The sequence below is a fragment of the Pinus tabuliformis genome, chromosome Q, assembly GCF_031772625.1.
Source record: "Pinus tabuliformis cultivar Carrire ecotype Pingquan chromosome Q, CPIR1, whole genome shotgun sequence".
Taxonomy (NCBI): Eukaryota; Viridiplantae; Streptophyta; class Pinopsida; order Pinales; family Pinaceae; genus Pinus; species Pinus tabuliformis.
In genome coordinates, this window is record NC_142296.1 from 1,295,419,504 (window position 1) to 1,295,491,592 (window position 72,089).

General features: G+C 35.3%; 2 pseudogenes; both read right to left on the bottom strand.

The window, feature by feature from the left end:
* Positions 1 to 33,308: 33,308 nt before the first annotated feature.
* LOC149224564 (photosystem I chlorophyll a/b-binding protein 3-1, chloroplastic pseudogene) lies at positions 33,309 to 33,857 on the bottom strand (annotated as a pseudogene).
* Positions 33,858 to 34,250: 393 nt separating this feature from the next.
* LOC149224565 (photosystem I chlorophyll a/b-binding protein 3-1, chloroplastic pseudogene) lies at positions 34,251 to 56,828 on the bottom strand (annotated as a pseudogene).
* Between the last annotated feature and the right edge of the window lie 15,261 nt (positions 56,829 to 72,089).

Genomic DNA, 72,089 nt, shown 5'->3' on the forward strand with positions numbered 1-72,089 from the left:
CTACTTCCTTGCTTGCATGAGTGGCTGTCATGTATTCTTCCTTTGTAGTTGATAATGCCACTATAGATTATTTCTTACTCATCCATCTAACTACACCTCCAAATAGGTTAAACACATACCCACTTGTAGATCTTCTTTGATCCAGATCTCAAGCCCAGTCCGCATCAACAAATCCAAAAATATCCAACACTTTGTCCAATCCTAGTCTTCCTTAGTAGCACAAACCATAATCACTAGTGCCACGCAAATACCTGAAAACCTGCTTCACTATTGTCCAATGCTCCTTCCCTAGTTTTGACATAAACCCGCTCAATACTCCCACTGCGTGTGCAATGTCTAGTCTAGTATAGACCATCGCATACATCAGGCTACCAACTGCACTTGCATATGGAACATGGGACATGTCCTCTTCCTCTTCTTGTGTCTTGGGACACTGTTCAGTAGATAACTTTACACCTACAGGAATAGGAACCTTCACCAATTTACTATCCTGCATATTAAACCTCTACAATATTGTCTCGACATACTTCCTCTGGTTTAACCAGAGCTTCCTCTTTGTCCAATCTCTTTTAATTTCCATGCCCAAAATATAGTTTGTAGCACCAAGATCTTTCATGTCGAATTTGGAGGACAAATAGGTCTTCAAATCCTAGATAATTTCTTTGTCATTTCCAACCAGCAACATATCATCCACATACAAGACCAGATAAATAAAATGGTCACCAATTAATTTAAAATACACACAGTGATCTGCTTTGCTTATGGTGAAGCCAAGTCCTCGTATAAATGTATCAAATTTTCTGATACCACATCCTTGGTGACTGTTTTAACCCATACAGAGACTTCTTTAACTTGCATACCAGTTCTTTCTTCCCCTTCACCGCAAAGCCTTCGAGTTGCTTCATGTAGATCTCCTCTTCTAGATCCCCATGAAGAGATGTTGTCTTCACATCCATCTATTCTACCTCAAAATCAAAAGCAACGGCAATAGATAAAGGTAATCTAATAGAAGCTACCTTGGCAACAAGAGAAAAAATATCACCAAAATCAATTCCCGACACCTGGGAATAACCTTTTGCTACCAACCGAGCTTTGTATTTCTCCACCTTTCCTTCTGCATTTGTCTTCTTCTTGAACACCCATTTGCTACCAATGGGTTTCCTTCTAGCTGGCAACTCCACCAGATCCCAAGCCTCATTTTTGTGCAAAGATGTCATTTCATCAACCATGGCCTCTTTCCAGAGTTTTCCATCCTTTGAATCTACTGCTTCCTGCACAGTTCTGGGATCATCGTCAGTAATAGATAAAGCAAAATTTGAATAGAAAGCAGATGGACTATACCTTTCTGGTAGCCTTCTTTCTCAAACTGATCTTCTCACACCTGGAGTTTGTGGCTCTTCATCTTCTAATTCCTCCTCTATTGTAGAGTATGGTTCTTCCTCCTTAAGCTCAAACTCTATCTTCTTGGGTTCTTATGGTTAGACTTCATGTTTAATAACATATTTTACCTCTATGAACACCACTCTCAGCTGTACACAACCTTCCTTTTTACTGGGTTCCAAATCTTATAACCCTTTAAACCATCCTTATACCCAATAAAGATGCACTTGTCAGATTTACTATCTAACTTGGTTCATTTCTCCTTTGGAACATGTACATATGCAACACATCCAAAAACCTTCAGATGTGAAAGAGATGGTTTCTTACCAGTCCATACCTCTTGTGGAGTCTTATCCTCCAACACTGATGAAGGTGATATGTTGACCAGGTAACATGTTGTCTTCACTGCCTCTGCCCAGAATTCCTATCCTAACCCGGCACCACTAAGCATGCTTCTTGTCCTTTCCATCAACGTCTTGTTAATTCTTTCTGCAACTCCATTTTGCTGAGGTGTATATGGAGTAGTCTTCTGTCGTGCTATACCACACTTCTTACAGAGTTCTTCAAATTCCTTACTACAAAACTATCCACCATTATCTGTCCTCAGCACCTTAAGCTTCTTCTCTGTCTGGTTTTCCACCAGAGCCTTAAATTCTTTAGACTTGTTAAAGACTTTAGATTTCTTCTTAAGGAAATATATCCATGTATTCCTTGAGAAGTCATCTATAAATGATACATAGTATATAGACTTACCCAGTGATGGAACCTTCACAGGTCCAAACACATCACTGTGCACAAGCTCTAATATTTGTTTCACCCTCTTACCACCAGAGGGGAAACTCACCCGATTTTGCTTCCCATATACACAATTTTCATAGAAATCAAAATCCAGAGAGCTATTACTCATATCTTTACCATGAAGTATTCAAAGGCCCTTCTCTCCAATATTTCCAAGCCTTTGATGCCACAACATGGTCTTCTCTCTAGAGACCACTAGATTTTCTGCTCCACTTTCAGGAACCACAGAATTGTTTCACCCATCAAAAATAATGCTACCTTGTAGCTTGTACAGAGTTCCAATTCGAACTCCCTGCATCAATACCAGTGCCCCCTGAACCATCTTGCAGGTATCCTTCTCGAACACTGTTTTGACTCCTGCAACATCCAACTTGCTTACAGAAATCAAATTTCTAGCTAATGCAGGAATATGCAGAACACCCGGAAGTGTTCTAACCCTTCCACCTTGCAACTTCAACTTTACTTTTTCATGACCAACGATTCTAACCTTCCTGTCATCCCCCAAGAAGACATCACCACCATCATATTTCTCATACTCGCAGAACCACTCTCTATGGGTAGTGAAGTGAAAGGATGCACCTGAGTCAATCAACTATGCCTCATGATCTACATGTGTACTTGAAGAAGCCAAGTACACATCCCCACCTTCATCTGCAGTGGTTTTCGCCTCTGTAGAAGGAGCATCATCAGATCCCTTTCCTTTATCAGGAGCTTTAGATTTACAATCCCTTTTGTAGTGCCCTTCCTTTCCACATTTCTAGCATACCACCTTTATAGGTTTTCCTAGAGATTTAGACCTCCCTCTATATTTATATCTCGCACTCGATGACTTATTTTTGTTTCTGTTCTGGGACCATCCTCGTACAGACAAGGCATCACCATTCTGGCTCTCCATATTTTTCCATCTCATCTCCTCCGTCAGCAAGGATGAGACTATTTCATCAAACTGCAAGGCAGTTGCATTGCTACCTATTGCAATAACCAGACTATCTCATGAATCTAGTAGAGAACACAACAAACTAATGCACTTATCTTCATCTGAAATTTTGATATCAACAGACGATAACTAACTTACCACATCATTAAATGCATTCAGATGCTCTGTCACTGAGTCTCCCTCTTTCATCCTCACGTTATACAACTTTTTCCGTAGGAACAATTTATTCACTAGAGACTTAGATTGGTACAAAGTCCCTAACCTTTCCCACAAAGCCTTCACCATAGCTTCCCCTAATACATTCAGCAATACTGAATCTGAGACACACAATCATATTGTGCTCTTTGCCTTCCAATCCAACTTCTTCCATTCTTCATCAGACACTCTCGTTGGTTTAGTATCCAGATCTACTGCGATCCACCGATCTTTATCCACCAACAGATCCTCCATCTTGAGTTTCCACAACTCAAAACTCTGACCATTAAATTTCTTGATCTCTATCTTTCCACTGCTCGTCATCTTTTTTGACTACCAGAATCGATCCCGCATATCTCCCACTGAACGGGGTCTACCACAGGCCCAAGCGAAACCCCTCAGCAACAAAGGCATCCCCTTGAAGCCAAAACAGCTCCGATACCAAATGTTGGTTTTAACACAACCCAACACATCATCTATTCCATGTAGGATGTCCCTCCTAATAGGATTGTCAAGATCATTACACAGATAAGGAAGTTGGTGGGATCACAAGGCATGGTAGTCGACTAGTACATAGATCTCGAGAGAACATGTAATAACAAATTTGACCCTTCCCTTGTGGGTTTTATTCATGAGCGGAAGTTTGCGATAATGGCATAGTGTTAAGCTATGACTAGAGGAATTATAGGTGATGCAACAAATGAGGAGGTGGAGGGGCTACAAAATTATGGAATATTTGTGGGTGTTATGTACCAAATTACTGATGATATATTTGAGGAGGAAGCCTTACTAGAAGGGAATGGTAGAGTTTCTCGACGAGTAAATGTACCTACTAATTCTTCCATGCCTCAATGATGATCATGGCTATAATGGTGATTCTTTCCTTATCTCTTTGGAGTCTATTAGATCGGGCTTATTGTTTTACATTAATGGGCATTGGATTCTCCTATTCTTATTCCATATATGGGAGGTCAAGGGCATGGAATATTCAAGCTATTCAATTATGGCTTTAGTCACTGATGACTACTAATGATTTCATCTATCTTATATATTCCTTTATCTTTGTTTCTTCACTGATGCCCATTAAATTTACTTTGGTACCAGTCACGGGGGCTTCATTGGGGGAGCAATTTCATACCACGTGGGTTCATATTGGGGAATATATATTGAGGGAAAAGTGACATAATATATTGGGGGATATATAGGGGGTAAAGGGTTTATATATTGGAAAATATAAAAAATGGAGCTCAAAGTTAATGAAAAAAATATAAAGGAGTGTAAAAAATGAAAATGAAAAAATGGATACCTACAATATCTAGTGAAATTGGGGGTTTTTTAAATTGGAAAGCTATATTGTATTTATAATGGTAGGGGTTTAAATAATGTTATTTTTAGAGGGATTTTCCAATACATAGTCAAATTAAGGGTATTATTTAATATGCCATGAACGCACGTGATATGTCAGAGGTTCATTGAGTGAATCCCTCGTGGTACAGTATTATGTCAATCTCTTTAGTTAACTGGGAAATATTTAAGACACAACTTTAGTTGTGCCACTCTTTACAGAAAATATTTGGAGAATCCCTATCAGTGGATAGATATGAACACTATAACACTAAACATTTTGAGCTCAAAATATAATATTATGCTAAGATTTTTAGTGAATTTTTCTTTTTACGCTGGAAGGTAACATATTGCAACACGTTGTGCATTGGAGGTTGTTGAAGCTCATGTTTCGCATGTTTACTTAATTCCATAATTTTATGGAGGTTGAATATAAATATATGACATTTTCATTAAAAACCAAGAAGGAAACTCTAGTTCATCTTGCCAACAAGGTCAAATATGTTATGTCAAGAGCCCTAAATGTTGTACAAATAGAACATTCATTTGGTGATCTCATGCTAGCCTCAAGAGCATCAAAAATATGAGTGGATTCAGTTTCAAATTATATGGTTGAGATGGCTTACCTAAAAAAGGTGGTTTTTCTAAGCATGGCAGAAGTAGGTGCATTTCTTGATAGATTTATAATGGGGCCCATGAGAATTTACAAAGATAAGCCACTAGATTCCTACTAGGTAGATCAACAAGTAAATCATCTCATCACAGTTATGGGTCAACCACACAAAACCCTTGCCATCGAAGTCCATTTGTTAGGCCACATACTGTCAACATCATAGTTGGCCCACAAGCATCATATGATATCTCTATCCTCGAATCTTTGCCCATCATGGTTATGGGTCAACCATACAAAACCATTTACATCAAATTCCATTTTGCAGGCTGCACATTGTGAGTATCACAGTTGCCTCATAAGCATTATATGGTATCTCTATCCTTGGATCTTCTTTTATCATGCTTATGGGTCCTCCACACACTCATGGTTATGGGAAAACTGTGCAAAACCCTTGTATTCAACAACTCTCGATTATGTGTCGTATGAAACCCCATGGTTATGGGTCAACCACACAAAACTCTTCTTTTGATTGGCTCATGTTCAACAAAAGCTTCTCAGGAGGGAGCTTTATGCTATGCGGATGATTACTTCCTAAGGAGGCAGAAATGATCTGAATGGAAAGTCACATCCACCCACGATATTTACCTATGGTATCTTCCCTTGGTAATTACCCATGGTATTGCAACTAAAAAAAACTATAAATAACAAGCCTCATAGATTAGTCCACTAGGATGTAGTTGGTAAAGTTTCCCTAATTTAATAAAGAGAACTTATCTTTCTATTTATGTTGAGACATATTTAGTCTTTTTTTTTAGATTCAACGCTGTTGAGAATAGTTTAAAGGAATATTGGGTGTTTCCAAAATTTGGATCATAGAACATTTATAGTAGTATTACCTAAATCAAAGGTTGAGATTTATCTTTTTTGAGAATGTGATATTGATAAGTCATGGTATTGACCCATGATATTGTAACAAAGCCTATTGATAAATTAAGAGTCTCCATGATAAATTAGGGACAAATCTCCATGCTTAAGAATGAATCTTGTTGTTTTATGTATATATGTTTAACTAATATATTAATTCTTCTATAGTTAATAATAATAATAATTAAAAAAAAAAAGAATTTAAATAGTTTTTATGATTTTCTTTTAAATTTTAGCAATTTGTGAGATAAATAATGAAGTAAGAGATATATAATGAAGTAAGTGTTTTGATGTTTATTATAGATTTGATTCTTATGGGCATTTACAATCCATTTAATTTACATGACTACCATAATAGTAAATGTAGTTGATATACGATATTAGCATCATTTTTCCTTCTTAAAATTAATGGCTTTATTACAATTATTAATAATATTCTTTTTATAAACCCACATATTCCTCTAGTACCCTTTATTATTTGATAATTAAAATCTCCATCCACTCACATAAACCAATGCAATCCAAGCAAATCACTTCATCATTACTAGCTAATCATCACATACAAAATATTTAATTGATTATGAACCATAAATTTTGTATGTATTGTATCCCAAAACTCTAAGAAATAATAAGTGTACCCCAAAAATCATAGTATATATAATAATACCATTTATTATTTGATCATTTGTATGGTAATTTATTATAAATAATTGTATAGTAATTTAATCATCACATACAAAATATTTACTTGATAACCATAAAGTCTATATATATTGTATCCCAAAACTCTAAGAAATAATAAATGTACCCCAAAAATGGTCGTATATATAATAATACGATCTATTATTTCATAATTTTTATGGTAATTTAATATAGATAATTTATATGATAATTTAATCATCATATACAAAATATTTATTTGATTATGAACCATAAAATCTATATGTACTGTATCTCAAGACTCTAAGAAATAACAAGTTTACCCTAAAAAAATTTGTATATATAATAATATTATTTATTATTTCATAATTTATATGATAATTTAATATAGATAATTTGTATAAAAATTTAATATATGTATTAGTTAAATGTGAAAAAACAAACATAAATTTAAAAATATTTAAAATTTCCTATATTGATTTAGAGAAGATGAAGAAAACAATATTTTTTTTACGCATTGATATGCACATTAACATAGAGGATATGAAGAATATAATATTTTAATATTTTAATATTTTATATATTAAAACATTTGGATTAAAAAAATTACTAACCTCCAAAATAAGCCCATAGAAATATCGAGTGAGACCAAGAGTACAGTACTTCACAAGAAAGTCAATAAGATAAATTATCAATGATGCAGGGGACGTGAAGAGCTGCAGAAAAGCATTAAAATGTTTAACGTTTATGACTTTCCATCCCTTTGAATAGACTAGATTTCCTCAATACAGCTTCTAGACAATGAGCTCATTTGCAGGTGTCAGCACTCCATTAGATTTGTAGTTGTGAGCATTTCATTGAAACTTTTGGTATATTTATATTCCTCAGCTATGTGAACAGTCAATTGTTTCACACTTTCAGAGTTATAAAAACTAAGAAAATACAATAAAAGTTAAAAGTTAAAGTACCAAGAATTAAATATAGTTCTGAAATGTAATGTAAATTTTTATTTTATAAGTGTGTAATGGATTATAGTTTTGGAATAAAGTTTCACCCAACTGGAGATTTTCGCAGCTCAAATGGTTATGAACTTAATATAAAGTCTCATCAAACCAGAGATTTTAGATTCTAAACATGTAAAACCTAAAAAAAATAAAAAAATAAAAAGAAAATCCTACCAAATTTGAATAAAAAAAAACCTTACCGTATACGTTCAACTCTATATCCAACCTGCTACTAACCCAACTCCATATCCGACCGGTCCAATGTTAAGTTACCAGCATGGTTCTGGAAAAAGCGATAAACATTGCGTGTGCTGCTCGAGACAGGGTGATCAGAATTTTTTGAATAGAAAACTTGTCCTCTGTATGTCAGTAAATAAAATTTGAAATCCTAAAAGTTGAAACCCTGGTGTTGGAAACAATGATAACCATTGCATTGCTGTCTTATTCTGCGATGGTTACGGTGCGTGTGAGGGGCTGAACAAGAAAATGTTGTGAGCAGCATGTGTACTCTGCATGCCGATGACTCATAGTGTGTAGCCACCAGTTCAGATAATCTTTGAAACGTGTCCTCTGCATGTCAACAACTCCCAGTTTATAGCCACCAGTTCAGAACCTTTGAAGTAAAGTACAAAACTTTATGTATATCTCTGGCCAGGTTTATTAATGTTGAATATTCTATCTTCCGCTATCAACAAAGCTATTAAATTATTTTGTTGATATAGTAATGATTATATTAACAGAAATTTATATGGCTGAACAAAGTAACATTAATATAAATGTTTCATATCATAATAACGGAATTGTTTAGTTTAAAAGCTTTTAAATAATCATGTAATCCATCGTCAAATAATCTGCTTCAGTCATATATGCTCATCCCAGGTTAATCGAATGTGCCTTAGCACTTCTTTGTAATCGATCAGATACAAAGCTTTTGAAATAATCAACCTAATTGTTTTCATAATCGTTTAATATCATATTTTTATCGTAGAAATAGAAAGCTAGCAGATCTCATCTATCTTAATTTGAAATCAATCCAGAACTGATTAAACACAACACAGTAAGATAACCATCCATCTATAAACTAGAGTATTAGTTAAAATTAGGTTATGATTATATATATATATATATATATTAATTTAATTATTAACCATAATTATTAGGTATTAAGTGAAAAGTAAATATTTAATTTCTACTTAATATTTTATAATATTTTTAATAATAGTATTATATTAAAAGTTCAAATTTATCTTAAAAATGGTTATTTTTGTTTCCCAATTAAATATTGATTAATTTAAAAAATGATACCTGACATATTTTATATTAAAGTAATTTATGGTTTTTTGAACATATGGGATGAGTAAGTCATAGTATTAGTCCAAAATATTGAAATAAAAGTTATTTACAAATTAAAGATCCTTCATAGTAAAGTGAGGATGAATCTCCATTGTTAAGAATCATGTTATATATGTTTAAATGTTTATATATATTTAACTCATATATTTGTTTTTTTAATTAACAATTATAATATTAATTTAAAATAAATTTATAACTTAGTTCATTTTTAAGATATTTTTTTAGTGTTCTACTTGGGGTAGCCTAATTGGCATTGACGGTGGAAATGAAGTCTCACCAAACCGGAAGTCTTGGGTTTAAATGTCTTGAATTCAAATCTTGTGCTACCCCCCATGAAAATGAAGTTTCACATAACCACCACCCTGGAAATGAAGTCTCATTGAAGCAGCCCGGCCCGATGAAGATATAGTCCTACCAAGCTTACAAAAAAAAAGATATGTTTTTAGTTTGGCTATTACAAAATATATGTTTGTTTGATATGTTTGATGGTCTATTATTATTTTGTATGTGAAATATTAAGATAATTAAGTATAATGAAATAATTATATATCTATATGATATGATTATTTTTATGATTAAATTTATTAAGAATTTATTTTCAATGATATGAGAGTTTTCATTAGTTAAAAAGTCCCTATGTGATAGATATTTTGAAATTTAAATTGAACATGTTCTACAAAATTTAAGAGAAAGTGTATTTAGCATTTAATCCTTTTAATTCCCAATTTTATAATGAAACTCAAAAATTTATTCTCATTATACTTTATATCACATACTTATTAACCACTATAAATCTACAAATAAAAATATTGAAATAATCTTATTAACCATTATATAAATTTACAAATAAAAATATTATATTGAAACAAATTTATACATAATATATGTAAGTAAAAATAAGTGTGTAATTAGTAATCACTTTATACAAGTTTTGTTGGAAGTAATCTTTCCATGTCATTAGTAGTTGTCATTGTGAGTCTCTAGGTGTCAATCTAGAAGTTGTTGATTCCAATGCATGAGTTGGAGTCATGATCTAAACGTGTGAAAGTCAGTAATCTATGTCCCATGTATTTGTATGTGTGGTGATCAATAAAAGTGTAAGTGTGATTTGTTGTGAGCAATCAAGTGATCTTTGATCTCTCTCAGTTTTCTAACATGGTATCAAAGGGGCTTGACTCCCTCAAAAGAAAGCCAGAAAGACCATAAAGATGAGAGAGTCTTGAATTTTGTTCCTGTAAATAAATAAGGTAGCAAATTGTGTTATGTGAGTAAATTGTATTATTTTTTTATCTGTAAATTTGTTTACTATATGTTTGAGTGAGATTGTATAGACTGGATTTTATAGATATGTGTGTTGAATGCTTGTTGAATAATTGAGTTGATCTGTCGTGATTCTTTGAAAAAAAGGCTTGGTCTCTTTTTGCAAATAAGTTATCCAAATTCGTGCGAATTTCATTCGTTCAGATGATCGACACAAAATATATATATATTTAATGTTTGTCGTTGACATGATCGACAAAAATATATATATATATATATATATATATATATATATATATAAAATATGTTTGAAATTGACAGATCGACCTTCGATAAAGCATCAAGCCTTCAAATCCGAGCACTCGTTCCAGTGAATATGAGGTCGTCGCCAGGACTCCATAAGCATGAATACATGATGGAGAATCCCCAAGAAGCACGATGGGGGAATGAATTCTCTTTTGTATGCTCCCCATCTGGTTACAGAAATTACAAATTATAACGAAAAGACACAGGCAGAAAACAAAAATAAGGACACAGTCAAACACCAGCAAAACGTGAGACAAAGCTCACACAACTTCATCAATTAATTTGCTCAATTACATCACACTTATATATGAAACTCACAACTAATTCTGGCAACCAATTCCTAACTAATTCATAACTAATTCTGTTCAACCAATTCACAACTAATTCTATTTCTGCATTATTCTCACATCCTCCCTTAATGGAGAAATGGATTTTCTACAATACCTAACTAACTTCTAAAAACTTCAAATTTGATTTTACCAAGGGGCTTAGTAAATATATCAGCCACATTATCCTTGGTGTTACAAAATATCAATCCAATTTCTTTTGACATAATTTTCTCACGTACAAAGTGGTACTGTAACTCAACGTGTTTTGTTCTAGCATGGTAAACTGGATTATGTGCTAATTTGATAGCACTCTGATTATCACAATTGATACATGTTGCACCACTTTGCGCTTCTTCAAGATCTGCAAGAATTCTCCGCAACCAAATAGCTTCACAGGTGGCATTGGTCAAAGCTTTGTACTCTGATTCTGTTGATGATAAAGAAACAGTTGGCTGTTTCTTACTACTCCAAGATACGACCCCTGATCCAATATGAAATGCATAGCCAGAGGTAGATCGTCTGTCATCTGGATTTCCTGCCCAATCTGAATCAGAAAAACCTGTCAGTGCAACATCAGATTCATCAGTATACATAATACCAAGATTCACTGTTCCCTTTAAGTATCGGAGAACTTTCTTTGCAGCATTCCAGTGATTTCCTGAAGGCTTAGCCATGAATTGACTAAGGATACTGACTAAACTTTAATTTCTTCAATTAACTTGTGAGCACTGCCTGTTATAATGAGATCATCCACATACAAAGATATTAAAGCAACATTTCCTTTTTCATCTTTCTTAACATACAAGTTAGGATCATTTTTGCTTTTCACAAACCCATTCTGAAGAAAGAAGGTATCAATCTTTACATACCATGATCTTGGTGCCTGTTTCAAACCATACAATGCCTTTCTTAACCTGCAAACCAGATGCTCCTGTCCCTGTTTGACAAACCCTTCAGGTTGAACCAAATAAACTTCTTCCTGTAAATCACCATTTAGAAAAGCAGATTTGACATCCAATTGATGTATATTCCAATTATGTTTTGTGGCTAAGGCAATCAGTAATCTAATTGTATTCAACTTAGCTACTAGTGCAAAAGTGTCTTCATAATCAATTCCCTCCTTTTGAGCATATCCTTTTGCTACTAATCTTGCCTTAAATTTATCAACTGTACCATCTGCTTTAAATTTTGTTTTGTACAACCATTTGCTTCCAATTGGAACTTTATTTTCAGGAAGTTCCACTAATTCCCATGTTTGATTTTTCATAATTGAAGCATACTCATCATTCATAGCATTAATCCATGGTTCATGTTGTTTAGCCTGCTCATAATCAATCGGTTCTTCAACATTCATTATATTAGACATTAAGGCATAGTCTCTATACCTTTCAGGAAGCCGAGTCTGTCGGGATGACCTTCTTGGTGTGGGTGTTCCATCCATGATTCGTTGGCTTTGAGGTGTATCACCTCCTTGTGATGACTCACTGCTGCTAGATGTGCTCATACTGCTGCTATCATCCTAATCCTGTACCTGTACCTGGACCTGTTCCTGTTCCTGCTTAATCAAAGTATCAAGCTTGAGATGTGCATCATTAGAAATATGCCATGTATCATTCTTTGTGTTACTTTTATCAGTCTGCTCATTAAACAATACATCACGACTTGCAAATAGTTTATGGGAACTTGGATCAAACAATTTATAGGCTTTCTGATCCGTACAATATCCAATGAAAACACACTTGATGGACTTGGCATCAAGTTTGCTTCTGTTAGCCTTAGGAATATGAGCAAAAGCAGTACATCCAAAGAGTCACTTTGAAATGACTCACATCAGGTTTATAACCATAAAGAACCTCAAAAGGAGTTTGAAAAACTAATTTCTTAGTGGGACATCGATTCTTCAGATAAACAACAGTGTTAATGGCTTCTGCCCAGAAACCATTAGAGATGTTCTTACCTTGCAGCATACTACGAGCAGATTCCACCAAGGTTCTATTCCATCGCTCTGCAACACCATTTTGCTGAGGGGTATGTGGCACTGTGAACTGTTGTTGAATTCCATTAGATTTACAATAGGTGTTAAATGCTTTTGATTTATATTCACCCCCTTGATCCGATCTGAGTATTTTAATGCACTTTCCTGTTTGTTTTTCAACCATATTTCGAAACTCTTTAAAATACTCAAATATGTCACTTTTCCTTCTAACGAAATAGACCCAGGTATATCTAGATCTATCATCAATAAAAATAACAAAGTATGAAGCACCACCAAGAGACCTAGTTTGCATAGTTCCACATACATCAGTGTGAATTAATTCAAGTATATCATACTTTCGTTTCTCAGTATGAACAGGAAACTCTTCTCTATGCTGCTTACCAAGTGCACAAGCTTCACATGGTAAATGTTCACACTTCATAACAGGAAGACCTTCAACCATTGATTTCCTTTGTAACAACGATAAATCATTGTAATTGAGGTGCCCATACCTGTGATGCCATAATTCTGCTGTCGATGTCTCTTGAGATGTCAATGCAACATGGCGCTTGACTGTCACATCCAATCTGTACAATCCTCCAACCCTGGTACCTGTAGAAACAACCCTGTAGTGGTCCTGAACATCTTTCACTATACACCCCAATTTACCAAATTCTACTTTTAAATTATTATCAGTGATAGTGGAAACAGATAGCAAATTCTTTTTGAGAGCAGGAACATACATCACATTATGAATCTGTCGCATTTGTCCATTAGGTAAGTACACATTTACTATGCCATAGCCTTGAACTTTAAGTGACCTATCATCTCCTAGGTAAATGTGTGTACCATCAGATTTCTCACAATATTTATCATACCATTCTTTATTACAAGTCATGTGTGCCGAGGCACCAGAATCTATAAACCAAGCATTCTCATCATCAGTTTCAGCAGACAATGCAGCATCAGAAAGAAATAGCTTAAGATTTTTAAAACCATCATTCACTGAGGTGTCTCTGTTTATGTAATTTCCATTATGCCTCCTCTGTCTTTGATTTGATTCATTATTCTTTCTCCTATAGCAATCTTTAGCCAGATGTCCAGGTTTTCCACAATAATGACATTCAATGTTCCTTTTAACATAAGAATCAGGAGGTGCCATACCTTTCTGCTTTGCTTGAAAACGGCCTCTGTTTCTGTCCCATGGTCTCCCTCGGAATGGTCTTTGGCCTCTTGCAGTCAGAGCCAAATCAGAACCATTTGACTCCAGTTCAAAAGTTTTCATGCGCTCTTCTTCTTGAAGAAGAATTCCACCCAATTCTTCAAATGTAGGAGGTGTCGGTCTAGCGGAGAGAGCTGAAATAAAGACTTTATAGTCTGGGACTAACCCCTTTAAAGTAACAATTACCAAGTCTGTACTAGAAACCTTTTCACCAATATCACCAAGCTTATCACTGAAATCTTTAATTCGGGAAAGAAAGTTACTAATGCTTTCATTGGCATCCATTTTGATAGATAGCAGCTTTGTTTTTAAAAATAAAATACGGTTTGCATTAGTAGTCTCATACAAACCTTTGAGAGTGTCCCATGTCGCCTTCGAAGTTTCACAGTCCCGAATGTGAGGAATAATATTGTCCTTCACTCACATGCGTAGCAGCACCCTTGCTTTCATTTCACGCTTCTCCCAATCTTGAGTATTAGTAGGAGGTTGAGGCTTGGTCTCGTCACCTTTGACAATCGGCCAGAGATTGTATGCCTCCAATACTGTCATGATCTTAAATTTCCAATTGACATAATTTTCTCCATCAAGTCTTGAAGACTCATTTAAATATGAATCTGCAAGAGGATTACCCATTTCTCCACCAATAACCAAATTCAAACAAAACTTAAAACAGAAAACTCACAAACTTATGAAACAATAATACCGCAGGCCTCACTGCCTGAGTAATTTAATAACTATAACTAAAACTCTGCGTATACACTTTCACACTCAGAAAAAAAATAGTGCAGTATGCGCACACTCTAATGGCAGAGTCTTACTGCCCACGAAGAGGAGAGAGGCGCAGAGCGTATCACCGTCGCCGTGACTGGTTCGCAGTAATCGCCGTGAAACCAAAACCACCGATAATGCAGAACTGAAATTGGTTGGAGACCACGATTCCAGGCGTGCTCCCTTTAACTTTAACTCGACACCGCAGCACACAGCAGCCACAGGAAGTAGATTCCAGGCGTGCTCTGCAGACAGGCTTCACGGTTTTCACGATCTCCAAGATTCACGTATATTGGTGCTTCTAAAACGTACAGCACTGGGGCTTTTTGTGAACTGAGAGGGATTCTTTTCACATAGAAGAACTTCGTTCGGCTTTTGGACAGAAAATGTTCTTAGTACCGACGCGTTTCCTCCAGATTGTGAAGAGGACCGGTTCTGCTGGGCTCCTATGGAAGAAAATCAAGCTGACTTCGCCTGCAACGAGTATGGCAGAATGAAGCGGTCTTAAGGGCATGTGCTGGACCACCTCTTGAAGGAGTTACGCCACCTCCAGAATCTAAAAAGAAAAGTGGAGATGTGAAAGGCTCTGATACCAAATTACAAATTATAACGAAAAGAACAGAACGAGCAGCAAGAGGACGACTTCCTCGAGTATTACCGTGTGGCGAGAGCGGAATTAAGGAGGAAGAAAGCATCTTACTAGCATTGATTCAACTTATTTCTTAAAGCCTTATTTGCGTGCGTTTTTGGAGTTTGATACTTTAGTGAAGGCACTATATCGGTCTCAGCTATTGACCGTGCCCATGTCTGTATAATTCCCTAATATTCCCTAATATTCGGGGATTCAACAATCCACATAGATGCCCTAGCGTGAGGCCTGGTTGTGCATTTTCAAAGCTATAGCAATGGCTGCAAAGGATATGTTTCCCAAACCCACCCTGTATGGACTGTGCTTACGCCCTCAGTCGAATGAAGGAAGAGGCTCTGCTCATTCGATGCCAGACAGTGATCTCAGAGATTTGTTTGATGGTTGGCAGTGGAAAGAGGATTTGTGTAAAAGAAAGAGGAACTACTTGAAAGATACATCCTGCAAGATATCTATGCTCGAAAAAATACAGATCCATGCTTGACTTGTCATGGGCCATCCGGGCATTTAAAGAGAAGGCTCCAGCAGCCTTCTTGGCCTGCAAAACTGCAGAGTTTAATGGTTTCTTAGGGTCATGCTTGTAGAATGGTGATTAGTCGTTTGATTCGTTTCACCAAACCAAGGAGTAATGTGAAACTTCTTGGATAGCTGCATGAATTGGCCGCATCTCAACATTTGTTCTAGATGGTGGAATGGCTGTCGTCGGAGATATTAGACTTCACCAAACAAAAACACTACGAAGGAACTAGGAAGAGGGCTTGGGTTGCAGTGGTTTGCGGTCCAAGAAAGGGCACAACGATGTGGCTAACGCGATTCGACAGACACAGTGGCACGTGCTTTCTACGCGGTTGCTTGCGAGTTCAGAGGTCGTTTTTGTGTTTACTGTTTGGCTTAAAGTGTTTCCTATCATTGCATGTGGCACACGGTCAACCCTCATAGCCAGGGAGAGTACCATTTTCTTAACAAAATTTGAGAGCACTATGAGGGATGTTCTGGCAACTTGAGAGGCTCCCAACTATACCAGATAGATGCCAAGTTCGGACTAACTACTTGCGAGAAGAGTCCACAAAATATTTTTGAAAATATCTCTATTATAATGCTGCCATAGGCAAAGAGTTCAATTGTGGTTGAGTGTTTGTTAGTGTGTTGCAGTTTTATAGTGTTATTGTAGTAGTGTAATGTGGAAAAACAAAAGAAGAATTAATTATAGAACATATTAACATATTTTCAAATTGGTGGTTCTTGATGCATATGGTGACACAATAATATATTACTAATTTGATTATATATAATTTGTTATAACCTGGTGGCCTCATCTGGAGCCAGGAACATCAACTTACATGTTAATTTGATTATGTGTTTAAGGGTCATCTGGTATAATTTACATCTGAATACATTCAATACTCAGACTCCCTTCCTAGATAACTGGTGAATACATCGAAATACCATGTGTTCAACAGATGGAGGTATGTCCATAAGATGGTTCAATATAGAGACTGGCCGTCGTGCTCCAAGAGGTCGAGAAGTTTCAATTCTGTAAAGTACATCGAAGATGGTTTGAAGAGATTATGTTTTAAATGGATGTAAAGTGACAGCTCTAAGATGTGGTGGTGAAGAAACAACGGTGTTTGCAAAATTCCAAAGTGGATGTGACTATTGATGAAGACTACTCAGAAAGATATCATATTGTTGTTGTAATATGTGTTTTTAATGTTTTCCATGTAAACATTAAGGGAGGGTGTTGGAATTAATGCTTCCATGTCATGAGTAGTTGTCATTGTGAGTCCCCAGGCATCAGTCTAGAAGTTGTTGATTCCAATGCATGAGTTGGAGTTATGATATCATATTGTTGTTGTAATATGTGTTTCTAATATTTTCCATGTAATCATTAAGGGAGGGTGTTTGAAGTAATGCTTCCATGTCATGAGTAGTTGTCATTGTGAGTCCCTAGGTGTCATTCTAGAAGTTGTTGATTCCAATGCATGAGTTTGAGTCATGATCTAGATGTATCAAAGTCAGTAATCTATGTCCTATATATTTGTATGTGTGGTGATCAATAAGAATATCAAGTGTGATTTGTTGTGTGCAATCAAGTGCTTTGTGATCTCTCTCAATTTTCTTACATGTTCAAGATCTAATTCAAACTAGTAATTTTTTATTGCATCATACTCAAGCGGATTAACTTTCCAAATAGAAAAGAGAATGATGTTATGGGAAGTATTGTTAGAGATATAATGTTTTCGTAACTTACTTACTAGAGTAACTTACTTACTAGAGTTTAAGTGTTAAAAGTGTTAAACATAATTACACATAGTTATTTGTAGTTAGTATTTTTAGTTAATTAATAGCTTTTAGTAAAATCCAAATTTAGAAACAGTTTATCATACATCGTCAAAAAAAAATAACATAATAAAAAAAATTCATAAATTTTTTTGTATTTATTTAATCACTTATTCTTAAATAATTTAATGAATTGAAATTCTATTATTTTCTATTATGTATAGTAATATTTAAGAATTGATTTCCTCTCTTATTTATATGTAAAATGATAAAATCAAAAGGTTTAAATATATTTATAATCACTAAATTATTAATTAATCATTATTTAAAATTAATATTACCAGGTTTTGAATTGATAATCAATCAGTATATTATTGGAATACTCAGTAAAAAATAGTTAGTTAAAACTCCTTTAAATGAAATCAAAAAATTAAATATAAATAAAAATTAATAATAAATATATTCCACTCAATTCAACCTCCAATGAATATAGTTTTCACAATAAAAAAATAAAATATTCCAACCTCAATCATAAGTGTAGTTACCTCACATAGGTGGCTAGGTTAATAATTAATAAATTTACATACCGTTCCATTTCACTTGAGATTTGGTCTTTTATAATTTCAATAGTTCCAATACCCTAAAACATTATTAGGTAACAGATAGGACAATACATTGAAAACATAAAATATTTTTTTTATTAAATTAATTAAAATTTAAAAGTACAATAAATTAATTTAGAAAAAAGTGTAATAAATCAATTGAGATTTATTTTAATTTCGAATTTATTAAATATCTAAAGAGATTGAATCTCATAAGTGTAAATCTTTTTTTTTTTAAATAAAAAGGAATTTGATTTTTTTGGATACTTGGTAAATACAAAGTTAGGTATTTGATCCCTTGAATATTTAGTAAATACAAAGTTTAAATCAAATTTAAATTTAAATTTAATATAAATTTTAAATAATCATATATTTGTTAGTTTCAACTATATGTTTATTAATTAAATTTATTATTATTTTTTTTAATGTTCATCTATTTTGAAATATGATGATTATGAATATAAATTACTATGTTAATTCGTTTTAATATAATATAATATAATATATTTATCATATTTTTTATATTTATTATATTTTTAATATAATAAATTAAATTTTACTCTTTAGTAAGATACATCTCTATGTTAAAAATTTAGGATATTGATTAAAGTTTTATGCATATTACAATTTTATTCAAAAAAAAAAATTGGTTATATGCTTAAATAAGACCAAAAAAGAAAAGGAAAAAAAGAGAGCATGCTTTTCACTGTAAAATACATTAATTTTATTTTTAAATAAAGTAATTTAATAAATAACTATTTTTTTTTAATTTATGAAAATTCTTTTAAATTTGAGAAATATTTTTCAAAATTGTATGTTTATTTTATTAATAAAAAATTATGTCAAATAATTCTATCATTGGAATTTTAATTCATGTTAATGTAATCAAATTAATGTTTTAAAAATAAGTTAAATATAAAATTAAAGTTTCTAATTAATTAATAATAATCAATACTGTAAATTAGTTCATTAATTTTTTTTGTTATAATTTGATTAAAAAATTCCTTAATTTTTAAAGAGATAATAATAATGCACCATTTACATTATTTGTAATTTTTGCCAATAAATTTAAATTGGAAAAAATTAAAACATTTAAATTATAACTTTTATTTACCATTTTGAAAAAATCTATTGCCATTAAAACATTTAAATTATAACTTTTATTTACCATTTTGACAAAATCTATTACAAAAAGGCAATAGAGTACCAGTGGATCAACGTTATAAATTAGTCAGCTAAATTTAAGGGTGAGTAATTTAAATTTTGTAGTTATGGTTTATCAATTAGGTGGGGGGAGTTTGGTGGTCTAAAACTTTGGTAGTATAACAAAAAACTTTGGTAGTATAACAAATAAAGTAAAGAAATTTGATCTCATATTAATTTGGTGATCCAATCCTAGACAAAAATTGAAACTTCGTTTAGAATTAGAAATCATTTTTCATGGCGCTTGGGTAGCATCGATCCAGCTAATAAGAGCAGCGGGGACGGGAGTAAGTTTTTGATAGCCGGGTGCCATCCACATCTCTGAATCAATCAACACATTTAGTAATCCAAATAAAATCGCAGATTTGAATGGCGACAGTCTTGACATTTTGACATGGCCTCGAATCTGATAATTGTTTAGTAGTCAAAAGAATAATCTATGTATAGTAGTTAAAGAGTATATAAAGTGATTATATATATATTTAGTTATTCTTCATTATTTTGGTAATTATTTACTAAATTCATAAAAAAATATATCTTTAGTTTGAATAATTATACGAAATTAAAAAAGCTTATAGTTTTATTAGTTTTCTGGATAAGAGTATTTTTTTTATATTTTAAAGTCAGTTTTTTTTATTATTTTTCATTAATTTAGTAGATGCTTACTAAATTTATAAAAATTAGATTATAAGTTTAAATAACTAGCAATTGCACAATATATTGTAAAGGAAACATTGTAAGGTAGTAGCATAGAAGAAAGAAATAAAAATTTTATGCAATTTTATGATCTCTTTCTTGCTTATCCATTCCTCTCTCCTAACCACCATAGACATGAAAATCCTTCATATTGTGAAGGGTCACTTAGCTGTAGAGATGGTCCAGCGTCAAATGTCAAGATTTCCTTAGCCTCTCTCACTCAGCGAATGCAATCTAAATGCATATAAAGACATCTTAGACTTTTGCAATAGATGAGTCAACCCTTAAATTCACTCACTACATGGTAACATACATACAAACATTGTATAAACAATATCAGTCATATATATATATATATATATATATATATGAATGATTCGCCCATACAAAGCAAACAAGTTTGCTCAACAATTCTTTGTACTTCGCTCTGTCATATGCATAACCGTTGACTATTATTTGTGTTCTTTCAATGCTCTCCACACACAACACAACAAAACTAAATCATTGTATGAATGTACGGTACCTGGAACTCCATGAGCTGTGCACTCTCTACACATAAGTTTTGTCATTTGAAGCAAACTATGCCTTTGTCTCTATAAAGCATTCCAAATAAAACATGAAATGCAGTATAATTTCAATTCTACAATAATTAGTATAAGACAAAACTACCTTTTTATCTTAGCCTTCTAACCAAAGCATGGTGGAAGAAGTTGAGAAAGCCTTGTTGGTGAAATATGTAACACATTGAATCCATGATAGAAAGAAAATCCCAATGCAAAACACTCATCCCACCTCCACTAGGCTAGTCTTGCAGTTTATTTTTTTTATTACTATACCAATCTTTCAATATTGATGCAAGTGTACAATTTAAGAATAATAACACACTTTTGAAGTTGAAGTGGCATTAGTTGTAATTATAATTCAACATCATTGGAAAAAAAACATATGTCTCTATTCAATTGAGCATAGAATGTATTATAAATAAATGATATTAAAACACCTTGATTTGATAATCAATTTATGCTATATGACAAAAAGTTTCAATATCACTCTTCATTTTGACCACCAATTTCTGGTTTAAGATAAAAATGAGGTTGTGTCTCTTGGGGAATCTGGTCTCTTCTTTTCCATATAGAATGTTGTTTAAGGGCTTTGAAATATTTGCTTTCTTCTCCTATATCTAAGGTTGCATGCACTACAATTTATGTAGACTTGCAAGTTGCAACAAAGTTCTTCTTGTTTATTGCGATTTAGGTTCCTTTGTCAAAGTGGCTACAATCAGTTGTTCAATAACCCCATAACCCCCTTGATATCTTTTAGAAAAAATACCTTATGTTTCCTTTTGTTGAAGCTTCCAGTCAACATGAGAACCCAACCACTGCTCTGATTTAGATTTAACACTAGGACAAAAACATTCTTTTGTACTATGAAAGTCTCCATCATCTAAGAAGCTGTGAATAATATACTTCAACACCTCTCTCTTTTCTTCTCAAGTTCATTGGAGCTTTAAATAATACCTCCGTAATTTTAGAAACTAAAAATTGGAAGAGGAGGATACTAACATGGAATGTTTGTATCTTGATGTGATACTCATATTAGTTTTAGAGGCATTGCTAGGACACTTTTGTTATGCAACTAACTCACAAAATAGAATAAAATATAGAGCAAAAACTTTAAAATCAGCTTCTTCGAGGGGGCAACCTCCTTTACATTACACAAATAAACAATTCTTGGATGATACAAATGACAAGACCTCCTTTCTATGTATAGGAGTCCAAGGGATCACAATATAGTTAAAGCCGACATAACAATAATAATGTAAGGGCACAACAATAAAATTAGTGGGCTTCTATGCGGTGCAATAATAACAATATGGGGACAACATGGGCACAACAATAACAATAAGGGGATACAATGACAATAATAATAAGGGAATACACTAGTATTATAGGGACCTAGAATTCCCCTCTCCTTCAAAAAGCTATTGTCCTCAATGCTTGAGTAGTTCTGGATGCTTCTGTATAAAATTCTCATCCTCCCATGTGGAATCTTCAACAGGTAAGTTCTTCCACTTGATGAGATACTCTGAAATCGATCGATTTTGTAGCTATTGAGTTCTTGTTTATATGACTGCTTCAGGTTCCAATATGATTTTTCCTTCCTTGTCAAGTTCTCGCAATATTGTTTGAATTGGGAGCTTGTCACCTATAACCTTCTTTAAGCATGAAACATGGAAAACTCGGTGCACTCAGGATGTTGTAGGAAACTCCAATTTGTATGCCATAGTACCAATATTTTGCAACATCTTGTACAAAACATAATACTTTGGTGATAATTTATTATCCTTCTTTTCTTGCTTGAGGAGCATTTGTTTGTATGGTTGTAGCCCTAGAAATACCCAGTCACCTACATCAAAACTTCTTTCTTTGTGATGTTGATATGCTTGTTGTTTCATTCTATTTTGTGCCAAAGTGAGGTTATCCTTTAAGAGTTGGATACATGTTGTTAATGCTCGATGTGATCTTCTATTGATTGAACCTTATAATTTTCTCTTAAATATGATGTGATGGACGGTGGATGATATCCATAAAGTGCCATAAATGGGGTCATTTTTGTTGTAGTATGGAAGGAAGTGTTATACCACCACTCATCCAGAGGCAGTCATTTGACCCATTTTGTCTATTTATCAGATACAAAGCAACGAATATATCCTTCCAAACATTTGTTCACTATCTCAATTTGCCCATCAGATTAAGGATGATAAAATGAGCTATGAGCTAACTGAGTACCCAGATAAGAAAATGATTTTGTCCAAAAATTTCCAGTGGAAATGGGATCTATGTTGCCTACAACAATCTTTGGGTTTCCATGAAGCTTTTGAATTGTTTCCACAAATGAAGTAGCAACTGTATTGGCTTTAAAAGGATGAGATAATGCACAAAAGTGTGCATACTTGTTAAGTCTATCAACTACCACCATGATGACACTCTTTCCTTCAGACTTGGGTAAACGTGTGATAAAATCCATTGAAACCTCCTCCCAACGTTGACTTGGAATGGATAAAGGTTGTAATAGACCTGGGGTCTTAATTATTTCAACTTTATTTTTTTGGCAAACCAAATATTCTGCCACAAACTTTTGAATATCAGATTTAAGTCCATCCAAAAAAAATTCCTTCTTAACCTTGTGGTAAGTTTTTTAAAATCTTGAGTGCCCTCCTAAGGGAGAGGTGTGCAATTCGATAAGAATCTTTTGTTTGAGTTGGGAATTCTTATAGTGGTATAAGCGATCTTTGTACCATAATGAATCATCTTTTCGGCCTAATGTATCAGATGTACTGGGGTCTTGTTGTAACTTTTAAATGAGTGCCCACACTTCTTCATCATTCTTCCATTCTTCCCTTCCTTCATTTATCCAATCTGGTTGAATAATAGAAATGGTGTAAAGTAATGCTTCCACATCCTCATCCTTTCTTGAGAGTGCATCTGCAACAACATTCTGCTTCCCTTTTTTGTAGATGATTTCAAAGCCATAACCCAACATCTTTGTGACCCATTTTTGCTACTCTTATGAAGATAATCTTTATTCTAAAAAGCATTTAAGACTATCATGATCCGTTTTTGCCTTGAAGTGTCTTCCCATTAGGTAAGGTCGCCATTTCTTAAGTGCATGTAGTATTGCCAACATTTACTTCTCATAAATAGCTTTGTGTAAATTCTTTCCTTTGATTGGATGACTTTTGAAATAATTGGGTCTTTCTTCTTGCATTAAAACAACACAAATTCCATTTCTTGAGAAATCACATTCCACAGAAAATGTTTTTGTGAAGTCTGGCGTAGCTAAGACCGACGCTTGGCACATTTCCTCTTTAAGATGTTCAAAGGCTTTTGTTGCTTCTGGAGTCCAAGAAAATGCATATTTCTTCAGTAATGTTATTAGAGGTGTTGTTATTCTCCCATAATTCTTAACAAACTTGCGATAATACCATGTCAACCAGAGAAATCCTCGTAGATGCTTTAGGGATGTGGGGATTTTCCATTCCTTAATGGCTTTAATTTTGCTAGGGTCTACCTTAAAACCTTCATGAGATACAATATGACCCAAATATTCCACCTCTTGTACTCCAAAGAAACATTTGGAGATTTTTGCATATAATTGTTTCTCCTCCAATAGTTTGAGCACTCTATAAAAATGTTGAACATGATCCTTCCAAGACTTGTTGTAGATTAATATATCATCAGAAAATGTTAACACAATTTCTTAAGGAAGGGTTTGAAAATAGAATTCATCAAACCTTGAAATGTAGAAGGTGCATTGGTAAGGCCAAAAGGCATGAAAAAAAATTCATAATGACCCTCATGAGTTCTAAATGTTGTTTTCAAAATGTCTTCAGTCTTCATTCTGATTTGATGATATCCTGAATGAAGGTCCAACTTAATGAAGTAAATTGATCCATGCAATCATCCAATAATTCATCATTGAAAGGAATGGGAAATGTATCTTTAACAGTGATCTTTGTTGAGCTCCATATAATCTGGACACATGCGCCATGATCCATCCATATTGTACACTAATACTACTAGAGAAGAGAAAGAACTTTGACTAGGTTGAATTATACTAGCCTCTAGCATTTTTGCAACCATACATTCAATTTCGCTCTTTTGGGCATAGAGATATATGTAAGACCTTATGTTTGGAGGGACACTTCTTGGAATCAAATTAATAGCATGATCATGATCACGAATAGGTGGGAGGCCTTTGGGAGTATCAAATACCTTGGAATGATTGTCCAATACTTTTTGGATATCTAGAGAAATAGATAACTTTGACGTGGGAACTTCTAGCGAACATAATTGTGCAATTATGCCACATTGTTCTTTATTTAGAAGATTTGTCATGTCGTTAGAGATGATTATCTTTCCCGATTTTCTTTTGATACCCCTTAGTTCAAATTCCTTTCCTTCTGAATTTTTTTTCAAGAAGAGTTCTTGAAAATTGAAAGTTATTGTACCCAAATATTGTAGCCATTGGACTCCTAGTACAACATTGGCACCACCCATTGGAATGAAAATCAAGGGACTATTCAACACATAAACGCCCATGGATAGTTTGATATTATGGAACTTTCTAGAGCAATTTATGGTTCTTCCATTTGCAACCATCCCTTGACACTCTAGTGCTTGATATAGGAAGCAATTCAATTGCTTCGCTATCTTACAGTGAATAAAATTATGGGCACTGCCCGAATCAATCAACACTATTACCTTTTTCCTCTTGATATGTCCTTCTATCTTGATAGTTTGAGGAGTGGTTATTCTGGCAAAATCATTACAAGATATGGTCGGATTCATTTCTTCTTTCTCTAGGCTTTATTCCTGCCTCTTCTTTTGATATTTCTTGTTCCTTTTCTTCTTCCTATTCACAATCTATGTAAAATAATTTCTTCTCGACACACTTATGACCTTTAGTGTATTTTCTATCACAACTGTAACAAAGCCCTTTTTCTCTTTTTTCTTCCAATTGTTGTGTTGTCAACCTTGTAGGTTGTGGAAGGCTAGGGACAACAACACTTCCATTTTTATAGTTGTGATTGGTAGGCTTCCTTGTTGCCATAATTTTTCTTTCAATTTTTCTTTCAATTTTTCTTGACAACCTGAATGCCTTCTCCAATGAATCAGGATCCCAAAGTCGAACCTCATGTTGGATGTTATCCTTTAATGTCCCTATGAACACATCAATCCTATGCTCCTATAGAATATATTTTACCCTTATTCAATTTTTGGAAGTCCTCAATGCGCTCCACTATTGAACCTTTTTCTTTGAGATTTATCAATTAGCTAAAAAAAGTGTTTCTTTTTTTATCCTCAAAATGTGCTATCGTTTCTTCCATAAAAATTACCCAAGTGACAATTTGTTTACGAGAGCAAAGCCATCAATATGATACAAACTGGTTGGGTTCCAAATATAAAGTTGCAATGCGTACATTTTGTGTGTTTTTCACATTATGGAGATCGAAATATTTCTCCATTTGTAGTATCCATGTTACAGGATCCTTGCATCAAACTTCCTCATATTGATCTTCGAAACATGGTGGGTCTTCAATCAAACGTTAGAGTCTATGAAATCATGATTACCATTTCTTTTTTTCTCATCATAAGTGTCCTTTTCTACCCTTTCACCATTAGTAAGCATTTCTTGTAACAACTTTGTCAAATCTATCTTCAAATCTTCCATGTTTCCCTTAAGTTTTGATTCTATACCATCCATCTTAGCTTCCATGCGCCATCCATTTTAGATTCCACACCATTAATCTTAGCTTCCACGCCATTCTTTAAAACATCCATCTTAACTTCCACGCCTTTCTTTAAACCATCCATCTTAGCTTCTGTTACTTTTTGTGAGAGTGAAATTTGTTGCACTTGGTCTCGTAATTTTGATATATCATGTTGCATTTCTTCCTCTTCTTCACGCGTCATGCTAGAGATTTTAGGTTGCTTAATAGGTGTTTGCATTTTCTTTCTTCGCAGCATCAATTAATTATAATTATGCTTCACTGTGTCCTTTGAATTCCTTCAAACTAATTTTTCAAACCAAACTTATGCAAAATTCTAAAAATACTACACACATTTTTTCGCCTTGTAGGAGCTAGATATTGAATCTATTGTATCTATGTAATTTCGGATCTCCAATGTATGATATTTCGTTCTATGGTAGCCCTCTAAGTCCTCTTTCCAAGCCCATAGGTCTAATCAAGATTGGATTCTCCAATAAATATTTATTCCAAATCTCCCACGATGACCTTATTATAGAATGGTTCAGTAGAGCGAACTTGTACGACGTGCCACATGTGAATATTTCAACCTTCGGACATTAAACTAATACACATAAAACTATAGTTCATTCTCTTTCTGTACCTTTTTACGAAATTTCAATCTGACGCTCAGAGAAAAATTTATGACGATTTTCCCCAAGTCATCTGTTTGAGATATTATTCAGGAGCCTGCAAAAACCCTAACTTCCTTGGATCATATCTCTAAAAATATAACGAGACAAGATCTGAAATTCATATCCAAGGTTCATCATTATTTCATCTCAAGTGGGTTTTAATTTTATCTTCTAAAACGTCGTAGAAAAAAGTTATAGCAAAAATTCCACGCTGACCTGTTTGAAGCAGAAAAACCCTAGAATCGAAACCTATGGTACCGATTGTTATGCAATAGACTCACAAAATAGAAGAAAAGATAGAGAAACGACTTCAAAATCAGCCTCTTCGAGGGGGAAGCCTCCTTTACATTACACAAATGACAGACCTCTTTTCTATATATAGGAGTCTAAGAGGTCACAGTATAGTCAAAGTCAACATAACAATAATAATGTAAGGGCACAACAATAACAATAGTGGGCTTCTATGGGGCACACTAATAAAAATATGGGGACAACATGGGCACAAAAATAACAATAAGGGGCTAAAATGACAATAATAATAAGGGAATACACTAGTATTATAGGGAGCTAACAACTTCACAATTATGTTGTTCATAATTATAGCATAAACTACACTGGAGAACTGAAACCAATATTGGATAATAAAAAAATGAAAAATGTCAGCTCGTGCTTAACTAAGTTGGTGAAATCAAATTGTTGTTAACCACCATCAAGTTTCAAGTCTTTCAATGACATGCTCATGTATGTTTTTTCTTGCAAAAATAGGCAGGGCTAAGTGTAGGTCCTGGTGACTTTGGAAAAATATATACAATAACAAAAATGGAAAATCCAAACTCTATAACAAAATAGATACCTGCAAACCCTAAGAACTAGTCATTTTCTAATGTATCAATAATATTAACAAGTCAGTCAGATATCTGCAACAATATTTGGTAGGATCTATAGGATTAAGCTCACCTTGATACATTAAATAAGTTGTAGACAATAATAAGTAAAGTATATAATATGCGATTACATCTGTCTTATGTGATTTTTCTGGAGGGTAAAATAATTATATGATATTATTCCAAATAGGAAATATGACCATTCAATTTCCTCGGATGCAAAAGAAGTTAGGATTGTACTTTGAGTAAAGAGAACACATTGGGTCTCTTAGCATAATGCTACAAATATGATATTAAAAAACCCATGTAGAGTCTAGTATTTTTGGTGCAGAGAAGTTCTAAAGAAGCAATGGTTTTGCATGAGCTTCTACCATCTAGCATGCCTCACACGACAACTGTACCTCTTGAAACTATATGTCATCTTGATATATGAGTTTCATGAGTGATGTGAAATACCATCGATTTAAATCGTGACCTAACTCTATGCTCTTTGGTGGTGATATAAATCTTTGGAACCATGTATTGGATAGATTCCTCAAATTTTCTAGAAAACTTTGAACAATCATAAATAAATGGCACATCCAGTGTTTTTGTTTTTTGCTTTGAGTCTGGTGAATTTGGCTTGTTGTGCATTGAGATCTGCATTTTTTGTTGGTTCACTCAATCGTTTCAGAAATTTTGAGGATATTTTGAACAAAAAATGGTGGTCTATGTAAGAATGAAAGAGTGAAGATAAGAAGGAGAAGAAGGAAGAAAAGAAGGGTGGGGTGTTAAGAAGGAATATAGGCCTCTCATAGTTGTGATAGAGGTGGACATGCATTTTGAAGGTTGTGGTAGAAAGGTCAAGAAGTGTGTCAAAGACATGCCCGATTTATATGTACATTGAATATTTGTTAGTTTGCATGATTTATGTTCTTGAAGATGTTGTAATGGATGAAATTTTGAAAAAAGCCCACTCTCTTTATGTAGCTAGTTATGCTAACCACTGTGCTCAGGGTTCATTTGCATTGTGATGGGTGTGCCCACTCAGTGAAGAAAACTTTCCTTAGAATGAAAGGTATTTTGTTCAATTCCTTATTCAATGTCATTATTAATGTGTTATTTTGGTTCATTATCATGTAGATCAAAGTTGATGTTGAGCTCTAAGATTGAAGGTTTTTGAAATAGCAATGTTAATCACATGGATTAAGCCCATAACCTTTTGCAATGCTTGAGTGAAATAGTATTTGAATAGTTCATGGAAATAATATGTAAGCACATTGTCTACAAAGTATTCACCAGTGCTTGTACATTTTAATATGGTGGAAGATAGTTTTGAGGTTATTAGTGCTACTAAACATAAAACAATGTAAACTTTGAAACGGGAACTATAAACTCAAAACGAGAACTCTGGCCAAAAAACCCTGTAAAAACATCAAAAATTGTGCTAAAAACAAAAAGTGTTGATGCTAGAATAACACCTTTTTTTTTCTAGGGTAAATTTTCAAAATGTTCAAAAAATGGTGGCAAAAATCGATTTTTTGTGCAAAAATTGTCCAAAAAACACCCTCAAAACAAGAAGTGTCGATGTTCAAATAAAAATTTGCAAAAAACACCCTGAAAATGAAAAGTGTTGATGTTCGAATAACACTTCTTTTTTTTTCAACGGTAAATTTTGTGCAAAAAACACCCTCAAAACGAAAAGTGTTGACACTGGAATAACACTTTTTTTTTCGAGGGCAAATTTTCAACATTTCGAAATAATGGCATAAAATATTTTATCATGACTCTGAAAAACATTAAAATTTCAAAAGAATAATGAAAACATATAAAAAAAAACAATGAAAAAACACAAAACAAAAAAAGTTTAAAATAATAACAAAATGTAAATTAAAATATATTAAAAAAAAAAAAAAACCAAACAAAAGAAAATCAAATATATAAAAAAAGACAAAAAAAAAAAACAAAACTTAACAAAAAAGAAGTCAATCATAAAACTGTTAAAAAAAAACAAAATTAACCTATAAAATATAAGAATTAAAAAACTAAAAAATTATAAACAAATAAATAGTAAGAAAAACATATTAAAAAAAAAAATTATCTTGTAAGCCATAAAAGAAATTGGAAAAAAACAAAACAAAACAAAAATATAGAAGAGATATATATATATATATGTGTAAAAATAGAAAAATTTAATAAACATTAAAAAAAACAAAAACAAAAAATTAAAATTAAAAACAAACTAGATCTAAAAAAAATAGGATTGTGAGGATTCTTAAGAAGCATAATGTCCCCGCAGCCTTTAGACCTCTTAACACCATTTGTAAGTCCCTCAGATCTGTGAAGGATCCTATTGACCCCAAGGACATGAAAGGTGTTTATATTATTCTAGGAATTGCCCTGCTGCCGCCCGGCCACTTGTGGTGGTGTAGCCGTGGGCAGAGGAGGCTACAGCCTCCTCTACCCACGGCCACGCCACCACGGGCAGCCGAGTGGCAGCGGAGCGATTTTGAGAATTACCCCGCTAGCCTCCTCTGCCCACGGCCGCGCCCCCACGGGCGGCCAGGTGGTGGCGGGACGATTCCGGGAATTGCCCCACCATCGTTCGGCCACCCATGGTGGCGCGACCGTGGGCAGAGGGGCTGCATGGTGGAGGGGCGATTTCCGAAATCGCCCGACTGCCCGTGGTGGCGCGGTCCTGGGTGGAGGAGGCTGCATGTGGCCCCTCCGCCCATGGAAGAACCACCATGGGTGGTTGGCCGTGAATCAATTTTTTTTTTAATTAAAAAACATTTGTTTAAATTTTTTTAAAATTAATTAAAGTTTAAAATTTTAATTTCTTTACAATTTTTAAAATTAATTTGTTTAAATTTCTTTTTAAAGTTTATTTTAAAAAATATAAAAAATGCTTATAAATTAATTGAATTTTATTTTATTTTTTTTCTTTTAAAATAAAAAAGTCCTATTTGAAAAAACAAATATTAAATGTTTGTTATTGAAAAAAAAAAAAATTGGGCATAATTTTTTTCTTTTTAATTTAATTTAATTTTTTTCAATCAAACCTATATATGTTCTCTTTTTAATTTAAATTTTTTTTTTGTTTTTAAATAAAAAAATATAGGCTTAGAGAAAAAATTTAAAAGTTTTTTTTTTTAAATGAAAAATAGATATTTCTTTTTAACTTTAAATGTTTTTTGAATTTCCTTTTTTATTTTAATATACATATATATTTTAAATTTTCATATTTTTTTGGTTTTTCTTGTTTATAATTTAAGTTTTTTTTTTGTTTTTTTATTTTTTTTTTTGTTTTATTTTTTTAAATGTTTTTAATCTTAATTTTAGTAGTTTTTTATTTATTTATTTTATTTGTTAATTTTCTATTTATTTTTTAATCGAGTTTGTTGTTAATTTTATTTTCTTTTTCTAATTTTTGTTAATGTGTTTTTAAATTTTTACTTACTTAATTTTATAGTTTTTTTGCTTTTAATTTTGTTTTTCTTTTCCAAATTCTTTTGTGATTTATGAGATGATTTTTTTTTACATTTTTTATGGTTTTTTTGTCTTTTTCTATATATTTTTAAGTAATCAACATTTAAAAAAAGAAAAGTAAAACAACTTGAAAATTCTCTTGAAGATGAAACACACTGGATGATTCGAAATGCGTCGACGATATTTCTCCTATGTGATTTTTTCCGAAAGAATTTGTTATTATTAATATGGATCACAGAAGTCTAAACTCTGAAACTTGAAAATTTGTTAAGTAATCATGATTTCAAAAAAATTGGACATATTAAATGTTAAAGTGTGAGAAATAAGCTCTCTAAAGAAAAAAGGTATGTTGCATCAACACGTTTCAAAATCAGCATGAAAATCACTAACATTTAAAAACAAAATTTTATATTTGATACAAAAGAAAATTTAAAGTGTCAAAAATATGCTCCGGAAAAAAAGAAGTGTATTCTACATCACCACTTTTCAAAATCAGGTCACTTTTTTGCTACCTCTATGAAATGGGTAATCGTATCGGTTATTTAAAGTGCCAAAAACTATGCTCTAAAAAAATGCATGGTCTGCATCGCCCCTTTTCAAAATTGGGTCACTTTTTTGCTATCTGTATGAAACGGGTAACAGTATTAGTTCTTGTTTCAAAGTTTACGTTTTTATAATAATATTCTAAGAAATTGTTAGTGTTATGTGTTAACACACAACCCTTGTTAGTTGATATTCTGGACATATGAGATAGTATTATGAGGACCTTTTAGGATTCACTTCCATTTACCTATTGGTGGCATCATTACAGTAATGTGCCCCTGTATCACAAAAGAACAAACACTTGTATTGGTTTCTGCAGTTAGCAAGTGCTTCAAAATATTAACCTTCATGGTGAAGACACTCAGAATGGGAAGGTTATAGTGGACTACTTCAAGAAAGGAAGAACATATGATACAGGCATGATATATGTGAGTTTTAAATCTTTATAACTTATAACAACTCTGAAAATAACAAAGCATACTATTGCTTGGATTTTGTGTTGGGTTGACTCTAGTGATTACCTAGGCTAAATATTATGGATTTTTGTGCAGACTGACTTACAACCAACTATGTTTACATCCTATAGGCAACACCAAGTTGTGTCGAAGGCACTTAATGTTGTTGTAATTACTGATTAGATCTAATCTACAATATATTATTGTAATAGCAATGACTAGAGTTGATGATAAATGAATATCACTTTGCAACAGAATTTGATATGTTTCATTACACATTTCATAAATATTAAGATTGTTAAACATGAACGTGACCCTTGACACAGAGTAAAGGTATTCAAATAAACAAAAATAAGTAGTTGGCTTAAATATACTTAACAAAGATCCATGCACATCCTTTTATTTTTACATGGCCATTTTATAGATACTGAAGGTTCATCATAGAATATATTCAAAACATGAATCGACATGAACCAGTCAAAGCCAAAGGAAATTGTAATTCCTTCTACATTTTTGGCCTAGGAATCGATCTTCAGGTTCGTGAGAATGTTGTTTTTTATTGGATCAGCCAAATGATCCAAGAGGTTCTGAAATGGCCCAACTTTGGTAACAAGGCCCTGAATCAAATAACCCAAGATAGTCAATATCACAAGCCTTCCATTCTTTACCTCCTTCAGTGTACAAAATTTCATGGACTTATTGTTGTTACCTAATCCCACAGGATTGAATAAGGGACCTTCAGGGTAGGGATTACCCAAACCACCCAAGTATTTCTCAAATCCCAATAAATATAGTTTTCGCATCGATCCTAGGTTTCTTTCATCACGTAATCTTCTGTGTTCTACAAATCCTATCAGGGAAATATCTAGCACAAAAAGAGGGAAAGGGTCAGCCCAGTAATCATATGTCCCTATTGGAGGAATGACACCAGTTCGGAACTTAGGAAGTGTGGTCTCCTATGGGATTAGCCCAATTTTCCCTAGGATTTTAGGAGCAATGGATCCAACTACACACAACATTGTATATCGCCTGTTGATGATTTATCCATAAGTGAGCCAACCTAGCATCCTATATGCCACACCAGGTTGTGCCAAAGGTATTGAATGATGTAGTAACTACAGAGTAGATCCAATCTGCAACATATTATTGTAATATAAATGAGTGGAGACGATGATAAATGAATATCACTTTGCAACATAATTTGATATGTTTCATTACACATTTCATAAATAGTAAGATTGTTCAACATAAACGTGATACTTGACATAGAGTAAAGGTATTGAAATAAACAAAAATAAGTAGCCAGCTTGAATATCCTTAATAAAGATCCATGCACATCCTTATAATTTTACATTGCAATTTTACATATAGAAAATGTTTGCCGTACAATATATTCAAACATGAACCGACATGAACCATTCAAAACCAAAGGAAATTGTAATTCCTTCTATATTTTTGGCCTATGAGTCGATCTTCAAGTTGGTGAGAATGTTATTGTTTATTGGATCAGCCAAAGGATCCAAGAGTTTTTGAAATGGCCCAACTATGGTAACAAGACTCTAAATGAAATAACCCAAGACAGTCAACATCACAAGCATTCAATTATTTACCTCCTTCAACTTCAAATATTTCATGGACTTCTCATTGTTACCTAATCCCAAGGGATTGAATAAGGGACCTTCAGGTTATGCGGGATTACCTGAACCACCCAAGTATTTCTCAAATCCCAAGAAATATAGTTTTCCCATCAATCCAGGGTTTTTGTAATCTAATAATCTTTTGTGTTCTGCAAATCCCATCAAGGAAATCTCTAACACAAAAAGAGTGAAAGGGTCAGCCCAGTAATCATATGTCCCTACTAGAGGAATGACACTAGTTCTGAACTAGGGAAGTGCAGTCTCCTGTGGGATTGGCCTAATATTGGCTAACATTTCAGGAGTAATGGATACAACAGCACACAACATTTTGTATCACCCATTGATGATTTATCCATAAGGGAGCCAATCTAGTTCAATAAAACCTCCAGGTCCTTTGGGATCCATCAAGCCCAACAGATCAAATCCAAAGTCATCAGGAAGGCTATAATTACCCAAATATATTCAAATAATTGGAGAAGAATCACCATTCCATATAACTCTTTGATAATTTCATTGGTGTCCTACTTCTATAAGTTTTTATGGATAACAGGGTCAACAAGAAGACACTAAACATATTGTATGAAGTGTCTAACCTTAACCCTTACAAGCTTCATGGGATCAGCATGGGATAGGAAACATGAACATACAAATTAGTTAAAAGCATGGGTAAACAACAACAAAAGATGTTGAATTTGGAATCCTTTTCAAATAAGTTTCATTTAGTTTAGTATATTAGCAAAAAATGATCCCACAACATTTACAAAAATTACCCCGTACCCAGCCAAGTTGGTCACCAAAGACCCCAAAATCAGTACAAGTAATCAAGACCTTACCTTCACTATATTAGTTAAGTGACTTTAGGAAAATCACTTTGCATGAGGTAGAATAAGCTACATTCAGTACAATATATTAGCAAACAATGATCCCACAACAGTTACAATAATTACCCCACACCCAACCAAGTTGGTCACCGAAGACCTCAAAATTAGTACAAGTAATCAAGACCTTACCTTCACTACATCAGTTAAGTGACTTTACTATAGTCACTTTTCATGAGGTAGGCAACCCTACCTAAGCGAATTCGTAGAAAGGGATGGAAAGAAAATCAACCCATTCTCCCCCACCCCAGTAAGCTTCAACCAAGCTTCAGATAAATAACATGAAAAAAATCCATAGTAATATTATTAATGAAGGACAATAATATTATTAATGTCACATGAATGACCAAGGAGATGTTTACAGTAACAGGTGAGTATATTCCTCTTTGATATTTTCTCCTCAATGGAATTCTAGAAAGGAAAATAAAGGTTAAAAAAATTTTGGCTCTAGAAGAGGCATACCTTTAGATCTTCCCCAAGACAGAGGACCTCTATAAATGGAAAGTCTACATCTCCCATTTATAGAAATTCTACAACAAGTGTCCAAACACTTCAGAAAACGTTACTTTCATGCCTTGTCCTTCTAGAAGATAAATTTCTCAGTGCTAGTGTCTAATGTATTTGGTCTTCAATTTTTCTTTCACAAATCCAACGGGTATTTTTTTCCATTCTTCCCTAAAAACTTGTTATGCTATACAACACCCCCCCCCCATTTCAATATTTTTCTTAATTTTATTTTAAGATGCTAAATAGGAAATAGGGTCCTTTTAGTTTGTAAAAGGCAATAAAACCTTTACATAGAATTCAATTTATTTGTTTCTTGCTTTTTAAATAAAAGTGCTTCAAAAGACCCTCTAAAAACAACACACATCGCAAATCACAATCGCTTAAGGTTAAGGAACATATAATTCGTATAATATTGTTGCAATCTGAAAGTATCAAACGTAAAGCTTCTTAAGCAAATCATTGACAAACATGCAATGTGATAAAGCGATCACATATCGCCTATCGCATCGTAGATTCCAAGTGATAGGTTTAACGGATCATTGAAACTTTGGGATGTGACAAGATTATCGTATCTCGCATATTTCCAAAAACAAAAAGAAGCCACACTCGAAAACATGCGATGCGATAAGATTCTCGCATATCGCAATCCCAGTGGAAATAAGTTATAATCACCTCAGGAATGCGTAATGTGATGTTAAAATATAATAAAGTTCTTTAATGATAATACGGAGAAAACATGATGCGGGCGGTTAAATAAAGATTTTCCCAACTCTATGTGCCAAGTCATCACTGATCGTAATCGAAAAAATTCGAAAGACTCTTAGAACATGGCGCTTACACCTCTCGACTTGCGATATGCGATGGCTCTTAGAATATTAAAATAATATATATTGAAATCTCTCATCGTAAAATCAGAAAATTTACGACACACATTCTAATTAGGCCTTAAGGAAACTGTGATGCGATCTATTTATTGAACATTTAAGTTTCACATCGTTGAATATGGCAAAGCATTAAGAACAGTAATGACTTCAGTCCTTCAAGATTTCATCTTTCGTGTTAATATTATTTCATAATACGAAATATTTCGCACCAAATGCTCCTACCCTGATTTTCGACTGTACTATTATCACCACTATTTGTTCAAGCATTAGCCGCTCTGAAATTTTTAGTTTATCGCTCTTCTCTATTTCATATAATTGCAGTTTGAATCTAGAAGTATGCAGCCAGCTAAAATGTCAAAGAAAGCCCAAAAGATGAAAGCTTCCCCTGCAGTAGCAGAAGGACTAGAAAAGGTTGTGTTGATCTTAGATACGACATGCCAAGACTGTGGGAAAATTTCATGGGAAGACATATATGATATGATGGAAAAAGAAAAGCCTAAGGTAACTGAAGGGTAGGCAACAGCGGATCGACCTGCAGAATCTGAGAACACACTTGGTGATTTAGCCGACTCTTTTCTTCATAGAATAGTGACCTGACCAAATATTTTTCCATACAATGACATGGTAAAATGGGTAGTTGAGGGAATCAATATAACAGACAGGATGCTATTAAAAACCAATGGAAGAATGTTTGGATCCTTCAAGCCTGAAGACTTGAAGAAAATGTATCATTTGCCAGAGTCTTAGAAATACTATAACAAATCATTCCTTAAAGCTTTCGCAAAGGAAAACGAAATAGAGTCGGACCCCATCAAACAATGGAGGCACTTCCCTAACAAACACAAGCACGAGTCATCCGGTATGTATTCTGTGGACTCTCTAGCATCTCCATATTGTTATGCTACCGCAATGATGTGTAGACTATTTGGAAGCCCCAATTCTGCTAAGTTTTCCATTGAAATGGTTTTGTTAATAGAAGAAGCATTGAATTCTTTTGTGATGGATTGGGTTACTATCCTATCAAACAAAATGGCCATCCAAATACTTGATTATAGGAAAAATAGGTTTGTGACCACTCGAGTTGTTCCCCCATTCTATATGAGTGCCTACATAGTCGATACCATTTGTTTCAATTCTGATTTTCCCATCATGGGATGGAAATGGACTGTTCAGGACCCAACCCCTATCCATATTTACCATAAATACCTATGGCAGAAACAATATAAGAAGCATTTTTACAAGATTTTCCATGGCTTCATCCTACCCATTCATTAGGCCATTTTTAATAGACCAACCCCTCGGCTGTCCGAGGAAGCTAGCATCGATTTAACTTCAATTGGCAGTTGGTTTGGGGAAGAGTTGTTTACATACATTAGGGTTTTTGGCAGCATTACCAACCCACATGTCCTTCCTCTATATGTCCCAGATAAATTATTGGCTAGGGAAATAGCCTGTCAGATAGTTGAAAAAGGGCTTACAAAAAATCTCAAAGATGCCAAGAAACAGTTATGGCCTGCCTTTCTGGTTCGCTGTGGCATTTATTCATTGCATGATTATAAGCACGCCCAAATTGAAGCCGAGAAAATAGGGGGTTTGAACCTAGCAGTTATTCCCAAAAGGTAGTATGACCCAAATAATGTTGCTTATAATTTCACTACTCAAGTAAAAGTTAAACAATTCATCCATGAGAAAGATGAATTTTATGACTTCTTCATATCAGTCGAGACGTTCTCACAAGTACACCACCTGGCAAAGATTAAGCTGGGACCGGGGAAAATGGATAAATTCATCTAATACAGGACGCAAAGTCTTCATACAATACCACTGGACTTATTGAATATTGCACCAGTCATCCAACAAACAGTGCAAAGCACAAAGCAGGATAAAACTTCTGAGGCAGCCAAGACAAGTGAGAAGGAAATTGAACAGTTGGACATAGATGTTCACATTGATCCGATATTGATCAAAGAATGGGAACAGTTTGATCAACAGATTAAAGGTCAGAGTAATACCCAAACTATTATCACACCAGAATCTCCCTTAAAACAACAATCCATGATTCATGAGCCTGTGATTGATAGACCATCCGACATGGACTCACTTCTAAAGGAAATTGAGGTAATCCCTGAGTATCCTTCGTCAGAGATTACACTCAGTATAAAAGAAATTCCATCGTTGGATGTGTTCTATAGCCCTAAACACAGAGTTGTAGTCAAAAGGAAGCGAAAAAGAGAAAGATAGATCAAGTATCAGTGACAGTTCCTCAAAATGAATCTATGAATATCATTTGGAGAGACTCAGAAGTTAATCCCTCTGAGGACTTGACCAAATTATCTCAGTTTGCAGGAGCATATATAGCTGCCACGATTGATAAAGCAACCGAAGTTAATCAATTGATCAAGGAAAAGGATCAGAGGATTAAACAATTGGAAGAACAGTTAAGGGTGGAAAAACAGAGGATTTATCAGCAAGCTATTGAAAGACAACAACACCTATCTCAGGAATTCAAACAGCTGAAACTGGCACATCATGAAGAGATCAAATCTAAGGATGAGCAAATAAAGAAGCTACAACTCTCAATGGATCAATTTAAAGATAATCCCAAAATTGAAGAGTTTATAAAGGAAGCCTTAGAAGTAAATAATTTCTTGTCTCAACAACTAACCCAACTCTGCCAAAAGATATCTCTCATTCATCCACTATGTATCAAAACCAGCACGTTGATAGATCAAGCAGTCAATTCCAGGTTGGAATTCGAAGATGCAGATGACAAGATTACAGATTACATCTCTTGGTAGAACACAGGAAAGGGAAGGGCTACTAAATTGCCAGTAATTGAAGAATCTCACAAAGAGATATTATTTTCAGAATGGGAGACACAGCTGATCAAAGCAGAAAGAGAAACTTCTAGGGCCAGGGTAGTGAGGAATAATATCATTGAACTGATAAATGATAACTTACATAGTGCCAATTTAATTTTTGAGTGTTCCCCAGAAAACCTTCCAAAAGCAAAGGTGTTGGAAAAACAATGGAAGCAAGATTTGAATACCAGGGAGGAGCAATCAAAAAATTAAAAAGTCTCAATTGGGATGCACATTGGTTCTACTTGGTCAAACCGCATAGTCAACAAATGAAAATCAAATGTCTTGCTGATGCAGCCGATCACATGATGCCAAAACTCTCGGATGTAGTGTACATAGGTCAGTTGCATGCTAGGATGAGTCATCCACCAGAAGTCCAAACTATGCTCGAGATTTGTCAATTAAAGCCACAGGAGGAATGATAGATGTGATGCATCTTTTTAGAGTTATTGCAATTCTATTTTTATCATGAAATCCCATATTTTGAGAGAGGTTGTTCCAACCACTTTAAGCACTTTTTACGAACAATTTGTTTTATTTTTACTATAAAGACCCTTTCATGTCATTTTAGAAAGGGTCCTGAAATTGTATTAAAATTAGATTTAAGAAGATAACACTTCTGCACTTCTGGATTTTTTTTTGTAGAAGACAAGGATCAAGGTTCAAACTTGTTATAAAGGAAAATTCAAGAGGACTTGCATTTCTGTATCTTTTTGGAGTTTTCGGAAATAAGAAGAACGAACCAGACTGTTATTCTCATAGCAGGATTCAAATACATATGGTACTTTTATCAAAGGTCTTCTTGTTACATGTTATGCAAATAAACAGTCTTTTGATTCAATGTTGTTATTATATGTGAATGCTCATACAATTTTTCATTACATCACTTTTGAGTAAGTTGGAATTGGTATTTTATAAGCACATATGCTGACAATTGATGTTATTATGAGATGCGCTATGTTTTATATCACTTTGTGATCATCATTCATGTTTAACTTTCTGCAATCAAGTGATTGAGCTTTATTAGCATTCGATTACTAGGAATCATTATAAATCGCATTAATATTGCATTACCCAGGTTATCTATATATAGATTTATATGTATATTTTCGTAAATTTGCAACTCAAACCATTTATCATCTCATTATATGCTTAAACCACTCATTCATCAAAACACATTTGATTGGGAAACTGGTCCCATATTATCCAGTCGGAGCCACCATCCCAAATGGAAAGGGAACTATATTAAGGGCCGGACCGGGTGGTTATCCCTAATGTTGGTGCTAGAAGGAGGGCCTGACTGTGAATGGCGAGTAAATCTAAATCTACAGGCCATTCTAAGAGTAAAACTCCCTCACCATCACCTCCAACTTCTCCTTCGCATTCTAAATCTCCTATTCCCAAGCGAGAAGTTGAAAAGAAAAATACAGAACCCACTACTAAAACCCTAAACAAGTCAGACATTATTTCTTCTGAAACCCCTGAAGTACAATATTTGATCCACAAATTGCAGGGGATTTCAATTTCTCAAGAAGAGTTTAAGTTATCCCAAGGTAGTGTCACTTCCCAGTATATCCCATCACAACCATTAACTAGAGAAAAGAGTGAAAAACTTGGAATCCCACCAGTTGAATTCCCTCTGCCAAGTCGAAAAAGGGCTAGGAAGACACCATCAGAATCCAATAGCGAGATTCTTTCATCATCATCCATACCATTGCAAGGTCACACACCTGCTTCTCAACTCCAGATCGTAGTCCAAACAGGTACAGGAGCTTCAACATCCTCTACCCAATCACTTTCAACCGCTTCTTCACCCTCTTCTACTAATAGCTCAATAATGGCACATAATCAACCTCAACCAAGGCCATGGACCAATCCAAGAGCTGTTACAATGCCTGCACCTTTGACACAATTGCCAGCTCATCCATAAAAATGGTTACCTGAATTCAACCCTGAAAATTGCCTGTTAGCGGAAGAACATATAAATAATTTCATGTTGTCCATTAATTTGAATGGAGTAACAGAAGAGGATGCAGTTGTAAGGTTATTCCCATATACATTGCAAGGAGCAGCTGGATCATGGTACTTCTCGTTACCATCAGGCTCGGTTAATAGCTGCGATGATTTTCAAGAGCAATTTTTAACTAAATTTGGAGACGATAGGTCTACAACAACTTTGATAAATGACCTCTAAAATTTGAAAGCCAAACCCAAAGAACCCATTAAGGAATTCAACTCACGTTTCAATAAGTTATTGAATAAAATACCTACGACATCCAAGCCTAGTGAAGAGGTCCAAAATGAATGGTACATTTCTGCGCTACCTTCAAACATAGCCATGTTTGTTGATAGAGCTACCAAACCAACATTAGCAGAAAATATGAAAGAAGCAATAGCTATTGAAAAACGTATCATGGCCTTAGAAAAGAAAAATGCACTAGAGGAAAGAAAATCCAAGAAAGTAACCAAAGATCCATATGACATGGAAGGCTTGCAAAAAGTTCTTAAAAATATGTCTAATGAAATGGTAGAGATTAAAAAGCAGGTAGCTGAAACCTCATCAAAAAGACCATTTAGGAATTTTAAAAGAAATCAGACAACTGATCCTAAACCACCAAATTCTATATCAAATGCAGAATCTGATTTAGATGATGAAGAAGAAGAAGATACAGCTTTATCAGCTGATGAAACAGAGGAAGAAGAAACAATTGAATGTCATGGAATGTGGGACTTTATTTTTCCCAACTCTGATAATGAAAGTGAACAGGAAGCCTTACTAGTAAACACTAGAAGTAAGAGTGTTATAGAACCTAATCAGTCAACTCAAAAGAAGAAAAACTCAAATCTTGTTACTAAAGAGAAAGCTCCCGCGAAGAAAACTCCAATTTCATCTCCTCAAACAAAACCATCTTTGTCTAATCCTCCATCATCATCAAAGACTTTAGTAGTTTCAAATCCCATGGATTATAACATAGTTGAAGATATGAAGAAGACTCGAGCAAAAATTTCTCTGCATGAACTTAGAAAACTCAAACATCAACAAAATTTGTTGCTTAAGGAATTAAATGCAATACCTTCTTCACCTCTTCCAATTAGTGTATTATCCAAGGCTGCCAGAGGATCAGGTAAGCCACCATCTAATAAGGTGGATGTAACTGATGCCATTTTAATGGGATATAGATCAAATTCTCATACTCCTCCTTTTCTTTTGACTTATGAGATCTACAATAGAAACTTGCATAGTTTCTTGATTGATTCAGGGGCTTCATCCAATATAATGCCAGCATCAGTTTGGTCCAAATTAAATATTGAACCCTAGAATTCTGTAGTTCATATTATTCAGTTAGATTAGACTAAGGTTCAAATTTTAGGAGAAATAAATTCAGATACTATTAGACTATCTGCTGATCCAAGAGTTGTTCAAATAATTGATATATTGATTGCTGACATCCCTGCGTTTTATGGTTTGATTCTTAGTAGAGATTGGTCTGAAAAACTCCATGGTTATATTTCAACGGATTGGTCTCACATGTGGCTTCCTTATAATGGGAAGCCAAATTAAATCAGAATCGACCATGAAAAGTATCTTACTCACACAGTAACTGAATTTGAAGAGGAAAATGAACCGGTAGCTTTCAATAATAATATTCTTGGTAACTATTTGGCTGAATCATTTTTTGGGAACTTCAATGCTCAGCAATCACCTTTCTCAGCTAGTAATGTCACCTCACAAGTTGAAAATTTTTCACAGACCGATACTTCTAAGTGTGTTGATATTGTAGATAAAATTGTATATAAACATGTAAATAAGCCTTTATTTTGGTCTTTGTAATTCGATGAATCTAAATCCAATGACAGTGCAAGAGAAGAACATATTTTAATTAGTCCTGAAGGAGAAAAAACCATGTTATCAGGCAGGTTAGAATTTGAGTGTACCAATAATACTACATAATATGAAGCCTTGATTCAAGGTCTTTATAAAGCAATAAGTCTTGATGTGAAATATTTGAAAGTGTTTAGTGATTCTGAAATAGTGATAAAACAAGTAAGAATTACTATTCATTGTCTGTTAGGAAATCACAAACACTATCAATCACTCACTCAAGATCTTATTTCTCATTTTCTAGCATTTGATATCTCTCCTATTCCCAGATCACAGAATGCAGCAGTAGATCTCCTGGCTAATGTAGCTTCTAAACTCCTTCCATATGAGGATTATAGTTCAAACAGATTTTATATTGAGTTAATTTTTATACCATCCATCCCAGATAATGTCACCAATTGGCGTGTGTTCAATCATGATGAGGATATCCTAAATTTCTTGACATCTGAAGGGTCTTATGATGACCAAATCATTGATGAAAGCGATCATGATCTTCAATTAAAACAAAAATCAATGAAAATCCTATTCATAAATATGTTGTTAAACTGGAAGATGCTTATGATATTATGGATAGATTCAAAAAGGTCACTAATGCAAAACTTCAAAGTTCAACTTTAAGGTTTGAATTAGTAAACCTTGGTACAGATACCAAACCACAAAATGTCAATCTAGGGCTTGGACTTTCACCTGATGAAAGATTTTCTTTCATCCAATTATTGAAGAAATACAAAAAAAAATTGCTTGGAATTATGAGGATCTGAAGACTTATGATACCTCTATTATTCAACATACAATTCCAATGATTTCTAACGAGAAACTTGTACAACGGAAATTAAGGAAAATTCACCCCAATCTTGAAAGTCAAATCAAAGCATAGTTGAAAAACTCCTTAAAGCCAAAATAATATTTCCTGTTAGACATTTGAAATGGGTCTCAAATTTGGTACATGTCAGGAAACAGAATGGCGATATTAGGATTTGCATAGATTTTAGAAATCTCAACAAAGCATGTCAAAAAGATAATTTCCCATTACCAACAATGGAGCAGACACTTCAATCAGTAGCTGGCTCAAAATTAATGTCTTTTCTTGATAGTTTTTTAGGATATAATCAAATCCTGGTTCATCCAGATGATAGATTAAAGAATACATTTAGAACTAAATGGGGAACATATGCTTATCAGAAAATGCCTTTTCGTTTGATAAATGTTGTAGCTACTTTCCAACGAGCCATGGACATAATTTTCAAAGGTTTGATCAATAAAACGGTCGTTGTTTAATTGGATGAAATAACTGTCTATGTTGAAAATGGCAACAAGAAATGCTAAAAATAACACTACTATAAATAGTAGTTTAGGTACTAGTGTTGGACATAGCAATAAGGAATGAAAAATGGAAGTGTTAAAAATAGCATTGCTATAAATAGCATTTCGGAATACCTTCCTATTTTAGTTAGTCCCTAAACTAAAATAGAGAAGTAAAGTTCGAATTTGTTCTTCGTAGTTGTTTGATTGATCATTAATTAATTCACCATGAGTTAATTAGTTGTAGAAAATCAAACATGAATTCTATGTGGGGACATGCAACATTTTTTCCATTAACTGAGGAATTTATCCATCAGTTAAAGAGATAAGGATGAGTTGTAATATTGAGTTTTAATTAGTTAGCTTAGTTATCTGAGTTAAGTCCAGTTAGATTAATTCAAACAGTTTGTTGAATTAATTGTGAGTTCAATTAGTTAATGCTTGCATGCATGTAACTGTTGCTCTCCAAATAACTGAATATTCTCTCATAAATAACTCATGCATGTCAGTTTAGTCAAAGATCCAATTGAGATCAAAGGAAGGGATAGTGTACTATCAATTGGAGGATTTTTTCCTATATAGGAAACTCATCCATGCAGAAGGAATTATCTCCTTCAGGTTTGTGCAATTATTTCAGAGGTCAGAGCAGTGTGTGAGGGATTATTACACATAGATGGCAGCTTGAGGACCCAGGAGAAACTGCGCAAGGAAATAGGAGGCTTGGAGGGCAGAGGAGAAGGTTGTGAGAGCCTTTGACTGTCTATGAGCAGCATTGTTTGATTGCAGAGAGAACAAGATAGTTTGAGAGTTAATTCTTTTTGTAACTCGAACATATTTCCACTTTTATGATAATACAGAGATTAGGGTTTTAGGTTGAGGCTTTCCCCGAGTTATTTCTTCTGTGTTATGTGTGATTGATTTCTCATTCTCAGTTATATGTGTTCTCTTGATCTTTCTCAATTCGATTAAGCTTCCACAAAGTGTTGTAGAAGTAGATCTTGTATTGTGTTTTAGTATATTGCATAATCTATTGATCTACAGTGGGAATTGCTACATGGTGTTGGAGAAAAGGTGATCAAAGCAAAGAACAATATACACGAAGAAGAGAATTTTAAGTTAAAATAAATAAATAAATTGGGCCACAAGTTTGCAAAGAAGATTTGAAAATTTTTGTGCAAACGTTTTAGAAACAAATAACAGATCTAGATTCCTTGTGAAAAAATACGAAAATTCAAAAGAGAAATGGCTGAATCAGAGTTCGGATGAGGGAGATATCATTGATTTAAAATCAGCTCTTTTTCTAGAAAATTTTGTGACGACGGGAAAGATGAAACAAATTGGTGTGCTAGCCAAGACCCTGTATGCTCTTGAGGTTCAATATGCATGCAAAGCCTTGAGGATCAAGGCAAATGTTAGAGACTTGGTGGTTGAGAGGGAGAGTACATTACCTTTCAACATGTAGTGCCAGAAGAAGTCTCATACAATTGTGGAGGATCCACAATTGGTGAAGCAGCTTTAGGAGGTTGTGGAGCAGCCACAACTAGAGAAGTCGAGAGGAGATCAAGTGGAGGCATCCACTCATGCAGATACCTTCAGTAGGTGGAAATTTTGAGCCAAGTGGGTAGAGGGATCACATGCATCCATACCTCTAGGTATGGGATGGGGTGATGTGGAGTGACAGTCCCAAGAAGGCTGGAATAGGGGCAAGATCATTGAGGTACCCAAACTTTTTTATTAGAACTTGCTATAGGAGCCCCGACGAGGAGTAGCAGGACTGGTTGAGTGGGTAGAGACAGATGCAAATGGAGTAGCAGAGAGAGCTACAGTACAGGAATCCCAAGAGAGTGTAGAGCTAGCAGGCGACAACAATACGAGAGGCACAAGAGTGTTGCACCAGTGCATGATGGCACAGAGAGGTGTGCAATGATGCGAGATGCATGGAGTGTTGCAGTAGCTCAGAGGTCAGAGAGGGAGCACTTGTCAGTGGCAGATGGAGCTTCAACATCAGAGGATGTTTCTAGCCCAACAGAGAGGTCAATTGGGAGATTTTTTGTTTCTAGAGTTTTTGAACCAACAACACTTGGGAGAAGTGTTGCCTATAGAACATTCCAAAGGTTCAGGATCAGGTTCAAGTTGAATGTCTTTCTTGTTGAGACGGAGAGTTGAAAATGGCAACAAGAAATGCTAAAAATAGAAGTTCTAAAAATAGCACTGTTATAAATAACAGTTCGGGTACCAGTGTTGGACATAGCAACAAGGAATGAAAAATGGAAGTGCTAAAAATAGCATTTCGGGATACCTTCCTATTTTAGTTAGTTCCTAAACTAAAATAGAGAAGTAAAATTCGAATTTGTTCTTAGCAGCTATTTGATTAATAATTAATTAACTCACCATGAGTTGATTAGTTGTAGAAAATCAAACATGAAGTCTATGTGGGGACATGCAACCGTTTCTCCATTAATTGAGGAATTTATGCATCAGTTAAAGAGATAAGGATGAGTTGTAATATTGAGTTGTAATTAGTTAGCTCAGTTATCTGAGTTAAGTCTAGTTAGATTAATTCAAATAGTTTGTTGAATTAATTGTGAGTTCAGTTAGTTAATGCTTGCATGCATGTAACTGCTACTCTCCATATAACTGAATATTCTCTCTTAAATAACTCATGCATGTCAGTTCAATCAAAGATCTAATTGAGATCAGAGGAAGGGACAATGTACTATCAATTGGAGGATTTTTCCTATATAGGAAACTCATCCATGCAGAAGGAATTATCTCCTTCAGGTTTGTGCATTTATTTCAGAGGTCAGAGCAGGGTGTGAGGGATTATTACACACAAGTAGCAGCTTGAGGACCTAGGAGAAACTGCGCAAGGAAATAGGAGGCTTGGAGGGCAGAGGAGAAGGTTGTGAAAGCCTTTGACTATCTATGAGTAGCATTGTTTGATTGCAGAGAGAGCAAGATAGCTTGAGAGCTGATTCTTTTTGTAACTCGAACATATTTCCACTTGTATGATAATACAGAGCTTGGGGTTTTAGGTTGTGGCTTTCCCTGGGTTATTTCTTTTGTGTTATGTGTGATTGATTTCTCATTCTCAGTTATATGTGTTCTCTTGATCTTTCTCAATTCGATTAAGCTTATGCAAAATATTGTAGAAGTAGATCTTGTATTGTGTTTTAGTATATTGCATAATCTATTGATCTACAGTAGGAATTTCTATAATCTATTCTAAGAAAAAGAGCAACCATTTGCATGATTTAAAGCAAATTTTTGAACGTTGCAAAAAGTATGGGGTTTCCTTAAATCCCAAGAAATCATTCTTGCTCTTAACGAAGGTAAACTCTTAGGGTTTATTGTATCCAAAAATGGCATATATATTGATCCTGATAGGATAAAGGAGATTTTTGATATCCCTTTACCACATAATAAGAAATATATGCAATCATTCTTGGGACAGATAAATTTTGTAAAAAGATTTGTTCCTGATTTTTCTCATATTGTTCTACCCTTGCAATCCATGATTAAGAAAAATTCAATCTTCAAATGGGGACATAATGAAAAGGAAGCTTTTGACTCAATCAAACAAGCAATCATTAATGCTCCTGCATTAAATACTCCTAATTTTTCTAGTCATTTTATTTTATATACTTTGGCCACTGAATCATCTTATGTTGTTGTTTTAACACAAATCAATGATCAACAAGTGGAAGCACCCATATCTTTCTTTAGTTCCAATTTACAAGGTGTTGAGCTTAATTATTCAGAAGTTGAAAAACAAGCCTTCGCTGTGTTTAAGTCTGTTAAACATTTTAGACCTTTCCTCCTGAAAACACATACAAAAGTAATAGTCCCATTCTATGCAATGAGGCAATTGCTAATACAAAGACAAGTAGGAGAGAAAAGAGCTAACTAGGTAACAAATTTACAAGAATATGATATTGATATTAAACAAGCGAAAATTGTTAGAGGACAGGATTTTTGCAGGTTGCTAGCATGAGCTTCCAATATACTAGATCATGAAGATTCAGGTATGATCCAGTTGGATGTTGGTGGCCACCCACCTATCCCATTTGGACCCCCACAACTGTCTCTTTCAGTCTTTTCAGTTTCCTAAATTGTAGCACAGTTTACTATTTTTAGCAGTTTTTCGGGTCCTAAACTTCCGGAGCCGTTTTGAGGCCCTAAACGACGTTTTTTGGAAATCTACCCGCAGTGATTTTGTATCTAAAAATCGTCTTTTCTGTCGTAGTCCTCGGAGAGATGTTTCCAACAGGCTATCATGCGCGTCAAATGGAGATAATACGACCAATTCGCGACCCCGGGAAGTTGATGTACCAACTTACCCAAAAACGGGGCCCACAATTTGGCGTTTCATCTTCTAGGGTTAGGTTTTGGAATGTGAAGGGTTTTCCATTGTTTCTCAACAATAAATAGGCCTTCGAGCCTCATTGTAACACAATTTAGAGGCATGTAGCCACACATCTCTTCTCAGAGATAAGTTACCATCGACCTAGCTGGTTTATTTCCATTTCTGGTTGTAAGCATATTTCAATATTTTCCATTAATGAAATGAAGTATTATTGCCACTGCATATATGTCTCTATGATTATCTCTGTATTTTATTGCGTTCCTATTTAAATCCGGATCAAGGTATGATCTGAAATCACTCGTGAATGATCTCAGTTAATTAATGAAGGCATTACAGACTCATGTGTTGGGGTGTGCCTATATTATTTTAAGCAACAGATCGATAAGATTTCGAAATACACAGGCACTTGAAACAGTAAGAGAAACACAGTAAGCAAATAAAAAACACAACAAATTTAATAAGGAGTTCACCCAATCCTCCTAGGCTACGTCTCCTAGTCCAACCTTCAGTGGTGACCTTTTCTATTATGTCGTAAAGCAGAGATTTTACAATAAAGAGTTTAATTTGAGTCTCATTTAACATAGAATGATTAGTAGGATTGTACTTGGATCCCCAAGTCTCTAGAGTACACAGACTCCCCTTACTGAATCTCGTCCTCAGCTGGTCTCAGTGGTATGAATCCAATTTGGTACTCAATACCGGATAGGTACACATAGAGGAGTTGCTTGAACCTCTTAAGCCTTCTTTGGAGTTCACAGACTCTCGGACTCTCTCTGTTCTGTCTGCTTGATGCTGCCTTTGCTCTGCAGGTCAGCTTGGCTTCCCTATTCTCTACAATTCGCTTCTCTTTCTCTACTTCTGTTCCCCCTTGCTCTTTGTCTATTCATGGCTTAAAGCCAATCTTCTCTCTGACTGTTCGTTTCCTCTTCCCAGCTTTCTGGATCACCTACCTCTATCTGCTGGAATTCCCTTGCTCTGCGTCATCATCACTATGTAACACTGCACAGAGAGGTGGCTACTTGTCGCCTTACGAACTAAGTGTCAGTTTGCTTTAAATGGTCGTTATTTCCATTAATCCAGGATTTGCCTATGAAACTGATTCTTCTACCAGCTCATCAGTCATGCCGGAGCTCAAATATTTATGTGCCTCAGTTTATTTCCCCATCGAATCTAGTCATCCATGGGGTTAATTATCCGTCGTTGATCTGGAGCCTCCGGATCCTATTGTCTCCATCTATATCACGCGGGTAAGTTGCTTGAACATTACTCACACGATGTAAGAAGTTTTCTCTCTCATCAATTGGACACGCGTCACCCGATATGCGGCATTGCGCTGAACGCAGCCAAACCTGCTTACCACTTGAAGTGCAGGCGATATCCTACCAATTTTGGGTGCAAGACCCGCCTTCTTATTATTTCTGCATAGTTTCCTGTTTTCCTCATGACTAAGCACTCGGGGCTTTCCTTCTTGAGGGTTTTGTCCTGCGATATGCAATTAGCGCTTTGCGCTAATTGCGTATCAGAAACTGCCTCTGTTTCTGGATCTGGGCTTCTGATTGCCAATTTGCATCCATGCGCGGTCTCCATGGGCCAACAGTCAGTGCGCTTTGACCAAGGGTCCTCGTTGTTCCGTGCTAGCCACAAATTGCCATTGTCTAGAGGTCATTTATGATAAGCTCATTATTCATAAGATTTTGAAGCCTAACATAATTTGAAATAGACATGGAAATGTTTAAGGTTCCAATTCAGATCACGGCCTTCCCACTCAAAAAGCTTTTGGACCACCAAAAGTTGGTTTTCACGCATCGACGAAATGAGGGTATAACTGTCTCACTTGTCCAATCTCTATCCATTTTGCACTACTTGGCTTGGAAACCTTGAGTCCAATCTTGAGGTAGTCAACATCTCCCCTACGTGTTGTCCTCACCTTCCTATCCAAAACTATGTCTTCTTGCAATTCATTGATATATTCAAGTAACAGATCATTAATAGAAGGCAATTGACTTTGCTCTTTGGGATCTTCAATTAACGAAGGTTCAAATAGTCTCAAGTTGTCTGCATTAACGACTGAGTAGATGTGCATGTAAGTTGGTAAATCAAGGCAAAAAGCATTCTCACCAATTTTCTCAAGTATCTTGAAAGGTCCATACCTTATTGGCTTTATCTTTTTACCTTCACCTTGTATTCTGTCTTTGCTGATATACAACCAGACTTGATCACCAACTTGGAAACAATGCTCCATCCGATGCTTGTCATGCTTTGTCTTGTATTTGGCTTGGCTCCTTTCCAACTGTTCCTGTACTGCCTGGTGAATCTTTTGGATTTTTTCAATGAACTTGGTTGCCTTGTCCACATCACTATGTCCATCAACTGCTATGTCTTTACCAAAGACAAAATCCAAGGGAGACCTTGGTGTGAAACCAAAACAGGTCTCAAAAGGAAATCTCTGTGTAGAAGAATGTTTTTCTCGGTTGTAAGCATGCTGCACATAACACAAATGTTCATCCCAAAGTTTGGCATGCTTGCTGCAATAACCTTTGAGCAACTGGATCACTATCCTATTGACCACTTAGGTCTGGCCATCTGTTTGTGGATGAAAGGCTATGATTTTCTTCAGTTTGGTGTCCATCAGTTCCCACAGACTCGACCAAAACTTCCCAACAAATCTAGTGTCTTGATCAGATACAATGGAAGTGGGTAATCCAAAATGAACCCATATGTGTTGAAAGAACAACTTTGCAGTTTGTTCAGCTGTAATTTTCTTATTACAAGGTATCAAAATACATGTTTTGTTGAACCTATCCACAACAACATATAAATAGTCATGACCTTTCCTAGATTTTGGCAGTCCTCCAACAAAGTCCATGGAAACACTTTCCCAAGGATGAGAAGGAACTGGCAGTGGAGCGTACAAGCCTAGTTTTCAATTGTCGGGCTTGCTTTTAGCACACATGGTACACCCTCTTACATATCTAGAAACTGTCTCATTCATTTTTGGCCAATAACAAAATCTTTGCAGTTGTGCCACCGTTTTACTTACCCTAAAGTGACCTGATATTAGAGAAGTGTGTGCTTGTCGAATTATCTTTACTCTTTCAGTTTGCAAAATGCATAGCTTCCCACAATGATACAAGAGTTGGTCCTTAATGTGATAATCCAATTCTTCTACTCGTTTTCCTGGACTTAAAGTTACATATACATCTTTGAAATCTATATCTTGAGCATATTGTTCAATGTAGCTCTCAAGCAATACTGAATTATGCTTAAGTATAGTGGATGCATTTATAATAGGTCTAGACAACATATCTGCAACTTTATTGTGTATGCCCTTTTTACATCTGATGACTAAATGAAACTGTTGTAGAAAACACATCCACCTGTAGTGTCTTGATTGCTGCAACTTAGTTTGGGAATGTAGATATTGAAGTGGTTGATGATCAGTATGTATGACTATCTCTTTGCCCATTAAGTAATGCTTCCACTTTTTCACAGTCTGTACTAATGCTTACAATTCTTTATCATATGTGGGACAGTTAACTACTGCAAAATTAAATGTCTCAGAATGATAACATATGGGTTTACCATGTTGTATCAACACTGCTCCCATGTCATAGTCACTGGCATTTGTTTGGATCTCAAATGGTCTTTGAATATCAGGAAGTGCTAGTATTGGTGTTGTACTAATATTTTCTTTCAAGGTGTCGAAGGTTTTCTGTTGTTTGCCTCCCCAATGAAACACCTTGTTCAATCATATTAAAGCATGTAAGGGAGCTGCAATTAAGGAAAATTTAGAAATGAACTTTCTCCAATATTGTGCTGCTCCTAAGAAGCTTCTAACTTCTGTAGCAGATTTGGGTTTAGGCCAATTTACAATGACTGCCACATTAGAGGGATCTATCTTCAATTCACCACCCCCTACTATATGACCCAAATAATTCAAAGATGTTTTGCCAAATTTTCATTTTGAGAGTTTAACATAAAGTTTTTCTCTTTTCAAAACATCTAGTGTCTGCTTAACATGCTTTAAATGTTCTTCCCATGCTTTGCTAAATATAAGAATGTCATCTAGATATACAATAACAAAATCATCAAGAAAAGGTCTGAGTACATCATTCATTATTCTCATGAAAGTAGTAGGAGCATTAGTTAAGCCAAAAGGCATAACTAGCCACTCACACAATCCCTGCTTTGTTTTGAAAGTAGTATTCCATGCATCTTGTTTTGCAACTCTGACCTAATGATATCCACTATGCAAATCTAACTTGGAAAAATAAATAGCTTCTTTTAATCGATCTAATAGATCATCTATGTGAGGAAGGGGATAAAGATTTTTGATCGTTATCTTATTCAGTGCTTGGTAATCAATGCACATTCTCCACGAGCCATCTTTCTTTCTTACCAAAACAATTGGAGACCCACATGGTGATGTGCTAGGTCTAATGAACCCCTTCTCAAGCAACTCCTGCACCTGCTTCTTGATTTCTGCATTCTCTAAAGCGGACAACCTGTACATTCCAATGTTAGGCAATGGAGCATCTTGCTACAAATTAATATCATGCACTATTTCCTTTTTGGGTGGTAGACCTTTGGGTTCTTGAAACAAGATATCATATCCTGAAACAAGTTTTTCTAAATCAACTTGCTGTTTAGCATCACAGCCTTCAAATACATTGGTTTTATCATGTTTCTTTTCCTTTACAACCATCAGTAAAAATTGTTTGCATGAATTTACAATTCGTTTCATCTGCCCTAAGTTTATGAGAGTATAATTATTCTTGAGCTTATGAGCTCTTACAAAGTATTCGATTCCATCTTTAACGAGTAGATACTTGTTATCATCTCTATAGAAAATAACTTTTCTATCGTACAAGTAAGGTCTTCCTAAAAAAATTCCACTTATATATAGATGAACTATATCTAACTCCACCTCATCTACAAATGTTGACCCCAAAAGAAAACTTAATTTTACATTGTGTAGTCACTTGTAGTTGTGCTTTATCACTTAACCAACCTAATGGATATGGTTTCTTATGAGGTGTAGTCAGTAATCCCAACTTCTTTACAATTGCTTCAGAAATTAAATTTACTTGTGAGCCACTATCAAACAAAGTATCAATCTTTTGATGCTTGGAAATAACTCGAATATGGAAAAGCTCATGTCTTTTTCTCTCATTTTCCTCATCATTAATAGATTGTGCAGAATTACTAGTAGATTCTTCATAATTTTTACCTTTTATACATGTGGCTGCAATGGTTGTTTCATCTCCAGAGTCCGACCCTAAATCTTTCTGAATAGCTTTAGCAATATTCTTCTTCTTGCCCTCAAACTTCTTAGGTCTCAGCTCCGGATACAGAATCCAACAGTGCTCATCATCATGCCCATCCTTCTTACAGTGAGTGCATGAAGACTTGCTTTTCTGTGCAGTGTTGGCCTTCCTCTCTTTCCATTTCCGTTTTCTTTTCTCCTTATTCTTGCTTGCAATGGCCTTGGATGATCCTCCAACTTCTGGGTTCCTATTCTTTCCTCTAGCTTCTAGATGCGTAGCTTGAACAGATACCTCATCTATACTAGTGGGATTAAACATGAGGATAGTGTGCCTCATGTAGCTGTGTAGACCACCTATGTACTTCAACAGAGTCTTAGGTGAGTCTAATGAAATTCCTAGAATCAAAGCTCTTTTCCTAAATTCTTAGGTGTAACCTTGTACACTTTTCCCTTTCAATTGGTGAAGAGTTTGCCAGCTCATCATGGCTTGTTGCATGTAAGCTAGTGGATAGAACTGCTTTTTAATTGCAAAAACAAATTCACTCCAGACAGAAAGAATCTTACCATTTTTCTTCATGTCAGCTTGTGTCCTGCCTTCCCACCATACCAAGGCAGTGCCTCCGAGGCATAGGCTGGCCAGCTGAATCTTACTGTTGTCTGAGTCAATACTCTACACTCTGCAATAAACATCAATTTTTCTGATCCAATTATCCAACTTCTCTACATTCAACCCTCCATCATATATTGGTAAATCAAATTTAACATCTAATTTGATCAAAGATGTCTTCTTTTTATGTTCAGGGCTATTAGGAGGTGTGACAAAGATTTCTTCTTTCCCTTTTCCTTTAGAGTGGTCATGGAGGAGAGACACTTCTACTCCTTTGTCTTGCTTGGAGCCTGTTGAGTCCTCATCTTTATGTTTCCTAAAGTCCCTATACATTTCCTCTACCATGGACCTCATGGCCATGAAACTATCTATGAATTGAGGGTCTGGCCCCAAGGGACTTTCCTCTGACATTTTCTTCTGAGGATAGACTCTTCCAATTTCTGGGTTAGTCTCAACCAACTCTCCTTCTCCTAATTTAAACTTTGATCTAGTTAGCATTCAACAACAAAATCTAGCACAAGCTTGTCTAACCTTAAACAACCTAGAGCTCTAATACCACTTGATCTGAAAATCGCTCGTGAATGATCTCAATTAATTAATGAAGGTATTACAGACTCATGCGTTGGGGTGTGCCTATATTATTTTAAGCAACGGATCGATAAGATTGCAAAATACATAGGCACTTGAAACAGTAAGAGAAACACAGTAAGAAAATACAAAACACAACAAATTTAATAAGGAGTTCACCCAATTCTCTTGGGCTACATCTCCTAGTCTAGCCTTCGGTGGTGGCCTTTTCTATTGTGTCTTAAAGCAGTGATTTTACAATGAGGAGCTCAATTTGAGTCTCACTTGACAGAGAATGATCAGTAGGATTGTACTGGATCCCCCAAGTCTCTAGAGTACATAGACTCCCCTTATTGAATCTCGACCTCAACTGGTCTCAGTGGCATGACTCCAATTTGGTACTCAATACCGGACAGGTACACACAGAGGAGTTGCTTGAACCTCTCAAGACTTCTCTGGAGTTCATAGACTCTCAAACTCTCTTTTTTCAATCTGCTCGATGCTGCCTTTGCTCTGCATGTCAGCTTGGCTTCCATGTTCTCTGCAATTCGCTTCTCTTTCTTTACTTCTGTTCCCCCTGTTCTTTTTCTGTTCATGGCTTAAATCCAATCTTCTCTTTGACTGTTCATTTCCTCTTCCTAGATTTCTAGATCACCTACCTCTGTCCGCTAGAATTCCCCTACTCTACGTCATCATCACTGTGTAACGTTGCACAGAGAGGTGGCTACTTGCCGCCTTACGAGCTGAGTGTTAGTTTTCCTTAAATGGTCATTATTTCTGTTACTCCAGGATTTTCCTACAAACTGGTTCTTCTACTAGCTCATTGGTCATGCTGGACCTCAAATCTTTATGTGCCTCAGTCTATTTCCTCGTCGAATCCAGTCATCCATCAAGTTAATTCTCCGCCATTGATCTGGAGCCTCCAGATCCTACGGTCTCTATCTATATCGCACAGGTAAGTTGCTCGAACGTTACTCATGTGATGTAAGTGGTTTTCTCTCTCATCCATTGGACACACATCACTCGGTGTGTGACATCGCATTGAACGCAGCCAAACCCGCTTGCCGCTCGAAGTGCACGCGATATCCTACCAATTTTTGGCGCGAGACCCACCTTCCGATGATTTCCGCAAGGTTTCCTGTTTTCATCGTGACTAAGCGCTCGGGGCTTTCCTTCCTAAGGGTTTTTTCCTGCAATAGTGCTAATCGCGTATCAGAAACTGCCTCTATTTCTGGATCTGGGCTTCCGATTACCAATTTGAGTCCATGCGTGGTCTCCATGGGCCAACAGTCAGCGCGCTTTGACCGAGGGTCCTTGTTGTTCCGTGTTGGCCACAAATTTCCATTGTCTAGAGGTCATTTCTGATAAGCTCGCTATCCATAAGATTTTGAAACCTGACATAATTTGAAACAGTCATGGAAATGTTTAAGGATCCAATTCAGATCAAGGTAGTACCGCATAAGTAAATGAGATAAGTATGATTGATTCTGAATCTCAATATGCTGATCTGATTTTTTTACTTAAGGAATGGATATGCCCCCCTTGAATTCAGCTACAAAAACAAATTTTCTCTAAGGTTAAAATCCAAACACTATGAAATCATTGGTGATGTGTTATTCAGGAGAAATTATGATTCTGTTCTATTAAGATGCCTTGAAAAATCTGAAGTGCAAATGATTTTACAGGAATTGCATGATGGCCCAGCTAGTGGACATTTTGGAGGAGACACTACAACGCACAAAATACTGCATGTTGGGTATTATTGGCCAACTTTGTTCAAAGATACCCATGACTATGTGAGGAAATGTAAGATATGCCAAACTACTAGTGGGAGGCAAAGGAAACCAGCCTTTCCTTTACAACCAGTTAACATTGAGCAACCATTTGAGCAGTGGGGGCTTGATATTATAGGAGAAATTGTTCCTCATTCTTCCAAGCAACACAGATATATCCTTACAGCCACAGACTACTTCACAAAGTGGGTAGAAGCAATTCCACTAAAGGTAGCAAATTCTGATGTGATTATTGAATTTATTGATCATTTTATCATCACCAGGTTTGGTTTACCTAATGCGCTTATCTTTGATAATGCATCTTATTTTTATGGAAATAGTATAGTTGAATTTTCTCTTAAGAGAGGTTTTAAGTTAAAATACTCTGCAAATTACTATCCCCAAGGAAATGGCTTAGCAAAGTCAACTAACAAAAATCTCATAAGGATTATTAAAAGAACTGTTGATCAAAGCTAAAATAATTGGCATAAATATTTAATATTCACACTATGGGTAGATCGTATAACTCGGAAGGCCTCAATAGGTACTTCTCCTTTTAACTTAGTATATGGGAAAGAAGCTGTTACTCCACCAAAGCTAGCCCTCCCATCACTAGCCCTAGTACAATTCATTGAAGAAACTCCTTCTTCCTCTATTCAATTAAGGTTCGATCAAATTCTTAAATTAGATGAGGAAAGAGAAAAAGCCAAGATTACTCATGCTAAACATCAGCAAGTCATTAAATCCTCTTTTGATGCAAGTTCAAATGGCTCGAAAACATTATAGATTGGTGATCTCATTTTGAAATGGGACAAATCACATGAAGACAAAGGTAAACATACCAAATTTCAGAAGATGTGGCTTGGACCATTTCAGATCGTCGAAAAGGTAGGCTCATCAACATTTTTACTGCAAGACTTATCAGGAAAGAGAGATTCTCTTCCTGTGAATGGGCTTATCTTAAAGAAATTCTTTCCCTAAGGAGGTAACCCCTTCTTATCTGTACATATTCTTTTTATGCAAATTTTGATTTCTTTCAATAATGTTGTAAATAGTATACCATTGGCTTTCTACTATTGAAATCTCTTTGAAAACATATTGTGAATATCTGCTTTTAGAAAGTAGAAACTTTTAAGGAAGTGATTACAGTTTTGGGAAATTAGATAAACATCATAAAACTCTGAGATGTTCTTTGAAATTGTGAAATCTTTCAAACCAGGAAAACATAGTGAATCATTTTAAGTTTTATCAGTTGAGAGAGGTTATTTTGTAAAAAAGTAAAGACTTTCTATGACTGAGCATCTACATCTCTACAATTGTCATCCAATAACTCTTAAGGAGTCAAAGATTCACCCCATCCATTAGGACTATGATTTTTTAGAGTGTAATTCTAAAATATATCTGATTTAAAAGATAAGAGGTCTCATTACAAGCCTGCTTACCATGATCATAGGGAACTAATTAAACTAACATTACCAATACTGCATACCAAAACAGGGTAATGGCTTATAATCATAAGACAAGGGGTCTCATTACGAGCTAGCTTGTTCAGTTCAATTACAACCAGTGAATGGCATTGTCATCTTCTAGCTCCCAAACCAAGACAATGGCTTTTATCTAGAAAAGAAAAAAGAAAAAAAAGTAAAAATAAAAAATGAAAATATATATAGATATATCTTTCTGAATTTATCTTTAAAAGATTATATTCTTAGATGGATGGGATAATGAGTAATTGATGGTTAAAAGGTAACCTTGTCGAGACTATAGACATTTGCTGGCAGCAGTGGCTCTACCTATGACAAAAGAGTAAATTCAAAAGCTAAGTTGGAGAAGCCCTCTACTTTATCTTTAACAACCAATCAAGGCTTGAAGAAACTATAAATGTTTTCATTGATAATAAGGGTTTGTAAAAGAAATTGCAAAATTGATCAATTTTTCTTATTCAGAGTAATTTTGTTTATCTAACAAATTTCAAAATAGTTTCCTTTTCCTCAATTGTTTGTACTAAAGAAAGCGTTAGAAATTTCATCTTTTTATTCAGAGATAACTAGTTCTTTTAGTGAACCACCAATTGTTGTGCTATAAAACAACCCCCCCATTTCAAAAATTTCTTATTTTTATTCTATGATGCTAAATAGGAAATAGGGTCCCTTTAGTTCGTAAAAATCAATAAAACCTTTACATAGAAATAAATTTGTTTGTTTCTTGCTTTTTAAGTAAAATTGCTTCAAAAAACCCTCTAAAAACAACACACATCGTAAATCGCAATCACTTAAGGTTAAGGAACATACAATCCGTATAATACTGTTACGATCCGAAAGTCTCAATCATAAATTTTCTTAAGAAAATCATTTAAAAACATGCGATGCGATAAAGCGATCGCATATCACCCATCGCATCGCAGATTCCAAGTGATAGGTTTAATGGAACATTGGAACTTTGCGATGCGATAAGATTATCACATCTTGCATATCGCCAAAAACCAAAAGAATCCACATCTGAAAACTTGCAATGCGATAATATTTTCGCATCTCGCATATCACAATCCCAGTGTAAATAAGTGAAAATCACCTCAAGGACATGCGATGCGATGTTAAAATATAATAAAGTGGTTTAATGATAATACAAAGAAAACATGATGCAGGTGGTTAAATAAAAAATTTCCCAACTCTATGTGCCAAGTCATCACTGATCGCAATCGCAAAAATTCTAAAGACTCTTAGAACATGGCGCTTACACCTCCCGAATTGTGATATGCAATGGCTCTTAGAATATTAAAATAATATATATTGAAATCACTCATCGCAAAATCGGAAAATTTACGACACACATTCTAATGAGTCCTTAAGGAAACTGCGCTGCGATCTATTTATTGATCATTTAAGTTTCACATCGTTGAATAAGGAAAAGCATTAAGAATAGTAATGACTTCAGTCCTTCAAGATTTCGTCTTTCGTCTTAATATTATTTCATAATACAAAACCTTTCACACCAAATGCTCCCGCCCTGATTTTCGACTGTACTATTATCACCACTATCTATTCAAGCATTAGCCACTCTGAAAGTTTTAGTTTATCACTCTTCTCTGTTTCATATAATTGCAGTTTGAATCTGGAAGTATGCAGCCAGCTAAAATGTCAAAGAAAGCCCGAAAGATGAAAGCTTCCCCTGCAGTAGCCGAAGGACCGGAAAAAGTTGTGTTGATCTCAGATACGACATGCCAAGACTGTGGGAAAATTTCATGGGAAGGCATATATGATATGATGGAAAAGGAAAAGCCTAAGGTAACTGAAGGATAGGCAATAGCGGATGGACCTGCAGAATCTGAGAACACACTTGGTGATTTAGCCGACTCTTTTCTTCATAGAATAGTGGCCTGACCAAAGATTTTTCCATACAATGACATGGTAAAATGGGTAGTTGAGGGAATCAATATAACAGACAGGACGTTATTCACAGCCGATGGAAGAATGTTTGGATCCTTCAAGCCTGAAGACTTGAAGAAAATGTATCATTTGCTAGAGCCTCAGAAGTACTATAACAAATCATTCCTTGAAGCTTTCGTGAAGGAAAATGAAATAGAGTTGTACCCCATCAAACAATGGAGGCACTTCCCTAACAAACACAAGCACCAGTCATTGGGTATGTATTATGTAGACTCTCTAACATCTCCATATTGTTATGCTGCCGCAATGATGTGTAGACTATTTGGAATCCCCAATTCTGCTAAGTTTTCCATTGAAATGGTTCCGTTAATAGAAGAAGCATTGAATTCTTTTATGATAGATTGGGCTACTATCATATCAGAAAAAATGGTCATCCAAATACTTGATTATAGGAAAAATAGGTTTCTGACCAATCGAGTTGTTTCCCCATTCTATATGAGTGCCTACATAATCGATACCATTTGTTTCAATTCCAATGTTCCCATCATGGGATGGAAATGGACTGTTTAGGACCCAACCCCTATCCATATTTACCATAAATACCTATGGCAGAAACAATATAAGAAGCATTTTTACAAGATTTGTCATGGCTTCATCCTACCCATTCATGAGGCCATTTTTAATAGACCAACCCCTCAGCTGTCTGAGGAAGCTAGCATTGATTTAACTTCAATTGACAGTTGGTTTGGGGAAGAGTTGTTTACATACATTAGGGTTTTTGGCAACATTACTGACCCGCATGTCCTTCCTCTATATGTCCCGGATAAATTATTGGCTAGGGAAATAGCCTGTCAAAGAGTTGAAAAAGGGCTTACAAAAAATCTCAAAGATGCCAAGAAATAGTTATGGTCTACCTTTTCGGTTCGCTGCGGCATTTATTCATTGCATGATTATAAGCACGCCCAAATTGAAGCCGAGAAAATAGGAGGTTTGAACCTAGCGGTTATTCCCAAAAGGTAGTATGACCCGAATAATGTTGCTTATAATTTCACTACTCAGGTAAAAGTTAAACAATTCATCCATGAGAAAGATGAATTCAATGACTTCTTCAAATCAGCCGAGATGTTCTCACAAGTATATCACCTGGAAAAGATTAAGTTGGGACCAGGGAAAATGGATCAATTCATCCAATACAGGATGCAAAGGCTTCAGACAATACCACTAGACTTATTGAATATTGCACTAGTCATCCAGAAAATAGCGCAAAGCACAGAGCAAGAGAAAACTTCTGAGGCGGCTGAGACAAGCGAGAAGGAAATTGAACAGTTGGACACAGATGTTCACATTGATCCAATATTGATCAGAGAATGGGAACAGTTTGATCAACAGATTAAAGGTCAGAGTAATACCCAAACTGTTATCACACCAGAATCTCCCTTAAAGCAACAGCCCATGATTCATGAGCTTGTGATTGATAGACCATCCGGCATGGAATCACCTCTAAAGGAAATTGAGGTAATCCTTAAGTATCCTTCGTCAGAGATTACACTCAACATAGAAGAAATTCCACCGTTGGATGTGTTCTATAGCCCTAAACACAGAGCTGTAGTCAAAAGGAAGCAAAAAAAGAGAAAGATAGATCAAGTATCACCAACAGTTCCTCAAAATGAATTTATGAATATCATTTGGAGAGACTCAGAAGTTAATCCCTCTGAGGACTTGACCAAATTATCTCAGTTTGCAGGAGCATATACAGCTCCCACGATTGATAAAGCAACCAAAGTTAATCAATTGATCAAGGAAAAGGATCAGAGGATTAAACAACTGGTGGAATAGTTAAGGGTGGAAAAATAGAGAATTTCTCAGCAAGCTATTGAAAGACAACAACACCTATCTCAGGAATTCGAATAGTTGAAACTAACACATCATGAAGAGATCAAATTTAAGGATGAGGAAATAAAGTAGCTACAACTCTCAATGGATCAATTCAAAGACAATCCCAAAATTGAAGAGTTTATAAAGGAAGCCTTAGAATTAAATAATTTCTTCTCTCAACAGCTAACCCAACTCTGCCAAAAGATATCTCTCATTCATCCACTATGTGTCAAAACCAGCATGCTGATAGATCAAGCAGTCAATTCCAGGTTGGAATTCGAAGATGCAGATGACAAGATTACATATTACATCTCTTGGAAGAACACAAGAAAGGGAAGGGCTACTAAATCACCAGTAATTGAAGAATCTCACAAAGAGATATTATTTTTAGAATGGGAGACACAGCTGATCAAAGCAGAAAGAGAAACTTCCAGGGCTAGGGCAGTGAGGAATAATATCGTTGAACTAATAAATGATAACTTACACAGTGCCAATTTAATTTTTGAGTGTTCCCCAGAAAACCTTCCAAAAGCAAAGGTGTTGGAAAAACAATGGAAGCAAGATTTGAATACCAGGGAGGAGCAAATCAAAAAATTAAAAAGTCTCAATTGGGATGCACATTGGTTCTACTTGGTCAAACCGCATAGTCAACAAATGACAATCAAATGTCTTGCTGATGCAGCCGATCGCATGATGCCAGAACTCTTGGATGTAGTGTACACAGGTTAGTTGCATGCTAGGATGAGTCATCCACCAGAAGTCCAAACTATGCTCGAGATTTGTTAGTTAAAGCCACAGGAGGAATGATAGATGCGATGCATCTTTCTAGATTTATTACAATTCTATTTTTATCATTAAATCCCATATTTTGAGAGAGGCTGTTCCAACCACTTTAAGTACTTTTTACAAACAATCTGTTTTATTTTTACTATAAAGACCCTTTCATGTCATTTTAGAAAGGGTCTTGAAATTGTATTAAAATTAGATTTAATAAGATAGTACTTCTGCACTTCTGGATTTATTTTGGTAGAAGACAAGGATCAAGGTTCAAACTTGTTATAAAGGAAAATTCAAGAGGACTTGCATTTCTATATCTTTTTGGAGTTTTCAGGAATAAGAAGAACGAACCACGCTGTTATTCTCATAGTAGGATTCAAATACACATGGTACTTTTATCAAATGTCTTTTTGTTACATGTTATGCAAATAAACAGTCTTTTGATTCAATGTTGTTATTATATGTGAATGTTCATACAGTTTTGCATTACATCACTTTTGAGTAAGTTGGAATTCGTATTTTATAAGCACATATGCTGACAATTGATGTTATTATGAAATGCGATATGTTTTATATCACTTTGTGATCATCATTCATGCTTAACTTTCTGTAGTCAAGTGATTGATCTTTATTAGCATTCAATTACCAGGAATCATTATAAATCGCATTGATATTGTATTACCCGAGTTATTTATATATAGATTTATTTGTATATTTTCGTAAATTTACAACTCAAACCATCTATCATATTGTTATATACTAAAAAAACTCATTCATAAAAACACATTTGATTGGGAAACTGCCCCATGTTATCCAATCGAAGCCACCATCACAAACATAAAAGGAACTGTATTAAGGGCTAGACCAGGTGCTTATCCCCAATGTTGGTGCAACGATTTTAGAGGCATCAACAAAACTACATATCAAAGAGAGTAACATCATCCTTTGAGGCTCTCCAAACACTCCTTGAGGAGGGACTCTTGCCAAACCTTTTCAGTCTAGTGCCCCTATCATTATTTGATCTCTTTCCAAGTTCTCTATATAGGTCATTGAGTGCCATCTAAAATTGACTCAATACTCTCTCCTAGAGAGTGCTCTAACATCTACCAAGGGGTTCACTATAAAACCTCCAGGCATGCCTTTATGCCTTATATTCTCCATGATATTTGTTGCTCATCCAAATTTACTCAAGCATGAAACATTAGATGTTGCAAGCATGAGAAAGTGGACATAGGAAGAAGATAAAACCTCAAATAATGAGGACTTCTAAAACATTATTGGATAAAGGAAGAAGATAAACCCTCAAATAATGTGGTTTTTAAAAAAACAAATGGATAGGGGAAGAAGATAAAAGCTCAAGAATGGGCTCCTGATAAATTTATGCTTGGGATTTTTGGGTTTGGTACTTCTATCCATCGATAATATACTACTGACATGCAGAGGTGTGGTACTACCTGAGTTTGAAGCCATATTCTTTGGTTTCCAAGCAGGTCTTAGTGTCGTTGATGAATGTTCTGAAGCACCAGATTTGTTTCGAATTAGGGGGAATGCATACAATGAAAACATTTTCATATGAAACCTTTTAGGATTCATCCTTAGAGGTCCACAAGAAAATTTGTCAAATATGTGAAAGAAATAATAGCGAATATAGCCAAGCCTCTTCTTCTGTATCGTGGTGGATTATAGATAGGACAAAGTAGATCCAAATCTCGTGAAGTCCATGTTCTACCCAAGAAAATTTAAAGAAACTAGCAAGCGCTTGGACTTATGGATTTTGTTCTTCGTCGCAAATATTTAAACACTTACAAAATAGACATCCATTAAGAGCAAATTTAAAGCAGTGGATACCATCAGCAACATACCAAAAACCCTGCCAAAATCATAAGAACCCTTAAATAAAAAGGATTTAACTCACAGACATCATCAATCACAAATAAAAGACAAAAATTACCTAATGTTATCCTTGATCAGTCTCCGCCTCACAAGGAACCTTGCAATGGGGGCTTCCCTTTCATGGTTTTTTCCCTCCACATTTCTGTTGGCATTATGGCACAAGTTTGGAACTATGGAACAAGTGTTGTCCTTGATGGAAACTCACTCTAGTGACAGAACTCAGCTCGGGCTTTCAGAATGAAGGAAAAGACATATACGCAGGTTCATTTAGACTAAGACGTGTATACATGCGGGTTAGACGTTACAAAGGCGCGTATGCGTATACACGCACTTTCACGCAAAGAAAAGCGTGTATATGTTGGAGAACTTACTTTTGGTCCATGGTATTTAGTCCTTGGTATTTGAACCTATGGTTTTGGACCATGGTATCTCGTCAGAAGTGTTGATCCCAAGTATTGGGTCCATGGTATTGTTTTGTTATGGTTTTGGACTGTGGTATTGTGAAAGGCCTAAGACTATAAAAGGGGAAGGAGATCACTTGGCAAAGGATGATCTGAATTAATTGAATATCTAACAAGTGCTAGATCTGAAATATTGGTGATTGGGGTTATGGTGCAGCTCTAGATCTGAATGAAGGTGGAACCTTAGCGCAAAGAGAAGGATAAGTTCTATTGATGGGTCATAATATTAAGGCCTAAATAATAGTATCTTTGTATGATTTTTATATGTTATATGTGGCGCATGCTTGATCTATAAATCTAATAATCTAGGTTAATTAGTGTCTGAATATTTGAAAGAGTGAATTGTCCTTTATAGATCTGTACGCAGGTTCAGTGAAGCGAAGGCGTGTATACACACTGGTTCAGTGAATAAGAATAGTGTATACATAGGTTGGTCCAAACACAGATGCATATGCACGCAGGTTTCAGGTTATTGAAGTAGCGTACATCTCTTGAGTTGGGTTCTAGCTACTTCTATTTATTGTTACAGTGTTTTGGGTTCAGAATTTGGTGTATGATTACTGTTACTGTGTTCTAGGTACAACTGTTAGAGAAGTATCTACTTGATTCAGTTATAATTGGTGAAAACGAGATTGTTTGATGCAGAAATTCTTGATGATTGATTGATGTTCATGGATCCAGTTTGAAAATTTATGAGACATGGTCCCTGGAAGAAAGAGAAGCTTGTAGCCTTCTGTAGACCAGCACCTACGTACTAGTATCTTGGCTAGTGCAAGAGCTAAGGGGGTTGTAGCTCCCTTCCAGGAGAAGCTGGAGAACGAAAGAGGGTTGTATCTCTCTACAGGTTGCAGCATGCATACTGGTAAAGGACTGCACCGGTACATTGTAAAAAGAAGTTTCTAATTAAAAGAAGATAGAGACAAATCGTAGCAGGTGGTTTTCACCCACATTGGGTTTCCACCTTATATCTTGTGTTCTTGTGTGTGATTTTCTTCAGATCTGTTTTACTATTTCTGGTTACTGTTTATTTGATTCTAATACACTTATTAATGATCAACATCTGTAAGATAAATTAAATTATAAGTCTGCATTGCGTACGCGGGTTTCATTCTCTGTAGTTGCGTATATATGCATTTTTATCTAACTGAAGTAGCGTATATGATCTGGGTTTGAAAAAGAAAATAAGTGACTTGATAATACTGATTCACCCCCCCTCTCAGTATTATTTCCAACAATTGGTATCAGAGCAGGTCCTTCTGAAAAAGCTTGATCGCTTGAAGGAAGATCCATCATCATGAGCAACTACGAGAGAGAAGCATCAATCAGGCCACCAATTTTTGATGGGACCAACTTCGTCTATTGGAAGGTAAGAGTTACAGCCTATCTTCAATATCTTGGTACAAAAGTCTGGGATATCATAGATACAGGGTACACTTTTCCTTCTGCAACTCCTACAGATTCGGCTGGTAAGAAGCAATATGAAACAAATGCAAAGGCTGTCAATACTCTATTAGGATGTCTATCTCAATCAGAATTCATCAAGGTTATGTAGTATAAATCAGCAAAATAAATATGTGACAAGATTGTTCTGAGCTATGAAGGAGATGAACAGGTAAAATGAACAAAACTTCAAACCCTCAGAATTCAGTATGAAAATCTCAGAATGTACAATGATGAAAGTGTGGCTAACTATTTCCTTCGTGTAGATGAGATTGTTAATTGTATGAAAAACTTGGGTGAAGAAATAAAAGAGGCTATTGTGGTTGAAAGGGTTCTAGGATCTTTTCTCCTAGGTTTGAATCTAAATTTTCTACAATAGAAGAAAAAGAGAATCTACGAAACCTTACCATGTCACAACTACACGGAATTCTGACTGCTTATGAAATGCGGAAAGGAGGACCATCAGACAGGAGAGAAGCTGCTTTCAAGGCTTCAGGCAAAGGAGATTACTATGAGTCAGGACACGTGTCAGAAGAAGAGGAGGAATCAAATTTTGTCAAGAATCTTCAACGGGGTGCTGGAAGATTCAGATGTAAGTTACCTTTCAAATGCTTTGCTTGTGGAAGAGGCGGTCACTATGCTACCAAATGTCCTCATAAGGATAAGATTGACAAGGGTAAGGAACCTGTTAGATGGAACAACAAACAGAATGTAAATAAGAAAAGCTATTATACTCATGAAGATAGTGATGGACTTTCAAATAGTGATGAAGATGAACAAGGTAATAAATATAAACTTTTAATGGCTTTTGAAGATGATTATTTTGTGGATGCTATAGATGAAGAAAGCCTTTATGAAGAGATTTCTAGACTCAAAATTTGTTTAGAAGAGAAGAATGCGATCATAGATACTCTACAATTCCAACTTGCTAAAAAGGAAAAACATCATGAAAAATTAGAATGTGAAATTGTGGGACTGAGAAAAGAGATTGAGAAAACAAAAGCTCTTAATCTTAGATTTGTTAAAGGATCAGACACGTTGGATGAGATTATCAAAGTGCAGCGCTCTCCACTAATCACAATAGGTCTGGGATATAATGAAGAAACAACTCAAGCATAGAAACCATCTACCTCCAAGAGTTATATTGATGCTGCAACGAGAAGTGAACAAAGACCCAATGGAAATCACTAGTTAAATCGGGGGCAATCTACTTTAACGACAAACAGAAGCTACAACCAGCCATAGGTAAAACCTTCTCAATTTGCCTCAAGAATGGATGTCAATAGGAACTACAATCATTTGGCTGGTAGATTTGATAATCACAGGAGTTTCTTCAATGGCTAATGTTTTTCTTGTCATAACTTTGGTCACAAAGCAGCTCAATGTGTTTCCTATAAGACAATCATGACTAGAGAAACTCATAAACAGAGGAGTATGACTGGGATCATGAAAAGGACTTACAACAACTTCTCTACTCTTGAAAATGAAATAGAATGTTCTATTTGTAACAATTTCGGTCATGAAGATTCTGAATGCAGGAGCAGGTTTCGGCAGAAAACTCAGAAGGAGCAAGCCTCAAGTGCCAAATCATGGAGAATAAAAGAACCCCAACCAGAAAGATGTGGTATAGCCTTATATGCGGAAGGGCAGGAAAATCAATGGTACATCGACAGTGGATGTTCGATGCATATGACAAGTGATAAAGGAAAACTTCAGTCATTTAGTGCCTTAGAGAAGGAGAAGAAGGTTTCTTTTGGAAATGACACCCCTGCTCTCATAAAAGGTAAAGGTTCTGTTCAATTGAAAGAAAGGGTCAAAGCTGGAAATGTCATGTATGTTGATGGCTTAAAGCATAATCTATTAAGTGTCAGCCAGATGTGTGATCAAGGAACTGAGGTAATATTTCGATTAAATGGATGTAGTGTTCGTTATCTTGATACAGGATAAATAGTGATCAAAGGCATAAGGACTCCAAATAATTTATACATATTCAAAGAAGGACAACATTAATGCTATCTGAGCAAGAATGATGAACACTGGCTATGGCACAGAAGATTGGGGCATCTTAGTTTCTCACAGATAAGGAAAGCATGCAAATACCAAGCAGTTCGTGGTCTTCCAGACATCAGAATCCCAGACAATACAATATGAAAATCATGTCAGTTTAGTAAGCAAACCAGAACTAACTTCCCTGAGAAGGAAGGATCAGCCAGTAGGCCACTTGAACTTGTCCATACTGATGTATGTGGTCCAACTAGGAAAAGGTAACCTCGAGGAGAAGAATACTTTATATTATTCATTGATGACTATTCCAGGATGTGTTGGATAGGACTTGTGAAGCACAAAGACGAAGCCTTTGAAAAGTTCAAATCATTCAAAGCCTTGGTGGAGAATGACTCAGATCTCAAAATTAAATGCCTCAGGTTTGATTGAGGAGGAGAATTTACCTCGAATTAATTTTTCAATTTTTGTGAAGAACATGGAATAAGAAGGGAATTCTCTACAGCTAGGACTCCTCAGCAAAATGGAGTAGTGGAAAGGATGAACAGAACGGTTCAACAAATGGATTGTGCAATGCTTGATGAGTCTGGAACTCCCACAACCTTCTGGGGTGAAGCCGCATTTGCTGCAGTTGTTATTCTCAACAAGACAAATGTCCGGGTGAACAGCACTCAAACTCCTCATGAGCTCTGGTATGGTGAGACTCCTTCGGTAAAATATTTCAAAATTTTTGGAAGCAAATGCTATATTAAAAATAATGATGAAAATCTTGGCAAGTTTGAACCTAGAGCAGATGAAGGCATTCTCCTTGGTTATTCTCCCCACAGCAAAGCATATAAATGTTACAACAAAAGACTTGGAATAATTGTTTACAGCATTGATGTAGTGGTTGATGAAGAAGGAAACATTCCTAGGAAAGTGAAATCCGAAGATTTCGAAGATGATGAGGACTATCCTTCAACATCAAATCAGACTTATGATGAAGAAGAAGCTCAAGAGGCACCAGAAGAACAGATAAGAATAGAAGATAAGACTCCATCTAGGTACGTTCAGAAGAATCATCCAGAATCTCAAATTTTGGGGCAAAAGGAGGCAGGTATACAAACAAGAAGAACAATTGCAGAAGCCTCAAGCTATTTGGCATTGCTCTCCTCCACTGAACCACAAAATGTAAAAGAGGCATGCAAAGATGAATGCTGGGTCAAGGCAATGGATGAAGAACTTGAGCAAATCGAAAAGAATGACACTTGGGAGTTGGTTCCTAGACCAAAAGATAAGAATGTCATAGGGACAAAATGGATCTTCAAAAACAAGTTGAATGAAAATGGGGAAGTGATTAGAAACAAGGCCAGACTTGTTTGTAAAGGGTATGCTCAACAAGAAGGAATAGACTTTGAAGAAACTTTTGCTCCCGTTGCTAGACTTGAGGCCATTAGAATGTTCCTTGCTCTCTCTAGCTTTCAGAAATTCAAAGTATTTCAAATGGATGTGAAATCAGCCTTTCTGAATGGAGACTTAGAAGAAGAAGTGTACATTGAGCAACCAGATGGTTTCATTCTTAGGAATGATCCAAATCTTGTATGTAGACTAAAAAGGGCTCTCTATGGTCTTAAACAGGCTCCAAGGGCTTGGTACTATCGTTTGGACAAATACCTTCATCAACAAGGCTTTTCAAAAGGATCAGCAGATAGCAATCTTTATATAAAAATTGAAAATAACAAATTGCTAATACTTGTTGTGTATGTAGATGATATTATCTTTGGTAGCAATGAAGAAGCTATGAGTCAAAACTTTGCCTTGGTGATGCAGAAAGAATTTGAAATGTCATTACTTGGAGAGCTGACATATTTTCTTGGTCTACAAATCCAACAAAATGAAGGCGGTATCTTTTTATCTCAAACCAAGTACCTCAAGCAGATTTTGAAGAAGTATGGCATGGAAGATTCAAAACCAGTATGTACCCCTATGGTTACAGGATGCAGCCTCAGTGCAAATGATGAATCAACAGCAGTGCATCAACCAACCTATAGATCCATGATTGGAAGTCTACTTTATTTGACAGGTACCCGACCAGACATCATGCATGCAGTGGGAATAGTTGGAAGATTTTAGGAAAATCCTAAGGAAACCCATCTTCAGGCAGTAAAGAGAATTTTCAAGTATCTTCAAGGAACTCAAAACTATGGCTTGTGGTATCCAAGAGATACAGATCTCACTCTTCATGCTTATACAGATGCAGATTGGGCTGGAAGCGTGGATGAAAGAAAAAGCACAAGTGGTGGTGCATTCTTTATGGGTTCCAGATTAGTATCTTGGTTCAACAAGAAACAGAGTTCGATTGCTCTATCTACATCTGAAGCAGAATATGTGGCTACCGCATCTTGTTGCACACAACTCCTTTGGATGATGCAAACTTTGCAGGATTTTCAAATCACTTGTACTCCACCCATCTCCATCCTATGTGATAATACAAGTGCTATCAGTATCTCAAAGAATCCTGTCATGCATTCAAAGACTAAGCACATACCGATCAAGTATCATTTTCTCTGGGAACAAGTGTTGGAACAAAAGGTCAAATTGGAGTATGTTCCCTCTAAGGAACAAGTTACAGATATTCTCACCAAACCACTGCCCAGGGAAACTTTTGAATACCTCAGACAGAAGCTGGGAGTAGTTGATGCATCAACTTGCTGTTGAAACCTCTCCGTTTCAGAGAAAAATGGGTGTACGTGAGTTGGATGAATAGGATCCGCGTACATACGCTGGTTTATACAGATACAGCCACGTATATGGAGGCTTGATGGATATCAGTAGGGACAGGCTCTAGTTGAAGATAGTTTGATATGGGTCTGACAGAGACCATCTGGCATAGGTTCAGGGGGAGCAGATAAACTTCTAATGATGCATTGTTGGCATTATCTTAGAAGCTTTTGGTT